Raw genomic sequence first — 72089 nt, 5'->3', positions numbered from 1 at the left:
ATGTTGTTGTGGGAAATTACAGACGATGGGAAACATTTCTGGGGCAAAGCATTTAAGCAAAATTTCTGGATGGGTATTTCAACTTCAAAGAGTAAAGGATGCCGCCTGACTGTGACACAATTCCTTTGTTTTGATTAGCACTAAACTAATACGGACTCCACAGCAGTAATGCGTACCACAGAATTGTGACAGATAACTTACACTCTTTCCATTGCTATGCCCCAACCAGTCATTTTCCAGGCTTCTAAGGAAATGAAGTTATGGGAATTTATGGAATTGCAATATTATGATAGACAAAACTGTCTCATTGTCAGGGTGATACAGGTTTCCACTGCAAGTATAAATCAAAGTAGGTATCAGTGCCAAAGGGAAGCCAGGTTCAGCACACTGTCAAGATCATAGGTGAAAGATCAGTCCAAGAGATTATTGTAAATTCCAGTGGGGAAAGGAAGTATTTTGTAGGAGGAATGTGGAACATGGAAAACCTGTACATGTAAAGAATACATAGAATATGGGTGTAAGAGATAGGAAGCACGTAAGTACTTATGCTTTTAAAATTAAACAAAGGCTTTTGATAACCTTTATAACTAAAATTAATGAAGTCTTTAAATATGATTTTGTTTGAAATTAGTAAACTAATGAATATAGAATTCTGTCATTAGTAGCATTTAAAGTGTGTTAACCGTATATCCTGTAAGGAAAATTTGTAGTTGCTAAAGCAGTATTCACTTTGATCTACACGCAATCACTTATTAACTGTATATAAGCAAATATGTAAGTATTTGAGAAATGCCTAACAATTCCAGTCATCAGAAAAATGTAAATCCAAATTGTATTATGTATCACGTCAGTATAGTAAGAATGACTAAAGATAGTAGGGTAGGCCTGTCACGACTACTCCAGTGGAGTCTGTGTGATAAACATTACTACAGAAGCTGAGCCTACAACCCCTACCCACGGGAGAGCCTTCTGGAGTGGGTCAGGTGTTCTTGCCAGGAGTAACTAATTGCAGCCCCCCTCCTTTTCTCTTACCACTCATTGTTTTGGGAACATTTTGACTGTTATCTCTTTCTGCCTTTGTTTTTATTTTTCTTTTTTTAAATTTTATTAATTTATTCATATTATATCTTGATTGCTAGCCCTTCCCCTGTTTCCTCCCATTCTTCCTTCCCTCCCACTTCCCCCTTCTCCCCTCCCCTATGTCCGTGACCGAGGGAGACCTCCTCCCCCTATATATGCTCTTAGAATATCGAGTCTCTTCTTGGTAACTAGCTATCCTTCCTCTGAGTGCCGCCAAGGCTCCCCATCCAGGGGACGTGGTCAGAAAAGGGGCACCAGAGTTCGTGTGAGAGTCAGATCTCACTCTCCACTCAACGATGGAGAATATCCTGTTCATCGGCTAGGTCCTGGTAGGGATTCAAAGCTTACTGCCTATATTCTCCTTGGCTGATGCCTTAGTTTAAGGAGGAGCCAGGACCCAGATCTGCCTGTTATAAAGTTCATCTTGTAGGTTTCCAGGACCCTGTGGGTCCTACCATTTCCCCATTCTTCCAAGAACTTTTCAGACGTAACTGTGTTTCTAGGCAACGCTTGACTTGAAACTGCAGCCAAGGGTCATTCAGTGAGGCTTACCACTAAGTTCCATTCCACTTGTCATAAAAACATGGCTAAGAATTAGTCACCAGTGGATAGTTCATCTCATGGCTTACAAATAAGATGTTTGAGTAAAACTCCAGATAGTGGCAGATGAGCTAAGAAAACAAACTGTCTTGACTCACAGATGTTTGGCATAATGAGAGAACATTGACCTTTGATAAAGAGGTTACGTGCGTTGATACCAATCTAATGAGTTATGAATGATTGTTCAAGATTGTTGACAACATAATTGCAGTGCATCCTGCATTTTTGAATTATATGGAAAACTAATGTAACCATGAGAGACACCCCCATTTTAAAATGAATATATAAACCTGGCTTGCTTGTCTCCAAATTACACTCAGACTCAAACTTGTCTCTGTTTGTCACTTGCCTATCTCTGCCCATCGATGCTTCGAGAACCCCCGACCCCAAGACCTATACTGATGGTCTGCAGCACAGCCCTGGTAAGGATGTAGAGAAAGAGGATTTTAATATACTGTGATTAGATATGTAAATGAGTAGAGCCACTTACAAAAGCTTCATAGAATGTCTTAGTAAAATAAAAGCTAAAATCTAGAGTACACTTGACAGTCCTACTTTGAAGAGTAAATCCAATATAAATGAAGTCAGTACAATGACTAGACATCAACTTCATTACTTTAACAAGAACGAGTCACAATAGCCAGAAAATGCAAATGTCAAAAAATGATAGAGACAAGTACAAAGACGATATATATATATACATATATATGTATATATATGTGTGTCTGTGTATATATATATATATATATATATATATATATATATATATATATATATATATATATATATATATATATGCCAGACACTCTATTCAACTATGTGAAAATAAGATAAAAATGTCATTATTTTTAAAGCGTGGAGGTTTACAAGAGTCACATGATCAGGGGTCCCGCTCAAACTAAGGCACCAGCCAAGGACAATACAGGAGGTAAACTTTAAACCCCTTCCCAGATCTAGCCAATGGTCAGAATATTCTCCACAGTTGAGTGGAGAGTGTGATACGACTTTCTCACGTACTCTGGTGCCTCACATTTGACCATGTCCCCTGGAGGGAGAGACCTGGTGGCACTCAGAGGAAGGACAGCAAGTAGCCAAGAAGAGACTTGATACCCTATGAGAATATACAGGGGGACATAATCCCCCTCAGGAACAGTCATCGGGGAGGGGAGTAATGGGAAAAAAGGGGGGGGGGAGGAATGGGAAGATACAAGGGATGGGATAAACATTAAGATGTAACAAGAATAAATTAATAAAATAAAAAAAATTGTCAATATCATGGAATTTGAGAATTTTAGAAAAGTGGTCATCTAGGTTGGGTAGTGTTAGAGAGAAACTATGTAATAGGAGTATGGAGCTCAATTATGAGGGACAATAAATAATAATATGTGGTAGATTCAGAAAGAATACAATGTTTTGAATGTTTTTATCATAAATACTAAGTAGTTGAAGAGCTAGCTATAATTATATTGTGTTATTCATTTTTTCCTCTATGACAAGAAAAATCAAAACAAGCAAAAACAAAAAAGAAAAAGTCTGAAGATAGCAACTTTAAGAAGGCAAATACTAATTTTGTCTAATGTTTCAATCTGTGGTCACTTGGTGCTGGTGTTTTAGCAAGCAGTGGCAAAGGAATTGTAGTAATGAAAGCTGCTTGCCTCATGGTAGCCTGGAAGGAAAGAAAGAGAAGAAGGTTGTCAAAAGCTCCCTTAATGGTGAACACCAGTGATCTAACATCCTTCCTGTCGTCCTCACTTCCTAACAGTTCAATATTATTCCAGTAACATCACAGACTATAATACTTTTAAGCAAGCCTCCTGTACCTGGCATTCAGAGATCTAAACTATAGCACCATATTTTAAAAGGTATACAATATATTTCTGTCAAAACTTCATGGTATAATTTTGTTTTAATGTGTTATTTAAAACAAAAATAAATAAATAAAACAGTTTTAGATTCATGCACATAGATAACTTCAGTGTTAATGAATGTATTTACAGAGAAGAGACAGAAATGATAACAGTCAAATAACAAAAATACTTTGTGGGAAAATGATCTGTATAAACACAGAATAGCAGAAGTTAAGTCAAATGAGTGAAACAGCGTATGCTGCAGTGCCTTATCATAGCCAAACTATTTCTAATTTCTCAAATTGCTGACAGAAGCCAAAAAAATCAGTAAAGAGACTGTGTAATTAAGAAAACTTGAAGAACAATGAGTTATATCCCAGATTAAAAGAATATGCAATCTAGGTCAGATAAATTGATAACATCCCATATAAATAGTAGGTGCTACAGTTCTTATAAATGTACTATTATCTTTTCGGCTGTGAGCCTAGGCTTTAACAGCTGAGCAATCTCTCCAGCCCAGGGACTGACTCAGACATGAACTCCCCTTGGTGGGGAGGCCTGGTGGTACTCAAAGAAAGAATAAGCAGGCTATCAAGATGAGACTTGATAGCCTATAACCATATAGTGGCAGGGGAGGTACCCCTCTGTCTTAGACCTAGGGGAGGGGAATAAGGTGAAAGCAGGAGGGAGGGAGGAATGGGAGGAAACAAGTGATGGAATAACAATTGTGTTGTAATATGAATACATTAATAAAATTAAAATTAATAAAAAATAATCATAATATTATTACAGAAATATTCAAAAGTTGTAATATCAACATATTAATAGCTAAATAGCTTGAACACAGAAACAAGGAAAGAGTCTCTTTGAGTAACTTGAAGTCATTGAAATGAGTCAACTTTGCAACTTTCCATAGGAAACTTACCAAAATTGCATTGCTTTAGCAAATTCCAGGTTTATGAACATCTAAACACATAATATTTAATAAAGAAAAGGTTTAATGTATTCTACAAATGTTTTACTTATAAGTAAATAATAGGTAGAAAATTCAGATTATTGTGTTTCTCGAGGTAAATGACAAGTCTTTGAACAGTTCCTGCCTTTGTGTCTCTAAGTTTGGTGAAGTCAAAAAAGACACAAAATTCAACAATCAAGGGTAAAATAAATATATTGACATATACATTATGTATAATATATATACTACTATATATAACATATATCAGATGTATATTGTATATTATACGATAGAATTGTATTATAAGATTAAAATGTGAAAAATATAATTGAAAGCATTTAAAATGCAGAATCCTATAACTTGCAATGGCAAACCTTAAAGGTTCTCCTTTATCTTTTGCTTAGCAAGGTACAATAAAGATGTAAGTGGCAAGCAATGATCATGGTGACAAACCAGGACTGATAAATTTGATAATCGTTTGGGGCTGCAAGCAAGAGCCAGGCCAAAACTGACAGGAAGAGTAGTGAGCATTTTCTTATTTATCTGTCAATAGTCACCATTTTTTAATGCTCACTTTCTGTACCACTCTTGCACAGACAAGTATAGACAGGGTCCATATAAACATTTAACTATAGAACTGAGCTCAGGAATAATGTGATGGTCAGTCTCTGCTACAGGTTAGTATTATAAATTCCTGAAAGTGATAGAGTTGAGGAACAGAGAACAAAAATAAGTGGAGAATTTTGGGATTACTCAAAAGGAAGCACAAAAAGCTAAAATGGGAACCAAAGCCTATCTTACTCAAACAATCCAAAACTAAAAGCACGATAAAGTTTCAAGTTTACATTTGGTGCAATTTATCTTATTTTTTCTAAACATTAGAAAATAAAAGGCTACTTTCAGCAGATTTATGGAGTTTAGGATAGCTTCCTTGGGGATAGTTTGCCAAGCATCTTTGGTAATACTCTTTAGAAAACATTGACTTAATGGTTGTTTTGAGAATGTGTTGCACAAAAATCTCTTTGTGTGTGTGTGTTTCTTTTTATCTCTCTTTAAATAGCCCTCCAGGAGGTGAAAGTATTAGAGGTTTAATAGATGACATTTCTTCAAAACCCTGTATCAGGGCATGTTTCTAAATATTTATTATAAGCCAGGCTAATTTATAGTTTTGCTCACATAGGTTTTTTTAATTAAAATTTTTACTTTTGAGTGGGGCCACGGCTGCTCTGATATGCATGTGTAATTCTCACTAATATGGGTAAGCAGGACCAAGGGCAATGCTTTCCACTTGGAACATCTGGGTTTCTATGTGTTCCAGATGCTGTAGAGACTCTTGTCACTACTATCTTTTTCAAATTGTTGGCTCGTTATAGTAATGTAATTCCACATGAAATCATATTTGTTTATTTAAAGGAAGTCTTTGGTGCCTCCAAAGTCATATAAGTTCTGGTCAAAGATATGTTTATCCTTTCAGTGATGGGAAAAATATTTTCTAACTGGAATGAAACTTCTGTCGAGACCATCATGTTTCCAGTTTGATAATTTTAGAGAGGATGCTGATAGTAGGTGGCAGAATGATATAACACATATGCAGATTAAAAATGCAAATCATATTGATGAAAATAGCAATATTCAGTAAGGCCACAGAGCCTTCCAGCTTTCTGCCAACAGCATGCAGATTCAGGACACAGCATTATATACTCCCTTTAAGTGATTCTCCAAGTCTGAAACTCTAATAGACATCTGCTTACATTGTACACATGCCAGGTTCCAGTTTTAAAAACATGAATGCTTCAACAGTAAATAATTGTGATCTTAAATACTGTCTCTAGAGAAGTCTGAGATTGAATATAGTTCAATTATAAAAGGGAGGCTGTGCTAACGCAGAGCTGATAGGTGATATCATGGAGAGAAACATAGGGATCTGACTCTATAAAGCCCCCATTTACATTCTGTTTTTAATGAATGTTAATGTTTTGGTGTATACAAAAACTTCAACATAAAGAAAAGACAAAATGGCTTGTTCATCTTATTAATTAGCTTTTGTTATCAGCAAGATCCTTAGAATATTCAAAGAAAATACTGAAGAGCTGTGTCCACACATGTCAATCTGCAGGTTAAGTAGCCTCCCAAACAGTTGACTCCAGTCAACCTGGGAATTTGCTGTTTGAAGAGAAAATTCTTCCATAAGATTTTTTTCCTCATCATCTAAATATGCAGAAAATGTTGTGTTGCATTGAAAGAAAGAAATGTGATTTTAACTTTATCCTTTACTGTACACATTCAAAAGAAGTAAAAAATAGTGGATGACCCAAAGATTTGTTTGATTATGACTTCTTTAGATATATTGGACCAGAAGGCTGAAGATGATACTCCAATGTTACAGAGAGTTTTGGGTGACTATTTAAGCAGGACAATGTCTCTGTCATCTTCTCATTTGGGAAGCTACTAACTGTCACTCCTGGTATACTCAGGTAATTAATTATATTCCTTCTCATGGCTCTGATGGGGCCGAAAACCAGATAGTTTAGTTTTACAATTAAGCTTGGTGGTTTAGGGGTTAATATGTTTTTAGGTCTAGATAGATCTATTAAGTTGATAGTGATGAGATATGATAGATACTGATTTACATTCAGAATTTCAGATGCATCAAGGTAGAAAAGATGATTTCTTCAAGGCTGTAAAATACAAATAGCTAAAACACTAAGAATGTAGCATTTATATAATTCCTGATTGTGCCATGGTTCTTGCTATAGGTAGTTTATTGTATAGATGTGCAATAAATGTATATGTAAAAATAATAAAATGTTTAATAAAAAAGATAAAAATAAAAAAAATATACCTAAAAAAATAATGCCTGTGCTTTAGAACCAATGTATACCAACACAAAGTGCAACATAGTTATAAATGCAGGCCTTCTGCTCTAGCTAATACCTACTAGTTCAGAAGCTAGATACTTCATCAGTCCCAGCCTGACACTGCAGGTCTGGAAGATTCCAGAAGTGCCATGCTAGAAGTCAGTGAATGAGCAGCAACAAGTCTTGTGCATTCACTAACAATGTACAAAGGCTAATAAAGCAACATTTTTCTCTCATGGACTGTTTCACATATGGGCTCCATGATGTTCTATCTACTCTGGGGCAGATTATTTTCCCTTCGGTTAATCCTTCTGGGAAATTCTCACATCTTGTTTTTGACCCTAGATACAATTAAGATGATGTATTAATTAAGGTACCCTAGAATAGTAGAATTTTTAGAATAATTCTCTCTCTCTCTCTCTCTCTCTCTCTCTCTCTCTCTCTCTCTCTCTCTCTCTCTCTCTCCCCCCCGACACACACACATATACACACATTAGAGTAACTTAAAGGCTATAGTGCAATTAATTAATCTAACAATGGCTGACATGAATGGAGAGTTCAAGCATCCAGACATTGCTCAGTCTACAAGGCTGGATGTCTCAGTTGGTCTCTCTCCTGGGTGTGCCCTACAATTCTGGATTGTGTTTCTTTCCATATGTAGTCAAGTTGACATGCAAGAATATCCATAAGAGATGACAACGAGTGTTAATCAACACAACACAAAATCATAGTCATCCCTTTGCAGTTGGTAGGAGGTACTGCAAAGGTAGACTAATCTAAACCACTGTATCTAAAATTAAACCTATTTTGCATATATATACATATATATGTAATTTTATACCAGTGAATTAAAAATAACCTTGTGTGTGTGACAATTGAGCATTAAGTTGAGGAGTAGACTCACTAAAATACTTTTTGTTCTGTCTTCCCTATAAATTTCTATATTCCCCCTTCTTTCATTCAACCCCTATCTCCCAACCTAAGAATGAAAGATAAAGGAAAAGAGAGACATACCTCAGCCCAAACACGTTTTCTCTCTAAATAAGACCAATAATAACTTATAACCAACTCCCATTGAAAATAACCCTCTATATCCCAAGAAAGTAACCAAATACCTACTTGAGCCCCACTTAAAGGAAATGGGCTGCTGTTCTCTTAAGGTTTCCTCCAGCAGATTCGGGATGAATAATACCTTTGTAGTGGCCCAAATAAAATTGGATAAAATGGATAAGCAAGCTAGGAATAGCATTTGTGGTACAGTTTCTAAATGTTGAGAAATTTCAGGCTTAATAGAAGTCCTATGTGGGAAAGCCTGAAATGCTGTACCAATTGGAATCAGAAGCTTTCTTCTAAGTTTTCCTGGGAGTTGTTCTGTTCTGATGAGGAACAACAACTGAAGCACTTGGGGCTGGAACATGAAGGATGCAGGATGTCAGCGATGAGCATGCTGAGAGGAATGGATCTTGTCAGGTCTGATCCAGAGTCAGTGTCTGGTTCTTTTGTTTGAAACATATAATTTCTCACAGGCATTATACAGTCCTAATATTATAAAACAATATGAGGTGTGCAGGATACACAGAACAATTAAGGTTAGTTCTCTGCTCTTTGTATGAGTGGAAGGAAGACATCTGCAAATCTTCATTCATGCCATGCAGAGAATGGCATCTAAAAATATGTCACAGGGATGCTGTAAGCAACAAGAAGCATTGTCTATGCATAGACTTTCATGTCTCTGTCAGTCTCAGAGCTATTCCAATATAGTGGGATTAGCAAAGTAAATGACATGCATTTTCTGCAGTTTTAATTCATGTAAGTATAGACTGACTTGAGTTAAGAGTCACTCTTTCATGTAGGTCTGTTTCATTTTGATCTTTTTTATTTTAAATGTATATTTTATTTATTATAAGCTATTCACACTATATCCTGACTTCCATCCCCTCCCTCCTATCCACCCATTCCCACCCTCTCTCCTTCATCTGCTCATTTCCCTCCCCCAGACCTTGAACAGGAGCCCTCCTGCCTCAACTTTCTGGTAAGGGTCTATTAGGTCTCATCAGGGTGGCCTGCATCCTCATCCTTTGTGTGCCTACTAGGCTATCTTGCCTAGGATCAGGGACCAAATCGTGGGCACCAGAGTCCTTTGTGACAAAAAAACTTCCTGAATATCAAGAATATAATTAAGTTAGAGATATTTAACAATTTGAGGATTCACATATGTTTTATGTTTAAAATTGTAATATGAATATAAAGTATTCTCTCTAGATTGATGGCATGTTCTTATAATGATGCACAATTATGCACATATTTAAGTCTGTAGGTTGGAGAATATTCCCAAATACAGAGCCACACCAAATCCCTTTACATTCATATTCAGGGTCTATGGCTAAGATTTCTATATCTTTCCTACATTTCATTTTCTTATTCAAATTTTTAAATTTTATTTTAATGTAATAAAAATTTATTTATTTTCAATTTTAATTATTTATTCACATTACTTCTTGACTGTAATCCCTCACTCTTATCTTCCTGTTCTCACCTTCCCTCCCTCTTCTGCTCTATTCCCCTTTCTTAGACCTCTGACAGATGAGGTCCTCCTCCTCGACCTTCTGACTACAGACTATCAGCTCTCATCTGGATAGCTTTCATTCTCTTCTTTTGTGTTCCGAGAAGACCTCTCTGCCAAAGGCCTGTGATCAACTGCTGGCACCAGAGTTTGTGTCAGAGAAAGTCCACCACTCTCCTTCCTCTTCCCCAGGTAGAGAATGTGCTCTCTGTCACCTGTATCTGCTTGCACTGTCCTTGGTTGGTGCATCAGTTCGTGCAACCCTCACTTGGTCCAGATCTGCCAGCCATGATAGTCTCCTTTTGAAGCTCCTGACAACCCCTACCCCCTCTGTCATTCTATCCCCTAAATCTTCCATATACTTCTATGTGATTATTTTAAACTCAATCTTGATGTTCTTTTTCATCCAGCAGAATTAATGAAAAAGGTTCCTATCCTAGTATATTTAAGAATTCATAGTTCTAGGGCCAGGAGAAGAGAAAGGCATGTCAGAAGCTGTAACTGTAATCTCCTTCATTACCAATCACAGAGGGCGTAACAAGCTCACAACTGATACATTCTCAATGATAAATCTTCTATTTCCTCTGTTCATTTCCTCACAGAGTGCACCTCCACAAATGCTGTGGTTTTAACTTGTGATGGGAAAACTTCATATTGTTACATGTAAGGACACAAATTATATACACAAATTTAAAGTACACTTTGAGAGAAGAGGCACTATTATATTATTCTATAGTAATTTGAAATCATATCACTAAATTTTGAAGTTATAGTAACATGCTCTAATCAAAATATTCTGTACTTAAATTGATAAATTTTCATAAAATATAGATTGAAAAGATAAATCATAAGTGAACAACAGTTTTAGGGAAAAAATACATCCATAGATGTGCAATGATATAATTTAGAAGACAGTGACAAGGTCAATTTTTCAAATAGAATACATGACTTTTGTGACCACAAATATATAAAAACACAATAATGACCTCAGAATTTGGGCCACTATCTGAGATCACTAACCCTCAGGTTTTAAATATATCCCAGATGATACTTTTAAAACTGTTCATAAAAAAAACTGTTCATATAAAAATAATGACATATTTTAAACATACAAAAATGGTAGGTCTGTTTTCCTTGTTACTCTGCATAATTGTTGAATCAAAGCCCATACACAGTTTATCTTTTCCAAGCCCCCACAGAGACAATCCAATAAAACATTTGAATTTGCTACTGTAGGTCAAGGGAACCATGAGATCTTATTGGGTACAAGAGGAAGGTACTAAATGTTGACCATTATTAAGTCTTTAACAGGAATAAAGTATGAAATAATATTGATACTGACCAAAACCCAGAAAATAACAACAACACAAACAACAACAACAACCCCACAAAAACAGAAAGCTGGTATTGAATTGGTGACTGTAGTAATATTACTTTTTGTCTAAAATCCTAGGGTGCAAAAAACTAGTCTAAATTTCTCAAGAGGGAATTATGTAAAGTAAATATAGACATACTTTTCTTGTTTTTTTTTTCTTCTGTTTGATATATTTTTCTTGTGAAAAATAAATTCTTGTCTGATATAATCTGATAATGATTTTCTCTCCTTTTTTCCCAATTTCTACTTACTTTCCACGCACCCATCTCCAAGTCTTTTCTATGTAGAAAACAAATAGATAAAACAAACAGATAATACAAACAAACAGAAAGAAATGCAAAGGAAAAGCATAAGAAACACATACACATGCAGAGGTACATACATCCTTATAAAAAAACACCTATATAAACACAAACTTGAAAACCATAGTATATGACTATAACATATAATCGACTATCATATAAAATTAAATATAATATATAGACATAATATATGAGAAAAAAACAATATGGTTAAAAATATAAAGCCAAAGACAGCAATGTGAGGCAAATTTCAAATTTAGCATTGATTTCATTTTGTTTTTTTCACCTAGTGCTCAGAATGGACATTCCCGTAAGTATGGTATTAGAAGATACACTGCATTTTATAAGGGGAGAATGATAAATATCAACCCAGATACAAACCGTTTGATCTAAAATGGTGGCCTCCTTGCACTATACAGTGATGCAAGAGCAGCATAAAAGTTGTGTAAGTTATCAACCACCAGCTGATCAGATTTAGAGCCGATTCTATAGCATGGAACCCAAGCCTGAAACTGATTAGGTGACCAAGAACCTGCGAGTAGGTAGACCAAGAATCCAAAGGAAAACCAAATTCTCTTGTTCTGCTAATGGAAATAGCAATCAAAGTACAGCTAAACACATTCTGTTGTAGGTCAGTGTCTTGTTTAGTCATCATCAGAGAAGCGTCACCTTGTACTAAGTGGGAATGACTACAGAGAGCCACAGCTGGACAGTGGGCAGAGAGCAAGAGATCCTGGAACACTAGGTCCTAAATGGAAAGTCTTCACCAAACCGCTACCCTCAGAGCTCAGGAACTGTGCAAAGAGAAGGACAGATGGCAAGAGGTCGAGGGGATGGAGGACACCAAGGAAACAGGACCTTCCAGAGACAACAAGACTTACGGACACAGGAATCCAGAGAGGCTGTAGCATTGTGCACAGGGACTACCCAGGATCAAGCCAGATGGAATCCCAGCAAGAAGTAGGGCAGTGGACATAGTCTCCCATCCATAACTCAGAAGCTGTCTCCAATTGGTAACACTTGCAACGGAAAAATTAGGGTTTTTTTTTTTTCCAATAGAGTGTGACTAGATATATAAACTACTTTTCCAAAAGAGTTAATATTTTTTGACTTTGCAAAGAAGTTTCAGCATAGAAATGTGAATAATTCAACACCTACTTAAGATGAGGGTGTTAGAGTCTTTATTCTTTAGATCACGGAATGACAAAAGAATAAGATGAGGAAAACCTGATACGTGTTTACCTTAAGACTAGTAAAGACAGCAATCACCCTTGTCACTCAGGCAGTATTGTTTCATTTTCAAGTAACACAGGCTAGAATTTCTGCTAAGGATCTTTGCCCTCATCTATAGAGAATAAACAAGGTCCATAGATGTGGATAATAAAAGCCTAAGCTTGAATTTGGATCTAAGATTTACTCGTGTGACTCTAAGGATATATGTTTTAGCATCCTCAAAGCTTCAGGTTTCAAATACGAATTCCTTTATAGAACAGCGATGTCTTTATTTAATGAGATTGTACATGTTGGCATACATAATCCATAGTTCTATTTGTACAAGCTTATCGCAAGTCTCAGTTTTCTTGGGCCACTTATAAAAGTGAAAGATGGGAACTTTTAACAGTTGGAATAGTGCAGTATTGAAGATTTTGCTGTGAGATGAAGAAAAATGATCCCGTGTGAAGCAGGGCTGGTTCGTTACTTGATTTAGTAATAACATTGCAGAATGCAGACAGTATTACCTAAGTCAACAGTCAGTTTTAATTTTATGAGAAAGCTTTCTCGATGACCTCAGTATTTCATTTTGCAGAAAGACACTTAGATATAATTATTTTTTCCTTTCCATAGCTATTATGGGAAAAATAAACAAAATTAAAATGTGTGTATGTGTTTGAGACTCTTTGTGTACTTATAGAATGACTTAATGTGTATGTAACAGAAAATAAATACATTCTTTCTGTAATCTCACTCCTTTATTCTGGCTATCCATTTTCTCTCTGTTTAATTTTCTACTACTTTTAATTACAGCTTGCAGCACACATAACATACTGGATTGGTCTTGAAATCAGTGTTTGACTATTTCAATATATCTATACCATCTGACATGGTTTATTCTCTGAATAATGTTATTTGATATTCAGTGCTCTCCAACTGGGAATAACTATAATTCAAAGTTAATTATAAATAAAGGTATTATAATGTCAACATTTGTGGCCTTAAATCCACAATGACTAAGCAGGCAAGAATGCCATTAGAGAAATGCCCTTGACAAACACATTAGCCAGCAACATCAACTGGATTGACAAAGGTTAAGCAGACAGTTGCCTCTTTGCTGTGAAAATGGTCACTCTGAATCCCAACACTTTATCTTATTTCAGTGGAGTGAGACTTTAAGTACGCAGAGTAATTACCTGAAGGTTGAGCAGATTGGACATTGCATTCTCATCTGAATTCAGTAGCACAGTGAAAGAGTGAGGATAAACATAAGAAGGAAGGAAAAGAAAAGATCAGCGCAGAGGGTGGGGGTTACCATGTTGTCCCTATGTTGTTTCCTAATTGACACAAGCAAGGAAGGTGGTTGGTATGACCAATTAAGTATTGCTTCCAACATGCCCAAGGACAGCACATGACTGGAACTTAATTGCTTTGTAGCTTTTTTGTTGTCTTTCAAGTAATCTTAAAAATTCAAGCGTGATCAGGAAAAAAAAACATATGGAGAGAGAGTTCTCACAGCTCATCTTGGATATTGGCTGTAGATATATCTTCAAGAGGCGAGATTTCTAGTGCTAAATCACCATCACAGGGAAGAAGCCCCACCCTGAAGAATTTAACTAGATGTAATTATGCAACAAACCACAGTTTCATTTTTTTGAAAGTACTTAAATAACTTTTCTGGTAATTTCCTATCACCATAAAAACCTCTGTGTCCTATCCAGATAACATTGAAGGAAACAAGATGCTTTGTCATTCATTGACTAGGGTTAGGATAGATATTTATTTTATCCATGAATTTAAATTTGAACTGCAATTCATTTTCTGAGAATTCTAACAAGTAAAAGATAAAATATCCTGCAACTATTCCTGTGAGGAAATTTCTTTAGTTATAGGAATTTTAAAATTTTGTCCCTAATTCAGAAAAATGGAAATGTTTGTTTGGAGAATATTAAGTGTAACAGGAAGGAAGAGGTGAACTTTGTGAATAAGTAAATATCCTAGTCTAGTTGAATCTGAAATCACTCTTAGCTCATATACAATGTAAAAACAACTAAACACGACGCGTGTGACAGAGTATTTTGCTTCCTAGTTTTTAATGTCAATTTGGCACAGGCCAGAGTGACATGAGAAGATAAAATGCCAACTGAGAAAATGGCCACAACAGGTTAGCTTCAGGTAAGCCTGTGTACAGTTTTTCATTGAAGATTGATATGGGAGAGCCAAGCACATGATGAGCAATGCATCACTGAGCTTGTTGTCTTAGATGCTATAAAAATGCAGGATGAGCAAGCCATCAGGAGCAAGTCAGTAAGCCATATGCCTCCCTGGTTTCTTCGTAAGCTCCTGCCTCCATGTTTCTGCTCTTTTTTAGTTCCTGGTTTGTGATTTTTTTTATAGTACATTGTGATATGGAACTGTAAACTTAAATAAACCCTTTCCTTATCAAGATGTTTTATCACAGCAATAGAAACTCACCAATATCGATATGTTAAATTGCCAGGATGTATACTGCAATTATATAACAAGGTGCTATATACACGTGAAGAAATGTTCTGCTGTATTCCTGATTGTTATGATGATAGTCAACATTTCTAGTATTGTCACAAGTATGTGAGACAATCTATATGATAATTGAAAAGGTTAATTTTGGCTCCTAGTTTTAGAAGTTCCTACTTAGCTAAACCTGTTCGTGTTGAGGCTGTGAAGAGTCAGAACATCACAGAAGAAACTGAGTGGTATAAGGAACTGCTCATCTCTGTGCACCCTGGAAGCAAAAAGGACAAGAAGGGTCTCAAAGTATATTGTGTCCAAATATATTTTCAGGGACATTCTTTATGACCCAGCTTCATTTCATTAGGAATCATCTCTTAAAGGTTCAACAACTCAATATTACCACAGGCTAGGAACTACGTCATCACTATATGGATCTTTGTGACACTTACTTAAAACTTAAGAGTATTGGAGTGCAAGTGAAATTATAAAGGATGTAAATACCAAAAATAAAAAGAGTAATAAATAAACTACATAACATTTATAATATTAAATATAAATATACAAATAATTAATTCATGCAGCTAGAGCATGAGGTCTTTGTAATGTGCATGTGTTCTCTGGATGCACTGTATAATATTAAATTACATGTATTCAGATTACAATAATATCTCTCCAACTCAATGGTTTTTACATGTATGAATATCACTTTTAAAGTCAGCAGCTGTTAAGCCCTGGAAAATATTAAGTGAGAATAATGCCTGTGGGGACATTTTAGTGTTTCTTTGTGGGTTTTTTTTTTAAGTAAAGTTACAATCTGATAAAATATTGTACTCCTAATTTTACAGTGTCTATCCTATTCATACTTATTTTTACCAAGTTCTGTTTCATATTGTTTTCATTTCTCAAGTAACCCATACCATTTTTGATAGATATATATGCAACTTAGGGATTGACTATTCACATTATTTTGTAAAAAAAAATACATCATTTCAGAAGAAATGTTCTATGTGTAATTCATTTGCTTGAACAACTTATTTACAGAGAATGTCTGTTGTTTTAAGCAATCAAAGATGAAAATGATATTCAATTCAATTCAATCTTTTAGAAAATATTTACGATGAATTTTAAATGTTTGCCCTGAAAGCATTTTCAAAATTTTAGATTATTTAGCATACTATTATTTTAATATAGTGACCATTACTAAGATGCCTATTGCAGAATGTGGCTGTTAAAATGACATAAAGAAAATCACTTGTGTTTTAGATTAAACATTCAACTGAGTGGATGTATAATTAAAACAACTATGGTAGAATGGATATAGATCTATCCATACGGCTTAATATTTACTTATATTTTATTCTTGTGAGTGTGGGCTTTAAGTATTTAATAGTGAAGTAATCACAATTTTTGAATTGGCCATAAGTCTAAATATATATGTAAATAAGCAATGGTTAGCTTGCAAAGATTAAATGTAGTGTAAAAATATATTCGAATTCTAAGACCCCTATCATTTTGGAGTTGTCTATTCTTAATTTCATTTTTTTGTTATAATCTGGAGAAATATTCCAGTATAGTATACTCCTAATTTCGGTCTAAGATTTATCATTAAACATATAAAGTTAACCTGGATGATGATATATACTAGTTGCTTCAGGTGCCAGAGGTTCTAAAGCACAGGATTCCTTGTGCTATCATGGACAACCTAATAAGACCCAACCAACTAAAAATCAATATGTAGAATTAAAATACCTGTAGGCTGCGTCAAAGCTTTCAGTCTAATTTGCAAACGTAATAGTAGTGATTCTTTTATAAAAATAGTAAAGTTTGAGCAATAGTTTACCATTTGCAATAATGAACACTGAAGACTTTGGTTAAATTATAATACTTAATAAGCAAAGACAATTATGAAATAGAAAACTAGATCTCAAAACTTGCAGCTTTTGGGGTGTTGAGGGCACTTAGGTGTGACAGAGAGGAAAGAATACAGAAGTAAGATCCAAAGCTATGAACAGGACCTCAAAAAAAGGAAAACCAAAGAATGACCTCAACTAAGAACTAAGGAAATGAGAGAGAGAGAGAGAGAGAGAGAGAGAGAGAGAGAGGGAGGGAGGAAGTTTCATCAAAAGAACCTGGATAGAATTTTTAGAGAGTGGCAAATGAACACAGAAAAGTGTTTGTTAAAAATATTTTCCTCCATCCTATTTCTTCTCTATGTTCCTTATTAAAATAATAAAGCAATTATAAAGCTCTTAGGACAGCAAATCATACCTACTTATACCATAGGAATATTTGCTAAACACTTTCATTTTCTTAGGTAGATATTAGATACCTTAGATGCTAAGCAGTCATTAGAAATACAATTTCAGGTGATGGAATTCAAAAATCAGAAGCATAAAATTATATATTAGATTAGATATACATGATTAAAGTATGTTACTAAGGAGACGTACATTTTAGAAGAACAAAGAGACTTGATTAGTATGTTTAATATTTAGATGACAGAAAGTTGAGTGGTTACATATGATGATGGTAATTATATCAGCTGAATTAGTAAAAAGGTATTTTATGGTGAAGATCTAAGACCTGAATGTAGCTGTAGAAAAATAAAAACACTAATATTAGTAAATAGATTGAAATACATAAGCATTCTTATTGCGCATGAGAGGCTTCATAGCATTGTTGCCATCCTCTGATCCTACTATGGAACATCTGCTTAATGTGCATGAGACAAATGAAGGATCAAGTTCCAGTTGTTGGTAAGAACTATTTTAGTCTATTTCTTGTAACTAAGGTGTCATCATGTTCTCGGTTAACATTTCAGAAGTAAAAAAAAAATCTGACACTTTTTAATATTTGTATCTGACTCAGGTATATTCAATAATCAGTAACCTATGAGACAGAAACCTCAGAGATAAGACTCACCAACACTATATAAGGCATGAAAGTGAGAATCTTAGATATTGAGTAAAAGGTAGAAGAAACAGATAATACAGTTACAAAAGTGTTAAATCTAAAACAAAGCAAAACTAAACAAAAAATCCAGGCACAAAGCCTCCAGGAAACCTGGGATACTATGGAAAGAACAAATAGTAAAAGCTGCAAAAGAAAGAGATCATGTAAGTTACTATAGGCATCCATTAGAATAACCTTGACATTTTAATTGAGATCTTAAAAACCAGAAGGAATGGGAAAATATTCTACAGACTCTTAGATACCAAAGATATTAATCGGGACTACAATGACAATAGACAGAGAAAGAAAAATGTACCCCATAAAATCGAGTGTAAGCATATCTGTCTTCAAATCCAGTTCTACAGAAGGAACAAGAGGAAATCTGAAGATGCTAATCATGCCCATAAACATACAAAGAATAAGTACTTCCAAAATAACAAATCAAAAAGAAAGAAAAAGCCCACACTGTACCAACAAAATATCAGGAATCAATAAATCCTGCTAAATGATAGCTTTCAACATTAGTGATTTGAATTCCCAAATAAAAAGATACAAACTAGCAGATAGGATTAGAAAACAGGACCCATCTTTCTGATACATCCAAGAAATGTATCTTACCATCAAGAACAGGGATCACTTACTGTAGGGTGATGAAAAAATATATTTCAAGAAAAGGCCAAAAAAGAGGACGAGTGCACTCATTTTGATATTTGAAAAAAATAGATTTCAAACAAAACCAAATAAAAAAGATAGAAAATGCCACTACATATGCAATGAAATAGCATTGAGAGGCTATTGCAATTTTAGATGTATTTACGAAACAAATGGGTGTTCAGGTTGATAATAGAAAAACTGCTACAGCTATAGTCAAGTGTTGAACCACACATAGAAATTGTGGATGACATGAATGCCAAACTCTTGCCCATTGACAAATTCTGAACAGAGTAATATTGAAATTAAATAACATTCCAAACCTAGCAGGTATATACAAAACACTTTGTCCTAATAAATATAATATGCGCTTATCAATTACCATGGAACTTTCTTCAAAATTGACCACATATGAGGACACAAAGAACGTCTCAATAAATAAAAGGAATTATACCCTATGTTCTTTCTGCCTATTATGTATTAAAGCTGCATATAAAACCAATAGAAAGTATACAAGTTTGTAGAAACTAACAGCACACTACTTAATGAGAAAAGGATTCTTGACAGAATTAACAAGGAAATTTTAAACTTTTCAGAATGTAAAGATAACAAAATCACAACATACTCAAATGTATGGGGGCACAATGAAGGTACTTCTAATAGTGAAGAAATCAATAAATAAAATAAAAAGAAAAATCATACAAAGAATCAATGAAACAAGACTTGGTTATTTAATAAATTTAGTAAGATTAATAATTCCTAAGTTAGGTTAACAAAAAGACAGAAAGAAAATACACAAATTATAAAAGTAAAGACAAAATAAGGGACATTACAGCAGACACTATGGAAATCCAGAGAATGATATGTAAACATTTTTTTAAAAATCTGCAACTGACCAAAGTGGAAAATATTGAGGAAATGAATAATTTTCTCAATAGGTACCACTTACCAAAGTTAAATCAATATCAGGTGATCAATTTAAACAGACATATAACTATTGACCCTAGTGAATTAGAAATAGTCATTTAAAGTTTCCAAATACAAACTAGGCAAACAAAGTAGCCCATGGCCAGATGGATTCAGTGTAGAATTCTATCAGACATTTAGATGCACTGACTCTATTAGAAACTAGGGAACAGTCTTGAACTTCCTGGCACAGGAGAAGACTTTCCACACAGAACACTGATAGCAAAGTCACTAAGAACAACAAATAAGACACGGGACATCATAAAAATGAAGTGCTTCTGTATGACAAAGTCATCAATGTATCAGGGTGTTCAACAGGAAAAGATCATTACCAGCAACATACTGGATGTGAATTCATGGTATGCTAGTTCTACAAAAGTAGCAATAGTGTGGGAGTAACTGGGAACTATGCGATTGGACTTAAGACACACTCTATGAAATGGAACCTGAAACTGCTTAGGTGTTCAAGAACTTAAGTCAAGATAAGTCATGGGAATATGGGAAAAACAAATGCTCTTGTTCTGCTAAAGGAAGATACAATAAAATGATACCCAACATCACTTGGCTATGCCTATAGATCAGTGTCTAGCTCAGCCATCATTCCAGAAGCTTCTTTTTGCAGTACATGGAAACAAAAGGAGAGACCCACAACTGGAAAATATGCAGACAGTGAGAGGCCTTGAAACACTCAGTCCTCAATTGGATATCTTCATCAAACCCTTCTTCTCAGGGTTTAGGGAACTATGAGAAAAAGGAGACAGAGGGGATGTGTGCTACTGAAAAACCACATCTTAACATGACATACATATGAACACAGAGAGACTGTGGCAGCAAGCACATGGCCAAGACGGATGAGTCCTAGTACTAAGAGTAAAGTCGACAAGAGCCCCTAATGAAGAAAGTATCTCCAAGTGATAAACACACACACACACACACACACACACACACACACACACACACACACACACACACACAATGTTTGTTTTCTCCTAGGAAGTCACAGTGGGTTTGCAAACCAATTTACAGGGCAGGCTCCATTACTTGCCCAGCAAAACCAAGGCAATGTCATTGTTGTTTGTTTGTTTTTTTCTCCATATTGTGGTGTTTGGGCATTTTCTTTTACTTTACTGGCCTTTTGTTTCTAAATTATGTTTTCTATTTGTGAGTCTTTGTGGTGTGCATGTTCATATGAATATGTGTAACTTTTTGTTTGTGTGCATTTCTAAAGATATAGAGAAGACCGGCATGGAGTTAGTTGTGAGGGAAAATGGAAAAGATCTGGGAGGAGATGACACAGGAAAACCATGATTAAAATGTATTGTATGAAAAATGCATTTTCAGTAAAAATGAAGTATATGCCATTTACATAAAATGCTACAGAACAGGGTGGAGAATGAAATGTTTTCTGCATATCCACCAATAGCTTGGTATAGGAGTGGCATAGTGTGGCATAAATAAATCTGTAATTAACTGGAAAATTATCAGTGAAAGGTGTGGATACTTCATGAAAGGCTAAGATAAAATCCCTGCATGAGTCCATGAAAGAACATAGTTTGTTGCATAGCTTCCATATTTTAAAACCTTTAAAAAAATCTTTGTCTTCCTCCAGCAGATTATTTCACAGTAAAAATAGACATCAACCTCTTTGCGGCTCTGAACATAAAATGGGAAATCTTTCTGAAACAGCTGCAGCTGGGCTTGCAAAAGGAAGAGGCAGGAATGCTGTAACAGATGCTCTGCATCTCCCTCAGTGACAGAGCATATTGGCGATTTCAAGTAGGGCTGGCATCTCAGGGAAAGCAATTAGGTTCTTCCTGAGTGATTGCGGTGTAGAAAACAAAGTAATTAGGTCAGATTAGAGCAAAGAAAGATAAATATCTTGCCCAAACAAAGGTCAAAGTTACATGACCACAATTACTTTGGCAGAAGACAAAGTAGTGCATATGGCATGGGCTTTTCTGTTTTAATAGCATAACTGCTTATTTCTTTTATGATAGTTATTGGAAGCATTTAACATAGGATAGGATTATCAACTGCATATCACAGGAAGATTTTGATCCAAGTATTTGATTTTTTTTCTTTTCTTTGTCGATGTTTGAGAATTTCATATGTGCATAAAATGCATTTTGTTCAAATATACACCAGTGGGCTCTCCAATTTCTCCCCTATCTGCCCCAACCACTATTTCTGTCCATTCCATAAGCCTGTTGAGTACAATTATTGTTGCCTGTATGTACATGGGTGTGGAAAAAAAATCTACTGAAGCATGCCTTTCAGTAGCAGTGTCTCTGAAGTAAACTGATTCTCCCTTGTTCATCAGCCAAGAACTGCCAATAGTACTTGAGCTACTGTAGAACTTTATAAGCTTTTAAGCTACACATGCTGGTAGTTGGGCTGGAACAACATCCTTCACATCTTATGCGTGTGAGTTTATGTGTGCAATGATATTATCATATCTGGAAAGTACTGCATCTCTGTATGCATCAACTGAATCTTATAGTCTCTGCTTCCTCTTCCTCAATGATTTATGATACTTAGTATTTGAGAATGTGATATATATGTTCCACTTAGAGCTAAGTACCCCATATTTGGTTGTTCTCTTCAGATTTACTAGATCTGTCTCTCTGTATTAATCATCATCTATTGTAAAATCTTGCTTCTTTAGTGAGGGTTAAGAGATGTACTAACCTATAGATAAAAACTTAGTGAGCATTTTATTACTATGGCAGAATAACGGTTCTCCTCTAGTGTCAATGGTTTATCTAAACACAGGTTCTTGGCTTAATAATGCTACAAGGTACTGATTTCACCTTGCTAATGGGACTTAACACAATTAGGAAAGCGGTTTGTTGTTCCAATAACATTGGTGCCACCAGAGCACCAGCAGCCACATCTTGCCGTTCCAATTGTTGTGGAAGCCCCATAAGGCTGGTGATAATTTTATGTCCCTTGTAGCATGCATAGAAACATATATTGCTATGAAAGCAAGCTGGTAGGAATGAAAATTTCAAGTTGATTTCAGCTTGATTTCCATGTTTGTAAGGCAAATAGTTCAGGGTAGGGGAATAAATGCAGAGTTGAGAACTAACACTAAAGACTTCTTTTTTATTTGTTTGTTCTTTTTTTTTCTCCAGACATCGTTTCTCTATATAGTCTTGCCTGTTTTAGAATTGCTTGGTAGACCAGGCTGCCCTCGAACTCAGAATGATCCTCTTGCCTCTGGCTCACTGAGTACTCGGAGTAAAGGCATGCATCACCACACATGGCCTAAAAACTTTATTTTCAAGATTTTATTTATTTTATATATGCATCTATATTATTACACATAAATGAAATAGACTACATACAGCAAGAAGAATCATGAAACAATAAGGAATTATATAAATGTTACATTAATGTTGGCTAATTTTTGGCAACTTTGCAGAATTCATCTTTCCTATATTTGTGAGTCTAAAATTCTGAATGAAAATCAATATCTATCATATCTAATGTCTCATCTTAAAACATCTCTCTAGACCTAAAAATATCTTAACCATTAGTCAACTAATCTTAATTGTAAGACTAAACTATCTGGCCCCCACACCATCAGGGACTTGAGAAGGAATGAAAGATAATTACCTGAGTGAACCAGAAGTGCCAGTTAGCAGGTTCCACAATGAAAAAAAATGATAGGCAGTTTGTTGCCTGAATAGTCACCTAACATCTTCAGCTTTCTGGTCCAATATGTCTGACAGACATATTTGTGAGGCAGGAACTATTGAGGACTTGCTTACCCTGTCTTGGCAGAGTTTGGCCATCAACTCTGCCTGCATATAAGCTTTCCAATTTTTAGGCAGAATTCTGTCTGTGGTATAAATGAGGCCATATTGCACAGTGGCTTGTTTGCCACACATGAAGCCATCTACATAAGAAAGTTCTTTAATGCTCATCATCTTTTTCAGGTAGGTTGTGTGTTGCCAGGATTTAGCCTGTCTTTTTGTCAAAGAATTCTTAAAATATTAAAAACATCTTTATTTTTAAAAATATTTTTTTTAATGTTTCTTTTTTAACATATACATTTATACTATTACACATGAGGAAAATAAACTACATATAGCAAGAAGAGCCATGAGACAACCAGAAACTATATAAATGTTACAGTCATAGTGATTTGGCTATTTGTATTTGGCAAATTTGAAGTAAACATCTTTTCTAACTTGTTGGGTCTAAATTTCTGAATGGAGATTAAGGTCTATCATATCTCACCTCTATTAACTTAAAATATCTATTTTTATCTAATAACCTCTTAACCACTAACCTACTAAGCTTAATTGAAAGACTGAATTGAAAGTCTGGTCTTCAAACCCATCAGACACCTGAAAAGGGATAAAACGTAAATACTCAAGTGAACCCGTAGTGTGTATTAGCAGCTTTCCAAATGAAAAAATGATGGAGACACCTAAATGCCTTACTCTGTAGGTCTCTGAGGCTTTTGGAGACCTTATCTAACTATTTTATCTTATCTTTCTATGATGTATATCTTTGTGATAGACTAGACTAGTAATTGACATGACCATAATTTGATCAACTAACAATTAATTCATATTATTTAATTATCCTAAACAACCTGCATTAGCACAGTCAAGGTATTTAAAGTAAACTTTCTATTATAATTGAGTTGTATGGGTTCAATACCTCATATTAGAGTAGAAATATATATATATATATATATATATATATATATATATATATATATAATGTGTGGAGAATAACTTTAAGTTTGGATTCTATACCAATGTATCAAAATTAAACTTAATTTTTTATCAATATACAAAATCTATATGAATGAATTAGAGGCCAGCTTAGTCTACCAAGTGAGTCCAGAACAGCCAAGGCTGCACAGAGAAACCTTGTCTCAAAAAACCAAAAAAGGAAAAAAAAATTATTTGTTAGTAACAGTGAACTCCTATTAAGCCTGTAATTTCTCAACATTTAGAAAATGGACCACAAGTGTATAGGGCTTTTTAAACTCTTTCCCACAATTTCATTGGGTCCCCTACAAAGGCACTATTAGCCCCAAATCAGCCTGAAAGTACCTTAAGAGAACAGCACCGCATTTCCCCTAAGGGAGGTTGGGAGGTTGGGAGGTTGGGAGGTTGGGAGGTTGGGAGGTTGGGAGGTTGGGAGGTTGGGAGGTCTTTTATTCCTCTCTTGGGCTACAGATCCTTATCTTCATTGAGAGTTGATTGTAAGTTATTGTTGGTCTTATTCATAGAGAAAAATAGGTTGGACTCAAGGATTTCTCTCTTTTCCTTTATCTTTCTTTTTTTTTTTTTTTGGCTTTATATTATTATTATTATTGTTTTGTTTAATTTATTCTTGTTACATCTCAATGTTTATCCCATTCCTTGTATCCTCCCATTCCTCCCCCCCCCATTTTCCCATTATTCCCCTCCCCTATGACTGTTACTGAGGGGGATTACGTCCCCCTATATATTCTCATAGGGTATCAAGTCTTTTCTTGGCTACTTGCTGTCCTTCCTCTGAGTGCCACCAGGTCTCCCCCTCCAGGGGACATGGTCAAATGTGAGGCACAAGAGTACGTGAGAAAGTCGTATCACACTCTCCACTCAACTGTGGAGAATATTCTGACCATTGGCTAGATCTGGGAAGGGGTTTAAAGTTTACCTCCTGTATTGTCCTTGGCTGGTGCCTTAGTTTGAGCGGGACCCCTGGGCCCAAATCTGCCTATCATATTGTTCTACTTGTAGATTTCTAGGACCCTCTGTATCCTTTTATTTTGCTGTTCTCCCATGCGTCTCTCATATAGAGTCCCAATAGGATGCCTTCCCCTCTGTCCCATTTTCCTGGTAAGTGAAGGCTTTCGTGGGACATGCCCCTTGGGCTAGTATGCAGATATAAGTGAGTATATACCATTTGATTCTTTCTACTTCTGGGTTAACACACTCATTATGATCATTTGTAGCTCAATCCATTTATCCACAAATTTCGGTAATTCCTTGTTTTTAATAGTTGAGTAGTATTCCATAGTGTATATGTACCACAGTTTCTTTATCCATTCTTCTACTGATGGACACTTAGGCTGTTTCCATGTTCTGGCTATTATGAATAAGGCTGCTATGAACACAGTTGAACAAATTTTCTTTTTTTTTTAAATTTTTTTATTATTAATTTATTCTTGTTATATCTCAATGGTTATCCCATCCCTGTGTCCTCCAATTCTTCCCTCCCTCTTCTTTTCCCCTTATTTCCCTCCCCTATGACTGTTCCTGAGGGGGATTACCTCCCCCTGTATATGCTCATAGGGTATCAAGTCTCTTCTTGGTAACCTGCTGTCCTTCCTCTGAGTGCCACCAGGTCTCCCCCTCCAGGGGACATGGTCAAATGTGAGGCACCAGAGAACGTGAGAAAGACACATCTCACTCTCCACTAAACTGTGGAGACTGTTCTGACCATTGGCTAGATCTGGGTAGGGGTTTAAAGTTTACCACCTATATTGCCCTTGGCTGGTGCCTTAGTTTGAGCGGGACCTCTGGGCCCAAAACTGCCTATCATAAAGTTCTACTTGTAGGTTTCTAGGACCCTCTGGATCCTTCTACTTTGCCATTCTCCCATGCTTCTCTCATCTAGAGTCCCAATAGGATGTCCTCCCCTCTGTCCCAGTTTCAGGATAAATGAAGGCTTTCGTGGGACATGCCCCTTGGGCTAGTATGCAGATATAAGTGAGTATATACCATTTAAGTCTTTCTGCTTCTGGGTTAACTCACTCATTATGATCATTTCTAGCTCAATCCATTTATCCACAAATTTCGGGAATTTCTTGTTTTTAATAGCTGAGTAGTATTCCATAGTGTATATGTACCACAGTTTCATTATCCACTCTTCTACTGAGGGACACTTAGGCTGTTTCCATGTTCTGGCTATTATGAATAAGGCTGCTATGAACATGGTTGAGCAAATTTTCTTGTTGTGTCCTGGAGCATCTTCTGGGTGTATTCCAAGGAGTGGAATAGCTGGGTCTTGAGGAAGCCCTATTCCCAGTTTTCTGAGATAGCACCAGATAGATTTCCAAAGTAGTTATACTAGTTTGCATTCTCACCAGCAATGAAGGAGTGTTCCTCTCTCTCCACATCCTTGCCAGCATGTGGTGTCGCTTGAGTTTCTGATCTTAGCCATTCTGATGGGTGTCAGATGGAATCTCAGAGTTGTTTTGATTTGCATTTCCCTGATAAGTAAGGAGGTTGAGCATTTCTTTAAGTGTTTCTCAGCCATTTGATATTCCTCTGTTGAGAATTCTCTGTTTAGTTCCAAGCCCCATTTCTCAATTGGGTTATTTGGTTTGGTGGTGTTTAGCTTCATGAGTTCTTTATATATTTTGGATGTCAGATGTAGGGATGGTGAAGATCTTTTCCCAGTCTGTAGGGTATCGCTTTGTTTCTTGACAGTGTCTTCAGCCTTACAATAGCTTCTCAGCCTCATGAGGTCCCATTTATTAATTGTTGACATTAAGGCCTGGGCTGTTGGTGTTCTGTTCAGGAAGTTGTCTCCTGTGCCGATATGTTCCAGGCTCTTCCCCACTTTTTCTTCTAAGCGACTTAGTGTCTCTGGTTTTATGTTGAGGTCTTTAATCCACTTGGATTTGAGTTTTGCGCAAGATGACAAATATGGGTCCAGTTGCATTTTTTTACACATAGACCTCCAGTTAGACCAGCACCATTTGTTGAAGATGCTATCCTTTTTTCATTGAATGGATTTGGCTTCTTTGTCGAAAATCAAGTGACCATATGTGTGTGGATTCATATCTGGGTCTTCGATTTGATTCCACTGATCAGCCAGCCTGTTGCTGTGCCAGTACCAGCTGTTTTATTTACTATTGCTTTATAGTACAGTTTGAGATCAGGTATGGAGATTCCTCTGGAGTACCTTTTATTGTACAAGATTGTTTTAGCTATTCTGGGTTTTTTGTTTTTCCATATGAAGTTCAGAATTGAACTTTCAATGTCTTTAAAAAATTGTGTAGGTATTTTGATAGGGATTACATTGAATCTGTAGATTGCTTTTGGTAGGATGGCCAATTTCACTATGTTAATTCTCCCGATCCGTGAGCAAGGAACATCATTCCATCTTCTCAGGTCATCTTCATCTCTTTGTTCAGAGTTTTGAAATTTTTTTCAAACAAGTCCTTTACTTGCTTAGTTAGAGTGACTCCTAGATATTTTATATTCCTTGTGGCTAATGTGAAGGGTGTGGCTTTCTTAAATCTTCCTCTGCAAGCTTGTCATTTGGTTATAGGAAGGCTACAGACTTTTTTGAGTAAATTTTGTATCCAGCTAATTTGCTGAAGGTGTTTATCAGCTGTAGGAGTTCTCTGGTGGAATTTTGAGGGTCACTTATGTACACTATCATATCATTTGCAAATAGGGATAATTTAACTTTCTCCTTTCCCATTTGGATACCCTAGATCTCCTTTTGTTGTCTTATTGCTCTGGCTAGAACTTTGAGTACTATATTGAAGAGATATGGAGAGAATGGGCAGCCTTGCCTTGTTCCCGATTTTAGAGGAATTTCCTTGAGTATCTCACCATTAATTTGATTTTGGCTATTGGCTCACTGTATATAGCCTTTATTATGTTGAGGAAAGTGCCTTGTATCCCCGATCTCTCTAAAACTTTAAACATGAATGGGTGTTAGATTTTATCAACTGCTTTCTCTGCATCTACAGAGATGATCATATGGTTTTTTATTTTCAGTTTGTTTATATGGTGGATTACATTGATGGATTTCCATATATTAAACCATCCCTGCATGTCTGGCATGAAGCCTACTTGGTCATGATGAATGATATCTTTGATGTGTTCTTGTATTCGTTTTGCAAGTATTTTATTTAGTATTTTTGCATCAATGTTCATAAGAGAAATTGGTCTGAAATTCTCTTTCTTTGTTGAGTCTTTGTGAGGTTTAGGTATCAATGAGACTATGGTCTCATAGAATGAATTTGGTGATTTCCATCCATTTCTCTCTTTTGGAGTAGCTTGAATAGTATCGGTATTAGCTTGCCCTTGAAGGTCTGGTAAAATTCTGCACTGAAACCATCTGGCCCTGGGCTTTTTTTGGTTGGGAGACTATCAATGATTGCTTCTATTTCTGTAGGGGAAATGGGACTATTTAGCTTGTTTATCTGTTCTTCACTAAACTTTGGCAAGTGAAATTGATCAAGAAAATCATTCATTTCCCTTAGATTTTCAAATTTTGTGGCATGTATGCCTTCAAAGTAGGATCTTATGATTCTTTGTATTTCTTCAGTGTCTATTGTTATGTCTCCCTTTTCATTTCTGATTTTGTTGATTTCAATACTGTCTCTCTGCCTTTTAGTTAGTTTGGCTAATAGTCTGTCTATCTTATTGATTTTCTCAAAGAACCAGCTCTTGGTTTTGTTGATTCTTTGGACTGTTTTCTTAGTTTCTAATTTGTTAATTTCAGCCCTGAGTTTGATTATTTCCAGACGTCTACTCCTTTTGGGTATTTCTGCTTCTTTTTTTTCTAGGGCTCCAGTTGTGTCATTAAGATGCTTATGTGCGATGTTTCCAATTTCTTTTTAAAGGTACTTAGTGCTATGAATTTTCTTCTTAGCACTGCTTTCAATGTATCCCACAAATATGGGTATGTTGTTCCTTCATTTTCATTGAATTTCAGAAATTCCTTGATTTCTTTCTTTTTTCTTCCTTGACCCAGGTGTCATTTAGCAGAGAGTTGTTTAGTTTCTTCGTACGTGTAGGATATTTGTTATTTCTGTTGTTGTTGAATTGCAGCCTAGGAACATGGTGATCTGATAGGATATAAGGTATTATTTCAATCCTCTTGTATCTGTTGAGGCTTGCTTTGTGACCTATGATGTGATCAATTCTGGAGAAGGTTCCATGGGGTGCAGAGAAGAAGGTATATTCTTTCTTGTTTGGGTGAAAGATTCTATAGATATCTGTTAGATCCATTTGACCCATGGCATTGGTTAATGGTGTTATTTTTCGGTGTAGTTTCTGTTTCAATGACTTATCCTTCAGTGAGAGTGGGGTGTTGAAATCCCCCAATATTATTGTGTGGGGATTGATGTGTGGTTTAAGCTTTTTTAGCAGATCTTTTACAAATGTGGGTGCCCTTGTATTGGGAGCACAGATGTTCAGAATTGTGATGTCATCTTGGTTGACTTTACCTTTGATGAACATGAAGTGTCCTTCCTCATCCTTTTTGATTAATTTTGGTTGAAAGTCTATTTTATTTCATACTAAAATGGCTACGCTTGCTTGCTTCTTGTGACCATTTGCTTGGAATATTTTTTCCAACCTTTTACCCTGAGGTAATGCCTATCATTATGGGTGAGATGTGTTTCTTGAATGCAGAAGAATGCTGGATCTTGTTTATGCACCCATTCAGTTAGTCAGTGTCTTTTTATTGGAGAATTGAGACCATTGATGTTGAGAGATATTAATGACCAGTGACTGTTAAGAGTCTTAATTTTGATGTTGGTTCCAGTCGAGCATTTGTGTAGTTGTGTTTTTGCCATGGGATAGTTTTTCATTTCCTGAGTAGTTTTGGTTGTAGCTTGACCCTTTGGGATGGAGTTTTCCTTCTAGTACCTTCTGTAAAGCTGGATTTGTGGATAGGTACTGTTTGAATTTGTTTTTGTCATGGAATATTTTGTTTTCTCTATCAATGGTTATTGATAGTTTTGCTGGGTAAAGTAGTCTGGCCTGGCATCTGTGGTCTCTTAGAGTTTTCAGGACCTCTGTCCAGGCCCTGCTGGCTTTTATGGTCTTTGCTGAGAAGTCGGGTGTAATTCTGATAGGTTTGCCATTAAATGTTATTTGGCCCTTTTCCCTTGCAGCTCTTAATATTTTTTCTTTGTTCTGTATGTTTTGTGTTTTGATTATTATGTGATGGGCAGTTTTTCTTTTCTGGTCAGGTTCTGTAGGCCTCTTGTATGTTTATAATCATCTCTTTCTTTAGATTGGGGAAATTTTCTTCTATGATTTTATTGAGAATAGTTTCTGGGCCTTGGAGACTGATATCTTCTCTTTCTTCAATGCCTATTATCCTCAGATTTCTTCTTTTCATGGTGTCCTTAATTTCTTGGATGTTTTGTGTCAGGAGTTTTACAGATTTCACATTTTCCTTAATGGTGGCTTCAAGATCTGTGATTGTATCTTCTAGACCTGAGACTCATTCTTCCATCTCTTGGATTCTGTTAGAAAAGCTCACCTCTGTGTGAGCAAATTTTCTTATTGTGTGCTGGAGTATCTTCTGGGTATAGATCTCTTGAAGAGTGTGGTGGCTTTTGAGATTGTTTTAAAAATATGTTTGTATATGCTTATATATTTTTATATGTTTATATTGTAAAAACATAGCAGAATTTGTAAGATAATCCAGTAAGTTGAAATCCACCTCTGATTTTTTAAAGATATTCATGTCTGGTTTGAAACTTTTGGGATGCAATGCTGAGTATTACTTGAATTGTTGAGTACTATCCTGAATATTACTTGCTGATAACTATCCAATAAGAGGCAATGATCTGTAGAATTCTATCACTGTACAGTGTTATCTGGACATATAACTGGAAGGATGACCTGAGTATTTTTTATGTTATTAAAGAAAACAAAATTAGAATGGCAATGATAAAATATTGCTAAAACTAGAAAATGGAGAACCCAATTACCGTGAAGTAAATAGAGTAGAAAGTAGGTATGGTAAGTTTTCTTTCTCTAGTTTCATCAGGGGACAGATGACCAAAAAATAATTTGGTACATTTCAAGACATTTAGTTTTTAGATAATTGTTACAGTAAGTAAAGAATAATTATGGTATAAAATTGAACTATGGGCATAGCTTAGTAACAGAGCATTTGTCAAGCATAAGCAAAAACATGATCTAGATACATAGCAAGCACTGCAAGCATAAAAAAAAAAAGAAGAAAAAGAGATAAGAGATAATTGTTTAAAGTATAATTTGAGGTTCAAGCTTTGTTAAAGCTATAATGATATATAAAGTTTATCATCTAACAAAGACAAATGCTTCAAAATCAGGATTTTCATTTTATTTCAGTTATTTCCATCAAATTTTATTAGTTGTGTCCATCACTTCATGAGTACAAATGTCTTTATAATCTAGAGAAATAAAATGATTTCAAATAAATAGATTTAGTTCAAAATTATATGTAATTTTAAATATCAGAAATTTTATTTATACTTATTACCTTTTCAGTGTAATTAAAAACCTTGTGACTATTGAATTTGGTGTGTGACTTAGGAAAATTATATATTTTAGCATGTAATGAGTCAGTTACAACAAGAAATATTAATATTTATTCATCATAATATAAAGATCCAATATTGCAGCTTAGTAGAGAACAAAATTAGTCATGTAAACTAATATGAAACTTTCATTGGACAATTGTATATCTGGCCTTCACTTGACAAATGTTAGTGTCAACCATCTTAAGTCATATGAACATAGAATAAAAATGAAACAGACAGAGCCGAATGAATACTAGGTTTTCATGGACAAAAAGTAAATATCAAGTTGTTTAATATTTCAAGTACTGAAATGTGTGGAAGGCACATACCACGATGGTGAGGGGAATAGTTAATTTGGAACATGTTAGAAACACAGAAACATTACTTTGGATATGTAGTTTATTTCCTAATTATTAGAATGAAGAGAGAAGAAATAAAATTCTAACCCTGAAATACAAAGAATTTGAGGGTTACTGAGTTGGAATGGAGTTCATACACAGCTGTAGTATCATTCATGAGTGTTTTCCCAAAAATGTAAAAAACTTATAAATGAACCAAGCACAAGAACTGCATAGAGTTGAAAAAAAAAAACCAAATTTAGGTTTTCATAATAAGCAAAGTGAATCTCAAATTAAATTAAGCACTGACATGAAATAGCTAATATAGTTTATCTTATATTTCAGGAATGTTTGGAAGATAAGCACACATGCCATTAAGAATTTTAGGGATGCTATTTAAAGTCTTGCCATCTGATATACAAGATAAGTTACATCCCTTTTAAATTTGGCTTTTAAAAAAAAATTCCTTCCATTGCACAAAATGTCAATGTTTTATTCTCAGTGATAGGAACTTTTCATTGATCTGTACACTTTTCTTGCATTATATGTTCTTAGTTAAGATGTTATAAATACAAGTTGAAAATGCAGATGGAAGTTGAAGGATAATCAAATTACTATTTCAGGCTAGGTGATTTTATTGTAATAACTGGGTACCACCCTCCAGGCTGTTTAGCTCATTTTCTGCACATTGAAATTCCTGCATTCTTGCATGAAAAGAACTATAACAGAATTTTTATGAACAAATTTCTAAATTTCTGAGGCTATAGGTTTATTTTCAGTTTAGCACAGAGTATATTTAATCCAGTATTTGGTTTTTAATGTAATTACATGTCCCAATAATTACAAAATTCTCTCTGCAATTTGCTTTAGGGCCTTCTATTAGTTAAAATTAGATGATTTCTCTCAGTTTTGTGATATTTTTCTAAAGTCAGGTCAGAAATAAGTGCATACCCAACATTACAACTGAAGTAAATTGTTCTACATGAATCAAACCTACTGATTTTTAATATTAATAGAAATAAATTATATATTTTATTGTATCCATAGAAAATGACAAATTTCTATGTAGATATGTTTGAAATATTCTTAGCACAATACAGAAGATGGATAAGAATAATTAAATAAAAATGAATATATTTATCTTGAATGCTTTAGTAAATCAGAACTGTCACCTATAAGATGGTATAGACAGACCTTAGAGACAGAATGAAATATCCCAAAGCTTTTAGTATTTATTTTCATAAAATCTAACTCTTATATCTGATTATAATAATGGAATTATATGTAAATGCTTAATTATGATTACTAGATGTTGGTCTCAAAAGTTAAGTACTTATTGGTACAAATATTGGCAGTAATATATGTTTTATTATTTACAATCACTTAGCAATTTATTATAAATTCCTTAATAAAAGCATGGTCATTTATTTTATTTCCCAATATGACAAAAAAATAACATTTGTGATATCTATATCATTTTAACTCTACCTAATATTTTTGTTGTTTTTTTATTTTCCACAATGCATTAATGAGTAATTGTAATTATATGCTTAAGAATGTATATTTAAGCAAATTGTAGTGGTGCATGCTAGTAATCCAAGCACTCTGGGAGGCAGAGGCAGGCAGATCTCTGTGAGTTATAGGCCAACATTGTGTACAAAGTGTGTCCAGGACAGCCAAAGCTACACCGAGAAACCCTGACTTAAGAAATCAAAAGGGAAAAAAAAGAATGTATATGTATTTCTGCAGAGTGACATACAGAAATTTGATATGTTTAAGGTAAGATGTCCGAGAGTGATAACTGACCAGAAGCTGGGAGTTAAGCAAAATGTAATAGGAAATAGAAATGTCACAAAGGTAGGAGTAACTGCATTTACAAAATCCCCAAGGCAATAAGTCCATGAGAAGTATTTAGGAGGAATCTCAAATATAATAAACATTTAAAAAACAAAGTGCTTGAAAAATGTAAGTATTAAGTAACAAATAAACATCTTTTTCATTTCTACTCTCCTGTATGAGTAAGGATGTGTGTGACATGATATTTCACGAACTCCAGCTTGCTGTTCTTCATGTCTTCCCATCTACAATTTTAGCAGTTGGGAGATCAGATAAGGACATATTCACTACTTCCAAAGTCAGCCTGGTCCGCAGAGTTTTAGGTCAGAGTTGATAGAATGAGATCCCACCTTCAAAATAAAGCAAAACAAAATGAATTCAACCTGAGTATAGATTCCTGGAATATGTATATTATTATGACTCCAATTTTGACATGTCTTTTTTTTTTATTGCAAGCTCTAGTGAGAGCATTTGCATTATTTGAGTTATTTGAAGGCGATATTTTACTGACTGCAGCTGTTGGTGTTGATATTGATTATTTCCCTGTGTACTGAAATTTTCAATGATCTAAATTCTGTATCTTCTACAAACCATATTTTTTTTCTAGCCTGTGTTGCAGTACTAGAAAATATTTTGCAATTGTGTAGTTCTCCTGAGGAGATGTGAGTGACATGCATCACCCTAAGATAAGGCACCGATATCAGACTTGAGAAATTACTTCATTCAATTATAGTGTAGTAAACCAGGAAGGTTTGGAGTTGTCCACAGGAGTGTAAGTAAGGGTTAATTTAAGCACAGAAGACATAGAATACTGCATCACTGAATATCTCAACTCAGTAAGAATGCTAATTTACAAGTGCTGAATCCCTGGAAATCCTAGTGCAGGCCACTAGGACAGAGATTGTCTCCTCCCCATAAATTTACTGTTTCTTCTTACCTTGGTACAGAGCAGGGAGACCTGGTGGCACTCAGAGGAAGGATAGCAAGTTACCAAGAAGAGACTTGATATTCTAAGAGCATATATAGGGGGAGGGGGTCTCCCTCAATCACAGACATAGGGGAAGGGAGAAGGAGAGAAATGGGAGGGAGGGAAGAATGGGAGGAAACAGGGGAAGGGCTAACAATCAAGATGTAATATGAATAAATTAATAAAATTTAAAAAAAAGAAATTTGTGAGGAGATGCTGAGGCCTTGTAAGTTTCTTTAACTTTCTGAGTCCTATGGGACCCCTGTCTCAGCTCTCTTAAAAATCATGTTTCATCTGAGACAAAAACCATTGACTGCCACATTGAGAGAGAGAGAGAGAGAGAGAGAGAGAGAGAGAGAAAGAGAGAGAGAGAAAGAGAGAGAGAGAAAGAGAGAAAGAGAGAGTCATTAATGAACATAAATGTTCAGTTCACAGGGATCTAATGTCAGTGTTGTACTTGTTTTTCAGTACTAAACAAAACTGGAAAATAAGTTTTGTAAAGAAGGTAAAAGTATATTTGTTTTTACATCTAAAAGAATTGAAATATAATCTTGTATATTTTGTAAATTGTACCTAACATCTTCCTAAAAATGCTTATAAAGACCATTGCAATAACAAATACTAATACAATGGCTATTGACTCCATGATGTTATTGATAGAACATTTCATTCTGAGTAAGGTAACCCAGTCCCAAAAAGACATGCGTGACACAGTTCTTACTTGTAAGTGGATATTAGCCATAAAGTACAGAATTACAGTGCTATAATTCCCAGACTCAAAGAAGATAAGTTACAAGGATGGCAAAAAAGAAGGATTCTTGAATCTCACTGAAGAAAAATAAAACAGACACCTGAAGTAGATGGAGGGAGGAAACTATGTAAGAGTGAGAAAGGGGTAGAGGAGCAGAGGTGGGGAACAGGAGTAAGGAAAGCAGGGGAGAGAGGGCCAGTGAGACAATGGAAAGGACATCTCTGGGATTTTCTAGAGATATGGGATACAGGAGGCCCCAGAAAATCTATGGGGATCACCTTATGTGAGACTCCTAACAAGAGAGGATATGAAGTCTGAAGTAGCCACTTCCTGTAGCCAGGCAGGACTGCCATTGGAGGGATAAGGACACCAACCCACCCACAAAACCTTAGACACCAAATATGTCCTGCCTACAAGATGTGCAGGGACAAAGATGGAGCAAAGATTGAGAGAATAGCCAACCAAAGACTGGCCCTGCTTGAGACCCATTCTTGATAGTATTAATGTTACTCTGCTATATTTGTTGATAGGAGCTTTGCGTAACTTCTCTGAGAGGATTCATCTAGCAGCTGATGGAAACAGATGCAGGGACCCACAGCCAAACATTAATCAGAGCTTGGAGAGTCCTAGCCAGAAGAATTTGAGGACTAATAAAGGGATCCAGAGAGGTGAGGAAGTAAAAAAGAAGACCTACAGAGTCAACTAACCTGGACCTATGGGAGCTCATAGACAGTGAATCACCAACCAAAGAGTATGTATGGACTAGTACTAGGTCTCTTGCACATATGTAGTAGATTCTCAGCTTGGTCTTCATGTGGGAGACCCAGTAACTGGAGTGGGGCCCTCTCTGACTCTGATGCTTCCCTTTGGATCCAATTTACAAAACTGGGATGCCTTGTCTGGCCTCAGTGGGAGAGAATGTGTCTCGTTCTGCTGTGACTTAATGTGCCAGAGTGGGTTGGTCCCCATGGGGGACTTTTCCCTTCACTTAGGAGATAGGGAAAATGAAGGAAAGGTATGTGAGGAGCATTCTGGGAGGACAGAAGACTACAGTTAAGATGTAAAGGTAATCAATAAATATATAAAAATTTAAAACTGTCTTTCCATCATGTTTAATTTCCTATGGAAAACTCAATTCAAAATACAACTAAGTTTAAAAAGCCAATAGCATTGTGTCTGCTTCTTTGATAATTAAGAGAAAAATCTACTTACTTAATCAAGCTAATGTATAAAGGCATGTTTGCAATTGGGGTAAAAATCTCCTTATTCCATTTTAATGTTGCCTCAGCTATATGAGAAACAAACAAAATGAGGCACAATAAAAATTCATGGGGGAGAAGTATCAGTTATAATAGTAGAAATGAAATCTGAAATCCGCCCTTAGTGGCTCCTCCTTTCTTCAGCGGTATTTGTCTTACAGTTTGCTTTCTGAGCAGCGACGTTAGGAAGACAGGCACACAGGTAAGCAGAGAACTGCATGTTATGATAGCTCTGCTATTATCTTAGGATAGACATGCTCAGGGAGGGGAGGGTTGGCTATGTCCTCCTTCAAGCTCAGGATTATCTAAAGAGTTTGTGATTTGTTGCATTTGCAGTGCTGTGGAATCCTGCCAAGCAGTGTGCATAGTCCAGCCATTGTGGTTATTTCATTTGCTGCTTCAGAGCCCACATTGTGATTCAGTGTAGCAGGAGCGACTATCATTTAGCACAGATTGACATCAGATTTCTCTTCTTTTAATGAGAAATCTGAGGCTACGAACAATTACTGAATTGATCTAGGGGTTGCTGGCCTTGTGCAGACATCTTTCCTGCCCTGAAGTTGCAGCACCAGTGATCTTTTCCATAACACTTGTCATAACTAATGTGACTCTAGTCTTTTATATTGCTCCAATTGAAGTTAAGTTAAAAAATATACCTTTAAGAACCTCTTTAAGAGTTGTGAATTATATTCTGCTAGTATTGATAATTATTCTATAACTTACAGAAATTGTGAAATATTTTATATCCCATGACAAGCTTAATGAGTGAAAATTATTTATAAAACGTGGAATGAATAGCTTCAAATAATGAAAGAACACAATAACCTCTCCATTTCCTCTTCTTCCTTCTCATAGGTTTCTTTTTCATTTTTCTACTTTTATCCTCCTCTTTATTGTTCTCCTTCCTTTTAATATATTTTTTAAGTTCAAGTAAAAGACTGTCCTGAATTAATAAGAGAAAATTTAAAATTAGAACCATTTAACTCTATTTGAAATAATCTTGATTTATACTTTATGTGCAATGTCCTGGATTCAGTAAATCTATCGTTTTGTAAAATATAGAAAATGGGCTGTGAGATATTGTTGTTTCCAATCATCTGGAGCCTGTAAGTCTATAAAATGTTTGCTACATCCAGGTTTATACTGAGAATATGATCTTTCCTGGGCCTGTTAGTTCAGGTCCCCATGTGTCACGCTAATAAAATATTTGTAGGAGCGTCAGTTTATAGAACAGCTTTACCAGTTTCCAAAGCTCTCTATTGCTAGAATCAGCATGCATGAAATGAAACACAGTTGACAGGAAGAATAGCAAATTCAAAGACCAGATTACAAACTCAGAATAAAACAGCAGGTAGAGGAGGTACTGCCCAGGAGATAAAAATGAGTGTATGTTGAGAGTGCTGGGTGATGTGGAACACTCCTATGCACTGCTACTGAGCAGGCTTGGCGTATTTCAACAGTATATGAAAAAATAAAATCAGAGGTCTTTCAAGAGTGATAAAGATAGACATGACCTCTCACTGGCTTTTCTTAGACCACCTTGAAGAGAATTTTCTCTTTTAAAAGCTCATAGAGGATGATGATGATGATGATGATGATGATGATGATGATGATGATGAATGAATGAATGTGAACTAAAATCCAAGTATGTAATACCACACCTTCTAGTGGCAGCTAAAGAAAGAAGACTTTCTTCTTTGCCTATTTATCTTTGTTCTCTCTGGCAAGTTCATGTCTTCTCTGGCAGTATGCCTGCTTCTTCAGCATCTAGATGTTTACTGAAGTCCAGGAGAGACATTTAACCTTATGGATGGGACAACTATTGGATTATTGGATTTTCCATTAGTAGACAGGTACATTGTCCAGGTAATAAGTGGAGTCATTTTAGGTAATTTTTAAACCTGTAAATAAATGAAAATAAAGAGCAACTTACCCCATATCTTCATTAGGCATCATGAAGTGAAAATAATTCAAGAGTTGACCTACATTTTTGTCCTGAGAACTTTTATCTATGTTTTGTAACCATTGTCTGTTTTGGAGTAGACTGACCTGATTTACAGAGGTGTTAAACTACAATTGAATTAACTTTATTCTGTTAATCTAAGCCAACTTCAATCAAATTCCAAAGTGGAAACTCATTAAACTTACTTACACTTCACATTCTATTTTTTAATGACTTTCATTATGATACGGCTATAAATGTATGCATACCAGGGAGTTGAATATGGTGGTTTGAATAAGGATGCTCCCCCATAGGCTCATATATTTGAATGCTTACACATCAAGGAGTGGAGCTTTTTGATAGGATTAGAAGGATTGGGATGTATGTTCTTATGGAGGAAGTGTATCACTGGTGGTGGACACTGGCATTTCAAAAGCTCATGCCAGGCTAAATCTCTCTTTTTCTGCCAATGGATCAGGATGTAACTCTCAACTACTGTTCTAGCACCTGTTTGTATACTGCCATGTTCCCAAAAAGGATGATAAGGAAATAAACCTCTGAAACTGTAAGCAAGCCATCAATTAAAATTTCTGTTTTATAGGAGTTTCTGTGATGTATTTTCAAAGCAAGGAACAGCCAGATAGAAGAGATAATCTCAAGTGTAGCAGATACAGTTGAAGTTATCAATACATCAGTCAAAGAAAATGTTAAAATTATAAAGTTCCTGACACAAAACATCAAAGAAATCTGGGACACCAGAAAAAGACAAAACCTAAGAATAATAGGAATAGAAGAATGGGAAGACTTCAAGTGCCACATCCCAGAAAACATTTTTGAAAAAGTCACAGAAGAAAACTGACACAACCTAACAAAGGAAATGCCCATAAACATACAAGAAGCCTACCCATAGACTGGAGTCCAAATAGATTAGACCAAAAAAAAAAAATCCCCCTGCCACATAATAACCAAAATACTAAGTGTACAGAATAAAGAAAGCATATTAAAAACTACAAGAGAAGAAGGCCAAGTCATATATAATGGCAAACCCATCAGAATTACACCTGACTCTTCAACAGAGACTATGAACACTAGAAGGGCCTAGATGGATGTCATGAAGACACTACAAGACCACAGATGCCAGTCCAAACTACCATTCCAAGGAAAGCTCTCTATCATCATAGATGAAGAAAACAAAATATTCCATTAAAAAAAAACCAAAAAACAAATGTAAACAGTCTATAGGCATAAATCCAGCCCAACAGAAGATACTAGAAGAAAAAATACAAACCAAGGAGTCTATACACAGAAAATACAGGCAATAAATAATCCCATATCTGCAAATTAAAACACACTCTTTCTCTTTCTCTTTCTCTCTGTCTCTCTGTCTCTCTGCACCCCCCTCTCTCTCACCAATGTAAAACTAAATAGAACAAAAAACAGAAACAAAAACAAAAGAACAGGAACTAACAACCATTGGTCATTAATATCTCTCTAGACCAATGTCCTTAATTTCTCAATAAAAGATATGGCTAACAGAATGGATGAGAAAACAGGATCTATAATTCTACTGCATACAAGAAACACACCTCAGCAATTCACCAATAAACAAATTATAGAGACGGAAACTAAATGCAGAAATAATGAAACTAATAGACATAAATCAAGTGGACCTAACAGATATCTACAGAATATTTCACTTAAATACAAAAGAATATATTTTTTCACAGCACCTTAGGGAATCTTCTCCAAAAGTGGCCATATACGTGGTCACAAAGTAAACTTCAACAGATACAAGAAGATTGAAATAACCCCTTAGATCTTATCAGACCACCGTGGATTAAAGCTGGGACTCAATAACAACAAAAATAACAGAAAGCCTATAAACTCGTGGAAACTGAATAAATCCCTGTTTAATGATGTCTGGGTAAGGGAAGAAATAAAAAGAAATTAAAAACTTCCTAGAATTTGATGAAAATAGAGGCACAACATACCCAAATGTAAGGGACACAATGAAAACGATGCCAAGAGGAAAATTTATAGTACTAAGAGCCTTCAAAAACAAACTAGACAGATCTCATATTAGCAAATTAACAGTACATATGAAAGTTCAGAACAAAAAGAAGCAGACACATACAAGATGAGTATGGGGCTGGAAATAATCAAACTTAGGGCTGAAATAAGGAAATTAGAAACACAGAGAACAATTCAAAAAAATCAACAAAACCAAGAGCTGGTTCTTTGAGAAAATCAACAAGACAAACAAAACCTTATCCAAACTAAAAGGCAGTGTGAGAGTATTCAAATCAACAAAATCCAAAATTAAAAGGGAACATAATGACAGACACTTAGGAAATCCAAAGATTAAGTCTTAATTCAAAAGCATACATGTCACAAAATTTGAAAATTTAAATGAAATGGACAACTTTCTTGATAGTTACCAATTACCAAAATTGAATCAAGATCAGGCAAACAAATTAAATAGTTGTATATTTCCTAAGGAATTAGAAGGTGTCATTAAAAGTCCCCTAACCAAATAAAGCCAAAAGCTGGATGAATTCAGTTCTGAATTATACCAGACCTTCAAAGAAGAGCTAATACCAATTCTGTTCAAACCATTTCACAAAATAGAAACAGAAAAATCTTACCAAACGCAGTCTATAAGGCCACAGTCACATTAAGACATAAAACACACAAATACCCAACAAACAAAGAGAATTTCAGACTCATTTTGCTTATTAGCATTGATGGAAAAATACTCAATAAAATACTCACAAGTTGATCCCAAGACTACATCAAAAACAGCATTCACCATGACCAAATATGCTCCATCCCAGGCATTAAGAAGTGGTTCAATATACAGAAATCCATCAGTGTAATCCATCATGTAAACAAACTGAAAGAAAGAAAACCACCACATGATCATCTGCTTAGATGCTGAAAAAGCATTTGAAATAATCAAACACCCATTCATGTTAAAAGTATTAGATTGGGCATACAAGGCATGTACCTAAAAATAGTAAAAGCAATATACAGAAAGCCTATAATGCCAACATAAAACTAAATGAAGAGAAACTTAAATCAATTCCACTGAAATCAGGGACAAGACAAAGCTGTTCACTCACTCCATATCTCTTTAATATAGTCCTTGAAAGTCTGGCCAGAGCAATAAAACAAGGAGGCTACTGATTATTTGGAGTTGATTTTGTATCCAGCCACATTACTGAAAATGTTTATCAGCTATAGGAGTTTCTAGATAGAATTTTTGGGGTCACTTATGCATACTATCATATCATCCATGAATAGTGATACTTTGACTTCTTCCTTCCTAATATATATCTTTAAAAAAAACATAACAAAAATATTTAAAAAAAGAAATGCTCAATGTCTATAATCATCCAGGAAAGGCAAATCAAAATGAATCTCAGATTCTATCTTACACCTATCAGAATGGCTAAAATCGAAAACTAAAGTGACAGCACATATTGATAATGATGTAGAGAAAGGGATCACTCCTCCACTTTTGGTGGAACTACAAACTTGTATAACCATTTTGGAAATCAATCTGGTGCTTTCTCAAAAAATTGGGAAATAGTTCTATCTCAAGACCCAAGGATAACAGTCCTGGCATACACTCTAAAGATGCTTTACCATACAGCAAGGACATTTGCTCAACTATGTTCATAGCGACTTTATTCGTAATAGCCAGAATCTGTAAACAAACTTTATGTCGCTCAACTAAAGAATGGATACAAAAACTGTGGTACATTTATTTACACGATAGAATACTACTTAGCTCTTAAAAACAAGGAAATGTGGAATTTGCAGGCAAATGGATTGAACTAGAAACAAGCATCCTGGGTGAGATAACACATACCTAGAATGACATGCATCATATATATTCAAATATAGGCAGATATTGGCCACATAATACAGGATAACCAAACTACAATGTATAGACCTAAAGAAGGTAAATAACATGGAGATTCACAACCAGATTTTTGGGGTGGAGCTCAGGGAGTCTTATGGAAGATTTGGGGAAAAGAAGCACCCAGGAGCTCCACAAGGAGAGCAATGGAGCCAACACATCAAGACAGAGGAGAGGTGCTGCAGAAACTGATGCACCAACAAAGGACCATGCATGGTGAAGACTTAGACCCTCTGCTCGGATGTAATAGATAGCCAGCACATTCTCCTTGTGTGTCCCATAATGTGGCGAGTAGGGTCTACTTCTGACATGAACCCTGATGCCCACATGTTGATCAATTCCCCCTGGTGGGGCTGCCTTGACAGGCCACAGAGGCAGAGGATACAGGCAAACCAGAGGAGACTTGATATGCATAGATCAGAAGTTATGAGATGAGGGCTCCCCTTTCTGAGGACTAGGGAAGAGGTAGGGTGTGGATGAAGAAGGAAGGGTGGGATCAAGAGGAGATGAGGTAAGAGCATACTATGGAGATATAAGGTGAACCATTTAAAAAATAATAAAAATATTCTAAACTGAAATTAGGTGTTTCAGTACATTCAAAAAATCATATAATAGTGCTATGACTTGTAGAAATCTGTAGAAGAATTCCATTAGTCACAAAATAATATGAATGATAAACCAATTAGAATAAAGTATATAGTATTTAAGAGTTTGTTTTCAGTATTCTGAAAACCTTTACATTGAATATTTAATATGGGACATCATGTTTATTTGGATGTTTTTATTTGTTTGATTGTTTAAAATATCGTAATTTTGGTTTACAAGTGAATGAATCAAGGGACTGGAAGATTTTCAGAAGAATTCTTCCCCTAGGTACGATCACAATCTTCAGTTTATATATTTTGACATTTAGTCTTTCTAATATTCCCAGGCTGACCTCAATGTCTCCATAGCCCTCCTTCAGCCTCTAGGCTATTGAGTCAGGGGTTATGTTCCACCACACCTATCATTTATGTTTACAGTTCATACATTTGAATGTTGAATGTATAATCTAACCACTTGCGTTTAATTCATAAACAAAACGTATAGTCATATGGCCTCTTCTATTTCTAGGTGATTGAAATCCAATTCTTTTTCCATCCGTGGTACTCTTTACTTAAATCTAGACACAGCCATTCCATGGTTTATTTGTTTCCATAGCTTATTTCTCTCCCTACTTACATTCCTTTTGTCTTTTAATCTACACTGTCATAGTCTGTTATTCTTAATGTAATTTTCACTCAGCAGCTGTCTATTATAGCTACAGAGGCTCTTGACATTAATTGGGTTCCCTTACTCAGAAAAGTGCTCATTGTCATCCACTATTTACAAAAACAAAATAAAAATCCTCCATATTTAAGTTTTAACTTACATTTATATTTAATTTTTAGTTTAAAAATCTCCTTTTTATCGTATGTAACATAATTTAAAATTACTTATCCTACGTATTAATCTTGCCTATTCATAGTTCCATTTACATGGTTAAGCCTATATATTATTTTGTAGAACTTAATCATCATCATTATTATTTATTACCATGTGTGTGTCTGTGTGGGGTGAGGTGCACCAAGCTTCTGTGTGGAGGTGAGAGGAAATCTATGTTGAAACAATTCTCTATTCCACCTTTATCTGGTGATAATGGTAGAAATGGTCCCAATTTGGATCTATTTGGCAGCCAGGAACTCACTCCTCCCAAACAATTTTCTCATAGACACAAGACCCAAAGGCAATTAGACACCATTCTGATCCAAGCTGTCAGCGAAGTGGCAGCAAACAGCAAAGGAAAAAGCCCTGCTGGACTTAAACTGACAGGAGAACCCCAGAGCATGATTGGATCAGTCAAGGAAACAGGCTGCAGCCCTCAGGGTTTGACTGTTGCCCCAGTGATAAGATTGCTGTGACAACATCCATTGGAGGGTTCCTTGCAGAGATCTCAGGGCTGCCTGGCTACTGAAGCAAAGGTAACAAGAATGCCTCAGCAGCCACTGGAAGCTGACAGGTCAGTACCTTCTTCCCTATTACCACGCTGGCTAGAAGCTGGAGGGACCTGATTGGTGACATTCAGAGGCCCCAGTTTACAGTAATTAAGATTATAAATTGACATTTTAAAAGTGCATCTCAGTTGTAAGCATTTTGAGGTCTGCTTGTCTCATTTTTTGAGGGCATGACAAGAATCACTTTGGTGGCAGACTGGTCTACACTGCTACCTCACTGGATTCTGGAGCTAAAATTTAAGTTGCCAGGCTAGTAGGCAAGCGCTTAACATGTTGAAGCATCACCATCTTCACAGCCTTTATTTTATGTTTTGGAATAGTGTGCATCTTATTTGTGGTTCTTTAGGAGAAAACTATTTTGTGAGAAGTTAGCTAGACTGAGAGTTCAACCACACATGTGTTCAAACACACACAGACTTGGAGCTAGAGTTTGTAAAATGAAGCACCCTTATTTGCTATTGATTCTTAAGGCTATAACATTAAGAACAGCATACTTGGCTTTATAATATAAAGTTTGTTTGGAATTGTAAAAATGTTCTACCAAATGTGCATGAATCATTATCTCTTCAATATGCTCATTCTTCAGATTTTTGTTTAATAATATTAACATGTAGTGTGTGTGTTTGTATGTGTGTGTGTGTGTGTGTGTGTGTGTGTGTGTGTATATATATATATATATATATATATATATATATATATATAGAGAGAGAGAGAGAGAGAGAGAGAGACATAGACAGTGGGAGGGAAGGAAAGAGAGAGACAGAGATAGAGACAGAGACAGAGAGATAGAGGCAGAGAAATAAAGACAAAAAGGTAAAAGTTGCCAGAAGGAGAGAGAGAGAGAGAGAGAGAGAGAGAGAGAGAGAGAGAGAGAGAGAGAGAGAGAGAGAGAAAGAAAGAGAGACCGAGAGACAGAAATTCATGCATCCAAGGCTGCCCTCAAGCTCTTTGTATAATATAGTATGGCGTTGATCATCTGATCCTCTTGTTTCTATTTCTCAAGTGCTGAGATCCTGGGTGTGTCCCACCAGACCTGGATTCTGGCTGTGCTTGCTTTCAACCCAATGATTTATGTGATACATAAGCACTCTGCAGCTAAACTAGATTCCAAGTCATATCATCTAACTTTTCTCTTGGAGTTACTATTTTTAAATAGTATAGAACAAACATACAATTTCTATAAAATGTTGTTTTGTATTTATACATTTTATTTCCACTATTATTTCAAAAGGAAGTTTAATGCAAGACTAACTTAAGTAATTTTTACATGAAACATGTAACTTAGTTGTTTATGGTTTTAAAATTTTTTTATATTTCTTAGTTTTTTGTATATTATTATTTTACATATAGTAAATACATTCAGCCAATGGGGGTCAGAAGAGTGCAGGCGATCGCCAGGAACTGGAATCATAGTTGGTTGTAAGCCAACAGGTGCAATCTATGAACCCCTGTAAGAGCAGCAAGTACTCCTAAGAGATGAGCAGCTTATCCATCACCGCATGTTTGATACTTTGTAGTATAGTGGTAGAAGAATTATACTATTCTTTCAAGATATAATTGATATAAAATATAAGTGAGTATATACCATTTGATTCTTTCTGTTTCTGGGTTAACTCACTCATTATGATCATTTCTAGCTCAATACATTTATCCACAAATTTCGGGAATTCCTTGTTTTTAATAGCTGAGTAGTATTCCATAGTGTATATGTACCACAGTTTCTTTATCCACTCTTCTACTGAGGGACACTTAGGCTGTTTCCATGTTCTGGCTATTATGAATAAGGCTGCTATGAACATGGTTGAGCAAATTTTCTTGTTGTGTGCTGGAGCATCTTCTGGGTATATTCGAAGGAGTGGAATAGCTGGGTCTTGAGGAAGCCCTATTCCCATTTTTCTGAGATAGCACCACTTATATCTGCATACTAGCCCAAGGGGCATGTCCCACAAAACCCTTCACTTACCAGGAAATTGGGACAGAGGGGAAGGCATCCTATTGGGACTCTAAATGAGAGACGCATGGGAGAACAGCAAAATAAAAGGATCCAGAGGGTCCTAGAAATCTACAAGTAGAACAATATGATAGGCAGATTTGGGCCCAGGGGTCCCGCTCAAACTAAGGCACCAGCCAAGGACAATATAGGAGGTAAACTTTAAACCCGTTCCCAGATCTAGCCAATGGTCAGAATATTCTACACAGTTGAGTGGAGCGTGTGATACGACTTTCTCACGTACTCTTGTGCCTCACATTTGACCATGTCCCCTGGAGGGGGAGACCTGGTGGCACTCAGAGGAAGGACAGCAAGTAGCCAAGAAGAGACTTGATACCCTATGAGAATATATAGGGGGACGTAATCCCCCTCAGTAACAGTCATAGGGGAGGGGAATAATGGGAAAATGGGGGGGGGAGGAATGGGAGGATACAAGGGATGGGATAAACATTGAGATGTAACAAGAATAAATTAATAAAAAAAATAATTGATATAAAAATCACTCCCACCCCTAAGGCTCAGGGAACATTATGGAAGATAAGGTGGAAAGATTGTAATAGCAAGAAGATCAGGAAAATTTCTGAAAGATTGTGTATCCTAGGAATGTCAGAAGCGACACTCATGAATACCTAAACATGAGACAAACAAAGGAGATACCAATAGATACTGGAAAGTGAAAGGTGGAAAGTATACGAGGTCTCAACTCTCCACAAAAGTCTATACGCAATGAAGGAGAGCTGAGAGAGGAAAAAATAGTCTTCTCCAGAGAAGCAAACACCAGGTAGTCACCCAATACCAAATGGTAAGCTCTGAAAACTTCCATAAAAGTAAAATTAACTGAGCAAATTACACTTAATGAAAAAAGGTGAAAAAGTGGGGTCATAAATTTAAAAAGAGCAATAGTAGCAATAGTATATGGTTTTAAGGGAAGGAAAGGGAAAAGGGAAATGCTTTATATTGTGATCTAAAAATTAAAATATTTATATAAAAGAATGCCAAAATATAGAAGTTTGTGTTATTTGTCTTAATTTGGTTTGTAATTGAATCTTGCACACTTCCCATATGTAGCATAAAGAATAGACAAAAATAGGTTAAGAAGACAAATTGTTGTGAACAGATTGCTAAATGCCAGCAAACCTGCTTGCGACATTAAAAGACTCATTTTCTGGATAAGTATTTTTCCACCAAAAATTTCCTTTATCAGAAAATGCTACTTCAAATAAACATAAAAGACTATGGTCCACATATGGGAAGCCAAATAAGGGGGTAGCTATCTATACACTTTTCTTGACAGGTCATTCTGAATTTCTTAGCTTCATATTGCTTATTTCCCTTACATCTTTTCTTTGAATATGATATTGAAATAGGCAACTTATTTGTTAACCAGTTGAAAGTTTGCAATGGGAAACGAAATATGTTATGAGCATAATGAGATTAATCACACTTAATTAAACAACAACAAAACATTCATTTTTTAACTCCATAATAGATTTGTAACTACATACAAAAATGTATGAAGTCAATAAATCATGGTCAAATTATGAGAATAATGTAACAATCTAATAATAACTCAGTTTTTTTTTTTTTTTTTTTTTTTTTTATTTTTTTTTTTATTTTTTATTTTTTATTAATTTATTCTTGTTACATCTCAATGTTTATCCCATCCCTTGTATCCTCCCATTTCCCCCCCCCCCATTTTCCCATTATTCCCCTCCACTATGACTGTTCCTGAGGGGGATTACGTCCCCCTATATATTCTCATAGGGTATCAAGTCTCTTCTTGGCTACTTGCTGTCCTTCCTCTGAGTGCCACCAGGTCTCCCCCTCCAGGGGACATGGTCAAATGTGAGGCACCAGAGTATGTGAGAAAGTCGTATCACACTCTCCACTCAACTGTGGAGAATATTCTGACCATTGGCTAGATCTGGGAAGGGGTTTAAAGTTTACCTCCTGTATTGTCCTTGGCTGGTGCCTTAGTTTGAGCGGGACCCCTGGGCCCAAATCTGCCTATCATATTGTTCTACTTGTAGATTTCTAGGACCCTCTGGATCCTTTTATTTTGCTGTTCTCCCATGCGTCTCTCATTTAGAGTCCCAATAGGATGCCTTCCCCTCTGTCCCAGTTTCCTGGTAAGTATAACTCAGTTTTTCAAGAAGTTTTAACAGTGTAGTCATTCGTACATGTGAGTTTTCAATTTCATATATCTTATAATGTTTTATATTATGTCCCTGCTTAAGAGTCAATGAATATTTAACTGAGATTAAAAACTTGCTACACCCAGTAACCTATTAATGTCTGCTGTATTTTAGCTGAATTAATAAAGTAATATTAGGCTTGTATAATAATAACAGTAATATTTTATATTTTTCATTCCTAAGTTGTAAGACAGCAATATAAATTAAGTAATCTTTTAGCTAATGGATCAAGTGTGTTAAAACAGGAGGTCATAAAGCACACATAATCTCTAATGGATGGTACAATGTGATAAAAACAAAAAAAATTGTTTCTTTTTTAAAAATATTTTATTAATTTGTTCATATTACATCTCAATTGTTAGCCCATCCCTTGTATCCTCCCATTCCCCCCTCCAGCCCACTTCCCCCTACTCCCCTCCCCTACGTCTGTGACTGAGGGAGATCTCCTCCCCCTGTATATGTTCATAGGATATTGAGTCTTTTCTTAGTGACCTGCTATCCTTCCTCTGAGTGCCAACAAGCCTCCCCATCAAGGGGACGTGGTCAAAAATGGGGCACCAGAGTTTGTATGAAAGTCAGACCACACTCTCCACTCAATGGTGGTGGAGAATGCCCTGTCCATCAGCTAGGTCTGGGTAGGGGTTCGAAGTTTACTGCATGTATTACCCTTGGCTGTTGTCATTGTTTGAGCAGGACCCCAGGACCCAGATCCACCCATCATAATGTTATTCTTGTAGGTTTCTAGGACCCTCTGGGTCCTATTTCCCCATTCTCCCATGCTTCTTTCACCTAAAGTCCCAATAGGATGTCCTCCCCACTGTCCCACTTTCCTGGTAAGTAAAGTCTTTCATCGAACATGCCCCTTGGGCTAGTGTGCAGATATAAGTGAGTATATACCATTTGTCTCTTTTTGCTTCTGGGTGAACTCACTCATTATGATCATTTCTAGCTCAATACATTTGTGCACAAATTTTGGAAATTCCTTGTTTTTAATAGCTGAATAGTATTCCATAGTGTAAATGTACCACAGTTTCTTTATCCATTCTTCTACTGAGGGACACTTAGGCTGTTTCCATGTTCTGGCTATTATGAAAAAGGCAGCTATGAACATGGTTGAGCATATGTCCCTGTTGTGTGGTAGAGCGTTTACTGGATCCCAGCAATCCCAATGAAAAGCTCATTTCTTATAGTAGACTATTAAAAGTATAAATGTGATAAATATTAATTATAAACAACTGTGCTTATTTACCAGGCAAAAATCACCTGATATGGTGACAAGGAACTAAATCAGGACAGGTTGGAGGGACCACAGTACAACTGAGGCTGTGACAAATTTACTGAAAGCAATCAGACTTTTTATATGTTTATCAGAAAGAGACTATAGTGGCAACTGACAGGATCAATACAGTTGTAGCTTCCTGGATACAATGACACTTGCATGCTATATAGGGTATACAAGATTAATATATAAAACTAATTGTCTGTCAAGCTTTCGTGATTTCTTGACTACTAAGGAAACATACAGAGAAACATAAAGAGGCCTGGATGCTTCACTTCCTAAGGGAGTACATTGGTCTTTTAGGAACTACAAGACATATTGTGCCCCAAGAGTCATAAACTTTAACCTGGAAAACCTATGATGCATGCCTTTCAAGGCAGCTAGTCCAAGCCAACTCATGGTTCCCTGTAATTAATGATCCTGCTTAAGTCTAATCAACTATACCATAGTGAGAACTCTCCTCAAGTATTACATAGAAACTTTCAAGCTCATTCTGCTCAAAAAGTGCCTTAGATTGCTTCTGTTTATCACTTGAGTAATAGTAACTTTCCGACCACATGGCTTTGAAAATGAGAGTCTTTCTTTTTTTAGTTTATTAATTTATTCATATTACATCTCAATGGTTATCTCATCCCTTGTATCCTTCCACCCCTCTCTCCCTCTCAATTTCCCCTTACTCCCCTCCTTTATGACTGGGTCTCAGGCGGACTTCCTCCCCCTTTATGTGCTCATAGGGTATCAAGTCTCTTTTTGGTAGCCTGCTATCCTTCCTCTGAGTGCCACCAGCTCTCCCTATCCAGGGGACATGGTCAAATATGAGGCACCAGAGTTTGTGTGAAAGTCAGATCCCACTCTCCACTCAAATGTTGAGAATGTCCTGTCCATTGGCTAGATCTGGGTAGGGGTTCAAAGTTTACTGCATGCATTGCCCTTGGCTGGTGCCACAGTTTGACCAGGACCCCTGGGTCCAAAACTGCCCATAATAATGTTCTTCTTGTAGGTTTCTAGGACCGTCTGGATCCTTCTACTTTGCCATTCTCCCATGCTTCTCTCATCTAGAGTCCCAATAGGATGTCCTCCCCTCTGTCCCACTTTCCTGGTAAGAGAAGATTTTCATCGGACATGCCCCTTGGGCTAGTATGCAGATATAAGTGAGTATATACCATTTGAGTCTTTCTGCTTCTGGGTTAACTCACTCATTATGATCATTTCTAGTTCAATCCATTTGTCCACAAATTTCGGAAATTCCTTGTTTTTAATAGCTGAGTAGTATTCCATAGTGTAAATGTACCACAGTTTCTTTATCCATTCTTCTACTGAGGGACACTTAGGCTGTTTCCATGTTCTGGCTATTATGAATAAGGCTGCTATGAACATGGTTGAGCAAATTTTCTTGTTGTGTGGTGGAGCATTTTCTGATTATATTCGAAGGAGTGGAATAGCTGGGTCTTGAGGAAGCCCTATTCCCATTTTTCTGAGATAGCACCAGATAGATTTCCAAAGTGGTTGTACTAGCTTGCATTCCCACCAGCAATGAAGGAGTGTTCCTCTCTCTCCACATCCTTGCCAGCATGTGGTGTCACTTGAAATTTGATCTTAGCCATTCTGATGGGAGTAAGATGGATTCTCAGAGTTGTTTTGATTTGCATTTCCCTGATGACTAAGAAGGTTGAGCATTTCTTTAATTGTTTCTCAGCCATTTGATATTCCACTGTTGAGAATTCTCTGTTTAGTTCCAAATCCCATTTCTCAATTGGGTATTTGGTTTGGTGGTGTTTAATTTCTTGAGTTTTTATATATTTTGGAGATTAGACCTTTGTCAGATGAAGGGTTGGTGAAGATCTTTTCCCAGTCTGTAGGCTGTCGCTTTGTTCTCGTGACAGTGTCTCCTGCCTTATAGAAGCTTCTCAGCCTCATGGGGTCCCATTTATAATTGTTGACATTAAGGCCTGGGCTGTTGGTGTTCTGATCAGGAAGTTGTCTTCTGTGCCAATGTGTCCCAGGCTCTTCCAATATGTATCAGTGAATAAATATAGTTTCAAAATGAATTCTGCATAATCATGACGAAGTTAATTTTCTTTTTTTCTATTTAAAACTTTTTTCTTAAATATTTTTACATATACATTTATATTATTACACATATATACAATAATCTACCTACAGCTTGAAGAACCACGAAACAGTCAGGAATTATATAAATGTTATATTCACAGTGCTTTGGCTATTTTTTAAGGTTTTTTTATTTCTTTTTTTTAACATATGCATGTATATTATTATACATAAATTAAGTAATCTACATACAGCAGGAAGAATCATGAAAAATTAGGAATTATATAAATCTTAAATTAATAGTGATTTGGCTATTTTTATTTGGCAAACATCTGTATTTGGTAAACATCTTTCCTATCTTGTTGAGTCTAAAATTCTGAATGAAAACCAATATCCTTCATATCTCATTTTTATTCATTAAAAATATCTACCTAGATCTAAAAACATCTTAACCACTAAACAAGTAGGCTTCATTGTAAAACTACACTATCCTGTCTTCCACTCCATCAGAGCCTTGAGACAGAATAAAACTTAATTACCTCAGTGAACCAGAAGTGCGGGTTAGCACTTTATGCCTGCATAGTCACCCAAAATTCTCTATAACATTGGAGCATCATCTTCAGCCTTCTGGCCCAATATATCTGAAAGAAATATTCATGAGGCAGGAGCTATTCAGGACTTTCATACCCAGTCTTGGCAGAGTTTGGGGGTCAACTCTGCCTGCATCCAAGCTTGCCCATTTTCAGGCAGGATTCTGTCTGTGGTAGAAATGAGGGATTTGTCCCGTGGCTTGTTTGCCACATTTGAAGCCGCCTCTGTAAGGACGTTCACTGATGCTCATCATAATCTTAGATAGGCTGGATGTTGCCAGGACTTAACCTGTCTCTTTGTCAATGAATCTTTAAAAAAATAAAACACATTTTAAGATGCCACATTCTGCATGCCTCTGAAGTTTTTGAAGACCTTATCTATTTTACCTTATCTTTCTCTAGAATCATATCTGTGTGTTGCACCTAAGATGTATATTCTTGTGATAAAAATAGACCAGTAATTTAATCAATTAACAATGAACTTGTATAACTTATTTAACCTAAACACCCTGCAATAGCACCTTCAAAGTACTGGAAGTAAACCTTGTGTTATAATTGAGTCACATGGGTGCAATACCTCATATTAGAGTAGAAATATACCTTATGTGTAAAGATTAAACTTTCATTTGAATTTCTTACCACTGTATGTAAAATTAAACTTATTTTGTATATATATATATATATATATATATATATATATATATATATATATATATATACATGCAAAATTCTATACCAGTAAATTAAAAATAAACTTGTGAATCACAATTGAGGCATTAAGTTGAAGAGTAGATTCACTAATCTAATTTTTTTCTATCTTCCCTATATATTTCTATATTTCTCATTCTTTCTTTTCAACTCCTGTCTCCAAACATAAGAATGCAAGGTAAATAGAAAAAGAGACATCCCCGAATCCAACCTTATTTTCTCTCTATATAAGACAAATAATAACTTGTTACCAGCTCCCATTGAAAATAACCTTCTATAGGACATGAAAGCAACCAAAAATCAACCCAACTCCCCTTAGGGAAATGGGGCGTTATTCTCTTCAGGTTTCTTCCGGCTGATTTGGGATAAATAATACCTTTGTAGGGGCCCAAATAAAGTTGGGGAAATGGTTAAATGAGCTAGTAACTATAGCGTTTGTTGTCCAGGTCTAAATGTTGAGAAAATTCAGGTTTAATTAGAGTCCTGTGTGGAAATCTGGAATGCTGAAGCAACTGGGATTGGAAGCTTTCTTCAAAGGTGTTCTGGGAGCTGCCTTGTTGTGATGAGAAATAGCAACTGAAGCACTTGGTGCTGGAACATGAAGGATCTAGGATTTCAGTGTCCAGCATGCTAGAAGAAGGAATTCTATCAAGTCTGATCCAATGTCAGTGTCTGGTTCTTTTGTTTCGAAAACATATACTTTCTCACAAACATTATACAATATGAAAACTGTAAATGTATAATGTGTGATTCACAGAATAATTCAGGTGGGTTCTCTGCTCTTCGTATGTTAAGAAAAAAAAAAAGACAGCTGTAAATCGTCATTCATATGAAGAATGACATATAACAATAACTCATAGGAATTCTGTAGCCAATAAGAAGCATTGTCTATGCCTAGATATTCATGTCTCAGCCAGTATCGAAGCTATTCCCATATACTGGGATTAGCAATTTAAGTTACCTGCTTGCTGATCTGTTTAAATTCTATACATCCTGATTGTATCCACCTCCCTCACCCTCTCCCTCCCTCATCCTCTCCATTTGTTTGTTGTTTTGTTTTGACTTAAACTGGAACAAATCAATGTGTCCTTAAAATCCTCTTAAATACATAATAACAAAATTTGTGTCCACTTCACATTACATTTTCAAAGTATTGTGTGCTAAAATTACAATACTTGTAATTCATAATTTAATATGATTGTATATGAATGTAAATTATTTTAGAAAAATATTGAATACTACTCTTATTTTATTTTAATTTTGTTTATTTTATATCCTAAAGGCAGTTTACTTTCCCAATCCCTCCTGCCACTTTCCTGCCTGTCCCCAATTTATCTTTTACATTGTATTTTAACCAATGATTTATCTCTGTGCCTATTATTATAAGTAAGGATATATTTTTTTACATAAGATACCTAGGAATGATTAAAAAGTATCCGCCTTTGAGTTGTCCAGGCTCTTGTTTCCAAACTCTTACTTTTGTTCCTGTAAATAAACCCAGAAAATTCATTGGTCCATCAAGATGACCTCTGCTCCGTACTGCTTTCATGTTTTAATTTATATCCTTCTTCTATAAGTGGCCATAGCTTGTGATGTTCATGGTTGCTATAGAATGTTTCATCCAGAAGACAGTGTTTTTGTTCCTCTTTCTGTCATCTGGCTCTGTAGCCATGCTACTCCCTTTTGTGATGCTATATGGGCCAGAGAGTAAGTGGTGCAGTTATTTCGTTTGGAGCTGGTCACACAGCAGTTCCTTAGTATGCATTTTGACAGGTTAAATGAATCCCTTATTTGATTCTTGCCTAGCTATGCTGATTTCTTTGATTTTTCTCTATACATGTTGTTGATGTGAGACCAGAATACCTTGTTCGAGTGTTTACAAAACTGGCTATCATAAAAAGCAATGCATTGTGCTTCTTCTGAGGGCCCAGTGCATACAAGGGGCCTCCTCTTTAGCATCTTTTAGAGAGGGTAAATATGCTAGCATGTGAGAGCTCATGGAAGTGCTAACTAACCGAATTCCCTTCCTTCCTTGAAATATTTTGTTGTTGTGTGGATCCTTGAAATTTGACACACACACACACACACACACACACACACACACACACACACACACATACACACCAGTATATGATCTAAATTCAAACAAATTATAATTCCATAATCTTGTTCACTTTTCATGATGTCTAACCATTTTCCCTTCTTAAATCTCCACTATATATGACTTCTTAATATAACGAGACTGCAAGTCATGGATTGGCTTGTGGCTCTTGATTTATAAACATGTATATATACACACACACACATATGTATATACATATATACATATGTGTGTGTGCATGTGTGTATGTGTTTTTAAGTATTCCTTCTTATCATTCAGATGATCTTAAACTATTTCTACCTAACTATCAGAGATAAAATTAGGGAGAAAATAAATCAATAATCTTATCCAGTTCCTGACATGAGGATGTCAGGGACCCCAACAATGAGCAGTGGCATTAATATCTTAGTGACATATGACACCTGCATAATTAGAATAAAGCCTGCTCAATAAGAAGACATTTATGAGTACCATAAATCTGTTTAGGTACCTGTAGCTGGTAAGGTCATGTTACCTAGAATGGAGCATACTACTGTCACTTTTCAAAACCACTATAATAGCTAACTGCATTATAAATATTTTCTATTATACCTACAAAGAAGTTTAACTTTTACTCCTCATCAAATAATCTTCTTCATATACCAGAAACCATTACAGAAAGGTATATAACTTGCAAAAATTTAGATAATGACTGATTATGGAGTTTCCAATCTCAAATGATATATCTAAAATATAACTCCTACACTTAAAGTCTCCAGAAACATCTTGGAAAAGACAATGCAAAAATTTTAAGAGCCAGGGGGCCCGTAGGTACACTGTAAGATAGTGTCTTTTATATATGACCGGGAAACTACACCTACAAAATGTCAACAATATTATTTATAAAGGAATACCAAACAGTGATAATACCACTTGACAACTCAATACTGGTAAAGAAATCTTTAAGGCCCCTCTTTTATATTTAACAAATACTAACAATTTGTCTCTGCTAAGGGAGAGAGAACCATTCTTCCTCAAGGATAGATTGATTTTCCAGTACTAAGTAGTCTACCATTAAAACATATCCACATAAGCAATATTAAATAAACTCAGTATATTAATTTGTTTATGTGTATATATATGATATAATAATAACTGAATTAAAATTAGGCTGTCTGTGGGGTACCAGAGAGGTTTTTTGGGAGCTTAAGGAGAAAGGAGTAATTTAAATAAAGTGCATGTATATGTAATAAAAAATAAAATAATATTACCCATTTTAATTATCTTTTGGTTTGTTTCTGAATGTTACCTCTGAACTCATAGGGTATTTTTTTCTTGAATAAACATATGACTTACTGAAAATTAAGCAAATTTCCCACTTTGCTTTTAATTAGTGCTTCCAGTTTTGGGCCATACTAAAGCAGTTCTGCAGTTACCTCTATGGCCTCACCCATTTTGTAATTGTGCTTTATAAAAGACTTGTATTCTTCCTTTACTTTCAAATTTCAAAATGAAAAGCAAAATCAGTTTTATAAATTGAGCTTTGGAAAAGCTGTAATTGGCAACACATAACTTCATCAAGTACCGGTGTGTATTTAGTGGGAAATTGTTGTGATGATCTTAGAATCAATTCATTTGTGTCTTCTTCACAAGTCCATGAGTCATATAAGACAGTTTTTAAATAATGTCCTTATTCACTTGAATCACAAGTATTAGTATTCTTTCTTAGATTCTGCCTGAGAGGATTTCAAATGTAATTTTCTGAAGTGAGGTTAAGTGTCTTTATATCAAGAGCTCCATAGGGGTTAGTAATATTCAGGGTTACAAATGATTGTGCTAGAAGTCCTGGGCTTACATCTCTACGTAATTACTTAGTTAATACCTATTACAGCTTGGTTCTCAAGTGTCTCCCAATGTTGACTCATTAGTCTGTGTTCTAATTGGGAGATGGTGGGAACATTAGGAAGTTTTAAATTTAAAGAATTTAAAGAAGGTATGCTGCTGGAGCAGTCCTTGGAAGGACGTAGTAAGATCCTGCCCACTTCCTCCAGCCTCTTTATTCTTGCCTGCTGGGAAATAATTACCTTTGTAAAACCTAAATTCCACAGTATTCAGAAAGATGAACATGAAGATTTTTTCAGTAGCAATTTTTCATATAAAATACATAATTGCATTTACACTTTGCCTCAAATTGATGACTATGTGTTGGGACTGATGAAAACATAGTCTTGTATTTCCTCATTATTAATCATATAGAGTGAACTATTTGGACAATAAAACATGTTGTGACAAAACTGAGAAGTTGGTATCACATTTGGTAAAAAGTGTTACTTGTTATTTGCTGTAGATTAAAACAGTCATTATGCAACACAATTAACAGTCTTGTTTTATAAGAAAATATAACTACAACTTAATTTCCAAGGTATACTAAGCACCATCTCACTTTTGTAATCTATTTATATTTAACTTTGTTGTAGAAGCCTACTGCCCTATTTGTTGTCCGTTAAGTTTTCACTGTTTTAATTTGTACAAGAATGTTAGAATCAACCAACATTTGAAAATAAAGAAACTGTGTTTAGTACTGGTAATTCAGCATTAAGATATTAAGGTAACTGTGGTTTGCCTGCTTTGATAATGCATTTTTCAGAAATAGATGGATTCTAGCATAATACATTTTAAAAGAAAGTATTACCAAGTGGCCATATGTTATAAAAAATTCTTTTTTTATTCCAATCACATTTTATTTCTTTTTTTTTAAATTTTATTTTCTTTCTAATTTAATTTTATTAATTTATTCATATTACATCTCGATTGTTAGCCCTTCCCCTGTTTCCTCCCATTCTTCCCTCCCTCCCACTTTTCCCCTTCTCCCCTCCCCTATGTCTGTGATTGACGGAGACCTCCTCTTAGAATATCGAGTCTCTTCTTGGTAACTTGCTATCCTTCCTCTGAGTGCCACCAGGTCTCCCCATCCAGGGGACGTGGTCAGAAAAGGGGCACCAGAGTTGGTGTGAGAGTCAGATCTCACTCTCCACTCAACGGTGGAGAATATACTGTTCATCGGCTAGGTCTTGGTAGAAGTTCGAAGCTTACTGCCTATATTCTCCTTGGCTGGTGCCTTAGTTTGAGGAGGACCCCAGGATCCAGATCTGCCTGTATAAAGTTCTTCTTGTAGGTTTCCAGGACCCTGTGGGTCCTACTATTTCCCCATTCTTCCATGTTACTCTCCCCTAAAGTCTCAATAGGATGTCCTCTCCTCTGACCCACTTTCTTGGTAAGTAAAGATTTTCATGGTACGTATCCCGTGGACTAGGGTTTTGATATGAGTGAGTATATACCGTTTGTCTCTTTTTGCTTCTGGGTGAACTCACTCATTATTTTTAATATATTTTATTAATTTATTCACATTACATCTCAATGGTTATCCCATCCCTTGTATTTTCCCATTCCTCCCTCCCTCCCATTTTCCCCTTACTCCCCTCCCCTATGACTGTGACTGAGGGGGACCTCCTCCCCCTGTATATGCTCATATATGTATCTTACTTTACTTTCATATGTAAAAGTCCTCCTAGCTGGAGAAAAAGCACAATGGATAAGAAAACTTGCTGCTTTTACAGAACTATGTTTAGTTCCAACACCCACATGCTGATTCCCAACCATCTGTTATTCCAGTTCCAGGGCATCTGACATAGTCTTCTAGCTTTGATGGACACCAGGCACACCCTTGGCATATACACATACATGCAGAAAAAGTATTCATACATATAAAATAAAGATAAAATTGTCTTTACAACCTCACTCTTAATGTTTTTATTTAATAACGAGTCTCTTCATCTTTCATCACTGGCCATGCTGCAATGTTAACTCATATGGTGATTTACTTTCTCACATTAACCTTTTGAGTGAACTACTGTGGCGGCACTGAAGTGGGCAATGTTGCAAGAGGACATTTGAAATATTCACAATGAAGACTGTGATTCTGACACTAAAGCAAAAGTACAAAAACTGCCTTTTACGCTTAGGAAAAAAATGCATGTTAGATAATAAATTACAGGACAGTAAATTGGTCATTTATCTCTCAGCTTCCATAACTAACTTATGGATTTGAAGCTTGCAACACCTGTATGGTAACATGTATAAAGCATGGTATAAGCAGGTTTCTAAACTTCAGCCTTGCATGTGGATCATTTCATCATAGTATTCTCACCCATAAAGACAAGGCAAGGCAGGTCGACTCATTAAATTTCTATACTCCTTATGCAGGCATCATGCAACTGTTTTTTTATTATGACACATGGTAAACCTTTCTTTCTTGTGCACCATGTAAGATACCTGACATGCTATTATTTAAACATGTTTAGAGGAAAAGTAACATCCATAAATGCATTGTGGCATGGATTTTCCCCAGGCAACATACATACACATACACACACACACATACACACACACACAAGCATACATGAAAACTAAATAATTTTTAAAAATTGCAATCCTATTCCAAATTAATTATTAATTTATATATTCCAAATTATGGCCTTTAAATTAAATGTTGTCCTGGGCGTAATGGTGTATATATTCAAAATTGATAACTTTGTACCTATTTTGATATCGTCTAAAAATAAAGATATTATTAAAATTCATTCTAGTTAATTTCATCTAATACATGGATACAGTACTGTTTAAGTTCATTCACATTTGTTCCTGTGAAGTGAACTGATGGAATTACATTTTTATTGTCTGTCTGTCTGTCTGTCTGTCTCTCTCTCTCTCTCTCTGACTCAAGACCAAGAAACAAAATCAAACAAAGCAGGAAACCCTAACAAAAGCACAAAAACAAAATCAAAGCCAATTACACTTTTTAGCCCTGATTTTTTTGTTTTGACTTATAGCCCCACTATAACCCCTCCCCCATTGTCTCCCAATTCCACCCCCTCTCCCTCCCTAACCTCAGAAATGGGTGACATCCTCCTCTAATATCTTAGCTCAGTCTATCAGGTGCCGTCTGAAGTGCTTCTTTCCTCTTCCTCTGAGTCCTGGAAAGGCTTCCCTGAAGGAAGAAATTTGTGGGCCAGATTCCATGTCAGACATAGTCCCTATTCCCCATATTATGGGACCTGCAAGGCGACTGTGCTGCTTATCTACTACATTTGAGCAAAGGGTCTACATCCTCACCATGTATGGTCCTTGGTTTGTGCATCAGTCTCTGCAGCACCTCCACCTCCGCTTGGATTTGTTGACTCCATTGGTCTCTTTGTGGATTTCCTGAGACCTCCAGGCACTTCTATTACCCAACTCTTCCATGAGACTTCCTGTGCTTCATCCCAAAGTTTGTTGTGTGCCTCAGCACCTGTGTGGATCCCCTGCTGAGTGGATTCTTTCAGAGGACCTCTATGCTAGGTTCCCTTTCTGTTCCTTCTCTTCAACAGCCTCCAGTGTCTATTCTGCTTGATCTTCTGTTTGAGAATTAAGTGTTTTCCCTAGGGTGTTCCATATTCTTTATTTTCTTTAGGTCTGTTAATTGTTGTGTGGTTATTCTGCATTATATGGCTAAGATTCACATATAAGTGAGGATATAGTCCACATGTCTTTCTGGGTCTGGGTCACTTCATTCAGGATGATTGTTTCTAGTTCCATTCATTTGCCTTCAAATTCTGAGATTTTAGTTGCTTTTTAATAGCTAAGTAGTATTCCACTGTGTAAATGTACCAGTTTCTTTATTCAGTCTTCAATTGAGGAAGATCAATGTTGATGTCAGATTCTGGCTATTATGAATAAATCGGCTATGAATATGAAAAAAATGTCCTTATTGTATGGTGAAACAACTTCCACGTATATGCTCAGGAGGGGTATACCTGGGTCTTGAGGTAGAACTATTCCCAATTTTCTGAGAAAGCACTGCATTGATTGCTAAAGTGGTTGTACAAGTTTGCACTTCCACCAGCCATAGAGGACTGTTCCTCTTTCTCCACAACCTTGCCAGCATGTGCTATCACTTGAGTTATTTTTTGTTTTTTTGTTTTTTGTTGTTGTTGTTGGTTTTTTTTTTTTTTTTTACCTTAGCCATTCTGATAGGTATAAAATGGAATCTCAGAGTCACTTTGATTAGCATCTCCCTGATGACTAGAGACTTTGAGCATTTCTTTAATTGTTTCTAGACAATTTGATATTCATCTATTGAGAATTCTCTGTTTAGCTCTGTCTCCATTTTTAATAGTATTATTTGGTTTGGTGGTATTTAATTTCATGAGTTCTTTATATATTTTGGATATTAGTGTTTTGTCAGATATAGGATTGATGAAGATCTTTTCCTAGTCTGTATGTGTGTATGAGTTGGGTAACTTAGCTCAAGTCTCCATATATGCCTTGTATTTATACCAATCCATTGCCCCAAAATATATAAATATAGCATATATTTCTAAGTGTATATATATATGTGTGTGTGTATATACATATATATATATATATATATATATATATATAATAATTAAAATTATCTCAAAATAGAAACATGTTCTCTTCTGCATAAGGGTTAATCATCCCTCCAATTTTCCAACCTTCATATGCATGCTTATTAATCAAATATCATCACTCATTTTCTACCCATATTAGTACTTCTTCGAACATAGGTCTCCTCTCCTCTATCTGTTGATTTTAAGTCATTTGCTTTCAGTTGCTGATACTGATATGTGGAACTCTTAATATCAATTAAGACACTTCATATAGATAAATTTCATAGGAAAGCAGGATTAACACAATGATTATTATCCCAGTACATTAACCAATTAAAGTCATGATTTCTCCTGAACAACTTTTTATACTATACTTTATAATTATATCCATTTTAGCCTCGTAGAATGACATTATATGATATATTTAATTTATTTCCATCTACTGTGATATATACTTCCATTCCATGGGATTAATTCTATCCCCATTACTTCCCAGGTAGAAAAGAGCCTGAGACTAGATAGGCTTTAGACTTAAGAGAAAGCTGAATACTACTGTTATGCTAAAGGACTGTGCCAATAAAATAATTCTGAACAACATTCTGTTATATTTATAAACCAGTGCCTAGATCAGTAATTATTAAAGAAGCTTCCTCCCGGAGTAGATGGGAACAAATACAGAAATACACAACTGGAAAATGTACAAGGAGTGAGAGACCTTGGAACACTCTGCCCTAATTGTGATGCATCCATCAAATTTCTTTCCTCCGGGCTCAGGAATCTCCACAGAAGAGAAGGCAGATAGATTATAAGAGTCAGTTAGAATAGAAGCCATCAAGAAAACAAGACCTTCTGGATACAAAATGAAAGATGTACATATGAAATCACAGATACTGGAACATCATGCACAAAGGACTACACAGGTCTAAGAAAGATGAGGTTCTATCAGTGAGTAAATATAGACACAAGTGTCAATCCCTAACCCAATTACCAAATGGCAATTGCTCATAAAGGAAAAATTAGTTACTCCAAGGACTATCATTGGATATACAAACTACATTTAAGAGGAAGACCCATAGCCAGCAGTAGATGACTAACACAAAACAAACCCAGGGGTATTTTTGAAGGTATTTTGTCTACTAATGCTTTGGTAAGCCTTTGCCCCCAACGCCTCTACAGATATTTTGCTTATGTTTTGAAATATTGTTTTTATGGCATATCTGTGTGTACAAATGACTTTATCTTAGTATACTCATTATTTTTTTCTTTTCTGTGCTTTCTAAAAGCTCTTTTTAAAACCTTCTTGTTAGTTTGTTTTCCCTATTCTGCTTTTTTCTTTATTATTTTTTATTAATGTTATTAAGATGCATTTTTTGGGTTTGTTTATTTGTATTGTTTTGTTGATATTTCAAAAGAGGGATTCTCTCTGCAGCTACGGCTGTCCTGGAACTCAGTCTGTAAACCAGGATGGCCTCAGACTCAGAGTTTTGCCTGCCTCTGCCTCCCAAGTACTAGGGTTAAAGGCATGTACCAGTGCCTGTTTGTTTTCTATGAGAGAGAAAACTGAATGGCATGAATATAGGTGAGTGTGGAAACAGGTTGGATATAGAGCAGTCTAGTAAGAGCAAACTATAATCAAATATATTGTGGGAAAGAAAAGGTAATGGGCTCTTAAACAGCATCAGGATGACTATTCCAAAAATAAATACATTCATTGAGATATGTCTGCCTTAGCTTTGGTTCATCTCTGTGTGTGTTTTTTATGGATATAATTTTAAAAAGATTGTTTTAGGTTTCCTAAAATTATATATATGTGTGTATACATATGTGTTATGAATCATAATATAAATATCAGTATTTTCTGATGCTCTTAAGTAATCTCTGTTAAAGGAGCATTGGACTCCCAAAGAGTTTGCAACACACGGGTTGAGAACCACTTATATAGAGTATTTCCACATGCTACAACATATCAAATGGCATAAAGAAAATTATTATAAAATAATATTATTTTCTCCGTTAATATTTTTATACTGGTGCTAATTGATTTACATACTCCTATGTTATCTCAAAATATTTTCATTTAAGCATATAATATTTTTTACCTCCCTTTTCTGTTATTAAGTTGTTTTTTCTGCTTGTTTTTGTTTTGATTTTGTTTGGTTTTAAACAAACTCTGTGTGTTATTATCACTGCAGAGAAGGTAACTATATTAAAAAATCTCCTGACCTGCTTCATTTCTAATTTTCTTTTCAGAACTAAATGTAAAATATGTATTTGGAAATTTTACATATATGACAGAACAATTTTGTCCATTACCCATTATATGATTTTTTTAAAGTATTGTCCCAGTTCATAGGAAGATAAATGGTATTTAATTTCTAATCCTTTGCTCATCAACAAGAGTTAACCCGGGGATATAATTGCCGGGACCTTTGTGATTTTTCTAGCACTGTAGACTCTCTTTTTCTATAATTGATACTCTTCAGCCAATTGAAATAAAGGCAAAAAATATATATCATAGATATCCAAACCAAGATGTCAAGAAAAATATTTCTACAGCTTGTCATCTTCTACTAGGAATATAGCATGTGGCGTGCTATCACAGAGAAAGGTGGATTCTACTCCTCCCTCTGTCCCTATGCAGCAATCATAACTAAAGGTAAAATATTCCATTAAACATGAAGTTGATACCTTAAATTTAAGGATTAAATATTACTGCTATGATGACACTGTTTTTAATGGTATTAATTTGGCCAAAATCATGGTTTTTGATTTCCAGTGAGTGGGAATACCAACCCTTCACTGAAAAAGAAATTATTTTAAAAAAGTATTACTAAAGCTTCAGAATAAGAAGGCAAAAGGAAAGCAATAAAATAACCAAAAACTCTTGGATAAATAAGTATGAGGTATGAATTTTGGCCTTGAAACTGAATTTTAATTTATCAAAAAATATATTCTTTTTAAAAAATAAAAAGCAAGTGGTTAAAACAGATGAATGGCTTTCAAACTTTAATGTGCACAGGGTTAACCGAGAATCATTAAAATGCAAATTCTGATTTTACAGGGTTTGGTGGAGCCAGGTTCTGTATTCCCCTCAGTGACCAAATGTGCAAATGATGTTGATTTATAGCTCACATTTTCAACAGCACACGTGATAGTTTGCTTAGAGCTGTAAAACATTGTTTTCAACAGCTATTTAATCCATGCCATTGAGAAATAGAATTAACAAGTTCCAGTTATAGGGCACGTGCTTTTATGGAATAAGATCATGTACAATTTAAAGGAGAGTGAATAAAAATGAAGTTTGAAAGTAGGTGAGACCAAAGAATAAAAACTTTTATGGCTTTAAACATAACAGGCCACAACAAATAAACAATCAGTATGAAGAAAACTACATGAATTATGTACATCCACACTTGCATATATCTGCATATAAATATAATGTGGCAAATAAAATTCATCATCCCAGAATTCCTCTAACTTTCAGAAAAACCAATAAAATATTTTCCATTCTCACCCCTCAACCCACATTATTAATCTTCTTTTTCTTTTGAGACCAATTGTGAAAGTTTATAATCTATAGTTCTGGCTGTCAGAACCCTAAAACATGTTCAGAGAATAGTATTCTGTCTGGACACATCAAAGGGATTGATTTACTTTCCTTGCCATCTGCTACAGGTTCTCTATTTTTCTTGACTTATGTACTCTTGTTGTATCTTCAAAAACAGAAGTATAACATCTTCACATTTCACTCCGGATTGTTTGTGATTGCTTCTGTGGTTATGACTCTTTCTGTGTAATACTGATTCCTCTTTCTTCTCTTTAAAATTCAATGAAAATGAAGGTACAACATACCCAGATTTATGGCACACATTGAAAACAATACTGAGGAAAATTCATAGCACTAAGTACCTTCATAAAGAAATTGGAAACATTTCATATAGGCAACTTAACAACACACCTGGAAGCCCTAGAAAAAAAAAAAAAGAAGCAGAAACACCCAGGAGGAGTAGATGGCTGGAAATAATCAAACTCGGGGCTGAAATCAATAAATTAGAAGTGAAGAGAACAACTCAAAGAGTCACCAAAACAAAGTGCTGGTTCTTTGAGAAAATCAACAAGATAGACAAACCATTAGCCAAAGTACTAAAAGGCAGAGAGACACTATCCAAATCAACAAAATCAGTAATGAAAAAGGAGACATAACAACAGACACTGAAGAAATACAAAGAATCATTAGGTTCTATTTCAAAGGCTTATACAAACTATAAAAATCTAAAGGAAATGGACAATTTTTTTGATCTATTCCACTTGCCAAAATTGAATCAAGATCAGATAAACAAATTAAATAGTTCGGTTTCCCCTACAGAAATAGAAGCAGTCATTAAAAGTCTCCACTCCAACCAACTAAAAAGCCCAGGGCCAGGTGTTTTCAGTGTAGAATTTACCAGACCTTTAAAGAAGAGTTAATACCAATACTCCTCAAGCAACTCCACAAAATAGAAATTGATGGAACATTACCAAACTCATTCTGTGAGACCACAGTCAGTTTTATACCTAAATCTCACAAAGACCCAACAAAGACAATTTCAGACCAATTTCTCTTATGAACATTGATGCAAAAATACTCAATAAAATACTTGCAAAACAAATACAAGAACACCTCAAATATATCATTCACCATGACCAGGTAGGCTTCATTCCAGGCATGCAGGATGGTTTAATATATGGAAATCCATCAATGTAATCCACCATATAAATAAACTGAAAATAAAAACCACATTATCATCTCCTTAGATGCAGAGAAAGCATTTGATAAAATCCAACACCCATTCATGTTTAAAGGCACATACCTCAACATAACAAAGGCTGTATACAGCAAGCCAATAGCCAAAATCAAATTAAATAGTGAGATACTCAAGGAAATTCCTCTAAAATCGGGAACACGGCAGGCTACCCACTCTCTCCATATCTCTTCAATATAGTACTGGAAGTTCTAGCCAGAGCAAAAAGACAACAAAAGGAGATCAAGGGTATCCAGATGGGAAAGGGGGAAGTCAAATTATCCCTATATGCAGATGATATGATAGGGTATATAAGTGACCCCCCAAATTCCACCAGTGCACTCCTACAGCTGATAAACACCTACAGCAAAGTGGCTGGATATAAAATTAACTCAAAATAGTCAATAGCCCTCCTGTATACAAGTGAAAATCATGCTGAGAAAGAAACTAAGGAAACTACACCCTTCACGGTAGCCAAAAGTAATATGAAGTATCTAGGTGCAACTCTAAACAAGCAAATGAAAGACTTGTTTGAAAAAAACTCCAAATCTCTGAAGAAGGAAATTGAAGATGACATCAGAAGATGGAAAGATCTCCCTTGTTCATGGATTGGGATTATTAGTACAATAAAAATGGCCATTTTACCAAAAGCAATTTACAGATTTGATGCAATCCCTATCAAAATGCCTACACAATTTTTAAAGACATTGAAAGATCAAATGTCAACTTCATATGGAAAAACAAAAATAACCAGAATAGGTAAAACAATCCTGTACAATAAAAGATCCTCTGGAGGAATCTCCATCCTTGAACTCAAGCTGTACTATAGAGCAACAGTAATTAAAACAGCATGATACTGGCATAGTAATAGGTTGGTTGATCAAAGGCTTTGAATCAAAGACCCAAAATAAATCCACAAACACTTGGACACTTGATTTTTTGACAAAGAAGCCATATCTATTTGATGGAAAAAGGATAGCCTCTTCAACAAATGATGCTGGTCTAACTGGATGTCTACATGTAGAAAATGCAAGTAGATCCATATTCATCACCATGCACAAAACTAAAGTGCAAGTAGATTAAAGACCTCAACATAAAAGTAGAGACACTAAATCTGTTAGAAGAAAAATGGGGAAAATCCTTGACCTCATTGGCACAGGAGACAACTTCATGAACAGAACACCAACAGTCCAGGCTCTAAGGTCAACCATTAATAAATGGAAACTCATGATGCTAAGAAGCTTCTGAAAGGCAGAAGACACTGCCAACAGAACAAAGTGACAGCCTACAGACTGGGAAAAGACCTTCACCAACCTTACATCTGACAAAGGACTAATATCCAAAGTATGTAAAGAGCTCAAGAATTTAAACACGACCAAACCAAACAATCCAGTTAAGAAATGGGGCTTAGAATTAAACATAGAATTCTCAACAGAGGAATATCAAATGCCTGAGAAGCACTTAAAGAAATCCTCAATGTCCTTAGTAATCAGAGAAATGTGAGTGAAAACAAATCTGAGATTCCATCAGAATGGTTAAGATTAAAAACTGAAGTGATAGCACATGCTGGTGAGGATGTGGAGAAAGAAGAACACTCTTTCATTGTTGCTGGGAGTGCAAACTTGTACCACCACTTTGGAAATCAATCTGGTGCTTTCTCAGAAAACTGGGAATAGGGCTACCTCAAGATCCAGCTATTCCACTCTTTGGAATATACCCAAAAGATGATCCACCACACACGGCACATTTGGTCAACTATGTTCACAGCAGCCTTATTTGTTATAGCTAGAATCTGGAAACAACCTAGATGTCCCTTAGTCGAAGAATGGATAAGGCAGAGGAACATTTACATAGTGGAATACTACTCAGCTTTTTAAAACAAGGAAATCTTGAAATTTGCATGCCAATGGATGGAACTAGAAATGATCATCCAGAGTGAGTTAACCCAGACCCAGAATGATACCTATGGTATATATCCACTTATAATTAGGCACTAGCCCAACAGGGATGTCCTCTGAGAGTCTTCATTTAGCGGGGGATTGACATAGATGCTGGGACTTGCTTTTGGGACTCCAGATGAGAGAGATATGGAAGAACGGGGAAATGGAAGGACCCAGAGGGTCCTGGAACCCATAAGAAGACCATCAAGGCTGGTAGATCTGGAATCAGTGGTGTGTGCTCAAAGCACTGTACCTACCAAGGACAATGCATGCTATGAACCTAGACCCCCCTGTTCAGATATAGCCAATAGAAAGCTCATTCTCCAATATTGTGGGGAGAGTGAGGACTGTCTCTGACAGGAATTCTGGTATCCTTGATTTAATAACTTTCTCCATGTGAGAAGCCCTTGGGACACACAGAGCAAGGGGAAGCAGGATATCTGGATGAGACCTGATAGGCTATGATAATATGTAGGGGAGGAGATCCCTTTCTGTCAGAGGTCTGGGAAGGGGAATAGGGCAGAAGAAAGAGGGAGGGTGTTATTGAGAAGATATAAGTGAGGCTGTAACAATTTAGATGTAATCTGAATAAATTATAATACATTAAAACATAAAATAAAAGCATACTTATGTTAATACTGGCCACAGTATATCAACAAATACTATATCACTAATTTAACATCCCTAATTTGTCATGAACAAAGTAATTTTTATTCTATAGTACATTATGAAGAACAGGACTGAACAACTTTTGTGTCCATTACTAACCTACTATATTCTCTGTGTCAGGCAGAACATTGTTGAATGTTTATCATTATGAAAGCTTTTAGCTAGGAAATTCTACCAAGTCTCTGATCTGAGTTATCCTTCATAATTTTTGAAAAGGCTACTGACATTTATTTGTAATTAAGGAAAGTTTTTAAAAACTTTATGCCGGGCGTGGTGGCTCACGCCTTTAATCTCAGCACTCGGGAGGCAGAGGCAGGTGGATCACTGAATTCGAGGCCAACCTGGTCTACAAAGTGAGTCCAGGACAGCCAAAACTACACATAGAAACCCTGTTTCAAAAACAAAAAAACAAAATAAAAATAATTTATTCAGATTACATCCAACATGTTATCTCCTCATTTGTATCTTCCTGTTCCTTCTTCCTCCATCCTTCACCCTATTCCTTTCCCACAGACCTCTGACATAAGGAACCTCCTCTCCCACCATGTTATCACAGCCTATCATGTCTCTTCCAGATAGCCTGCTTTCCCTTTCTCATCGTGCCCCCAGGTTTCCCGCCAAGGGGAAGTGATCAAATTGGGGGCACCAAATTTTATGTCAGAGGCTGTCCACACTCCTTTTATGCATAGTCTGTGGAAGAGTCACTGCTGCATACCAGGGACTTAAAGATGATCCAAATACACCATATTTCATCCAACAAATAACTCCTCATGTCATACTGTTCCTCATGTCCTCATGTTCCAGCCACTGCTTAGGTTTTGGGGAAAGCAAAAGTATTGGAGAATTATCGTTTTTTTTTTTTTTCCTATTAAGAATATTTTATTTTGTGGTAAAATGAACAAAATGTAAGATTTTGGTTATATTTTTAGATAGCAATTAACCAATGAAATTTTAATTACATTATAAGGAAGGTTTCTATAAACTGGTGACATTTACGCTAAGAAATAGATGACATTAATGACCCAGCCAGGCAAATACTATGTTTCAGTCATAGGAAATAGCTAATGAAAACCCTTTAGGGAAAAGATTTTGGCCTTTTCCTCATAGACACCAAAGGGTATAAAGCATAATGTCACTATATATATATATATATATATATATATATATATATATATATATATATATATATATATATATTGTGTGTGTTTGTAGCCATGATAAAAGTTGTGCCTCTTTCTGTCTGATGGCATGATAACTCTCTTCTCCATACATTCCCTCACACTCATTCCTTTGTGTTTTAGACTATTCAGTGTCATAGTCCCCTGAGGTAATTAATTGTTCATCCACTTATCTATTCTTCAGTTGTTTTATGCGTGGTTATCAAGTCTCATGTACCTCATTGTTTCTGAACCTACTCATATGCTTACGGCATAAAGTAACATTTTCTTTTCCTTATTCTCACTATCCATTGCAAACATCTTGATTATTTTAAAACTTGGCTTAGAACAAATAATTGTGTGTCATGTATTGCATTGTGTTCTTCCAGATTTATGTGTAGAAAGCCTAATACCCAGTACTTTATATTATTGTGTTGTCAGTCAATATGGTCCAAGAAATGTTACTGGTTTAGATGAGATCATTTATTTGTGCCATAATACAGTATGACTGCTTTTATAAAATAGGTAAAATAGGACAAATGCATATAGACAGTAACATACAAAGAATCCCAGGCGAGGAGACAGACAAAAAGTCATTGTGCGATATACAAGGGTAACTCCACTTCCTACCTGACTATGTTACCTGAGGGAAATAGAGCAGGCAGATGCAGATCTTTTGTCTTAACCAGAAGGTTGGTGCTGCCAAGCATATAAGCCACTCTCTAATTCTTCACTGTCATGAATTCTCTAGCAGGTATGTGTAGATGCCATGGTGGGCAACATTATAAGGCATGCCTACAGACCCTGGACCTTACAATGGACTGTCCAAATGCTGGAAATATCACCCACATACTAAAGAACATCTTACAACAATTTTAATGATCTCTATATTATTCTTTGTCTTCTCCATCTTATGTTTTTCTCTGACCTGACGTGATGACCCCTTTACACTTATTACTAACTCCCTTCCTTCAGATCTTGTCATCTGTCATCAGTTTTCTTAGTCTTTCATTA

The sequence above is a fragment of the Acomys russatus genome, chromosome 15, assembly GCF_903995435.1.
Source record: "Acomys russatus chromosome 15, mAcoRus1.1, whole genome shotgun sequence".
Classification (NCBI taxonomy): domain Eukaryota; kingdom Metazoa; phylum Chordata; class Mammalia; order Rodentia; family Muridae; genus Acomys; species Acomys russatus.
Note: the sequence above shows the minus strand (reverse complement) of the source record.